At 52.8% G+C, this 60,948-nt stretch overlaps 7 protein-coding genes across 7 annotated transcripts; 2 read left to right on the forward strand and 5 right to left on the reverse strand.

The window, feature by feature from the left end:
- Positions 1 to 1,483: 1,483 nt before the first annotated feature.
- On the forward strand, positions 1,484 to 11,186 carry LOC128275338 (uncharacterized). Its single transcript, XM_053013806.1, has 5 exons — positions 1,484 to 1,868; positions 4,688 to 4,876; positions 5,317 to 5,828; positions 7,364 to 7,785; positions 7,856 to 11,186. Exons 1-5 carry the CDS (start codon positions 1,766 to 1,768, stop codon positions 11,184 to 11,186), a joined length of 4,557 nt encoding a protein of 1,518 aa, XP_052869766.1. The 5' UTR covers positions 1,484 to 1,765.
- Positions 11,187 to 17,406: 6,220 nt separating this feature from the next.
- On the forward strand, positions 17,407 to 18,634 carry LOC128275343 (uncharacterized). Its single transcript, XM_053013814.1, has 4 exons — positions 17,407 to 17,551; positions 17,767 to 18,222; positions 18,297 to 18,459; positions 18,538 to 18,634. Exons 1-4 carry the CDS (start codon positions 17,407 to 17,409, stop codon positions 18,632 to 18,634), a joined length of 861 nt encoding a protein of 286 aa, XP_052869774.1.
- Positions 18,635 to 19,184: 550 nt separating this feature from the next.
- On the reverse strand, positions 19,185 to 28,651 carry LOC128275353 (protein unc-13 homolog 4B-like). Its single transcript, XM_053013825.1, has 11 exons — positions 28,506 to 28,651; positions 24,768 to 25,035; positions 22,885 to 23,231; positions 22,634 to 22,805; positions 21,966 to 22,558; positions 21,676 to 21,906; positions 21,087 to 21,609; positions 20,393 to 21,019; positions 19,889 to 20,319; positions 19,618 to 19,817; positions 19,185 to 19,536 (listed from the first exon to the last, which is right to left on the reverse strand). The coding sequence occupies exons 1-11, from the start codon at positions 28,649 to 28,651 to the stop codon at positions 19,415 to 19,417; spliced, it is 3,660 nt and encodes a 1,219-aa protein (XP_052869785.1). The 3' UTR covers positions 19,185 to 19,414.
- Positions 28,652 to 30,440: 1,789 nt separating this feature from the next.
- On the reverse strand, positions 30,441 to 39,944 carry LOC128274057 (protein unc-13 homolog 4B). The gene is made up of 10 exons (XM_053012143.1): positions 39,736 to 39,944; positions 36,383 to 36,653; positions 33,890 to 34,230; positions 33,495 to 33,702; positions 32,599 to 33,419; positions 32,009 to 32,525; positions 31,394 to 31,927; positions 30,882 to 31,327; positions 30,619 to 30,812; positions 30,441 to 30,543 (listed from the first exon to the last, which is right to left on the reverse strand). Exons 1-10 carry the CDS (start codon positions 39,816 to 39,818, stop codon positions 30,449 to 30,451), a joined length of 3,510 nt encoding a protein of 1,169 aa, XP_052868103.1. The 5' UTR covers positions 39,819 to 39,944; the 3' UTR covers positions 30,441 to 30,448.
- LOC128274058 (succinate-semialdehyde dehydrogenase [NADP(+)] GabD) lies at positions 36,806 to 38,760 on the reverse strand. Its single transcript, XM_053012144.1, has 2 exons — positions 38,264 to 38,760; positions 36,806 to 38,184 (listed from the first exon to the last, which is right to left on the reverse strand). The coding sequence occupies exons 1-2, from the start codon at positions 38,579 to 38,581 to the stop codon at positions 36,949 to 36,951; spliced, it is 1,554 nt and encodes a 517-aa protein (XP_052868104.1). The 5' UTR covers positions 38,582 to 38,760; the 3' UTR covers positions 36,806 to 36,948.
- Positions 39,945 to 50,455: 10,511 nt separating the features above from the next.
- On the reverse strand, positions 50,456 to 56,030 carry LOC128274080 (cilia- and flagella-associated protein 43). Its single transcript, XM_053012166.1, has 13 exons — positions 56,002 to 56,030; positions 55,669 to 55,937; positions 55,233 to 55,606; positions 53,970 to 55,165; positions 53,514 to 53,904; positions 53,318 to 53,442; positions 52,913 to 53,258; positions 52,401 to 52,838; positions 51,832 to 52,334; positions 51,525 to 51,771; positions 51,333 to 51,461; positions 50,856 to 51,271; positions 50,456 to 50,789 (listed from the first exon to the last, which is right to left on the reverse strand). The coding sequence occupies exons 1-13, from the start codon at positions 56,028 to 56,030 to the stop codon at positions 50,456 to 50,458; spliced, it is 4,797 nt and encodes a 1,598-aa protein (XP_052868126.1).
- Positions 56,031 to 56,459: 429 nt separating this feature from the next.
- LOC128270503 (NAD(P) transhydrogenase, mitochondrial-like) lies at positions 56,460 to 60,512 on the reverse strand. The gene is made up of 7 exons (XM_053007910.1): positions 60,364 to 60,512; positions 60,178 to 60,289; positions 59,764 to 59,918; positions 59,552 to 59,692; positions 59,030 to 59,483; positions 56,861 to 58,964; positions 56,460 to 56,780 (listed from the first exon to the last, which is right to left on the reverse strand). The coding sequence occupies exons 1-7, from the start codon at positions 60,455 to 60,457 to the stop codon at positions 56,637 to 56,639; spliced, it is 3,204 nt and encodes a 1,067-aa protein (XP_052863870.1). The 5' UTR covers positions 60,458 to 60,512; the 3' UTR covers positions 56,460 to 56,636.
- Between the last annotated feature and the right edge of the window lie 436 nt (positions 60,513 to 60,948).

Here is a 60,948-nt window from a genome sequence, read left to right on the forward strand (position 1 = left end):
AACATTCATATGTCCTATTCGCTTCATGAACACTAAAACACTTCTTATTCAAGTGCAAATCTTTCACTTCATCCGGTGAGGAAACTTCGGTTTTAATTGACAGTTTAATGCCAACCGTTTGTTCGGCAGAGTGTTCAAGACGGTCTTTAGTGATTTGTGATTCGTTCTTCGCTTTGTTCTGCTGTTTGATAAATTTATCGACCAAATCATTGTTTCGATTGCATCGCCAACGAAACAGATACATCTTTTTCAATCGCGATTCGCACATCGTGCACAAAAACGATGGAACTCCAGGAGAGAATTCAATCTGTAAAAATAAGAGTATCAGAGACCAGCTTTTCTTGTGGAACAAGGTAAGATGTTGTTACAATTTTACTACCTGAAGACCGGTAAAGTCGAAAAGTTTTTGTACTTTATATTGCCCGGATTCGTCGCGCGTTAGAGCTTCCAAAGCATCATCGGGCGTCAGACACCATCGACATATTTTAGCGCTAATGGAAAGAAATTCGCTATCATATCTTTTAATCCTTGTTGAACACTAACTTACGCAACACCATCCTCTTTCTTAATCAACGCCTTGAACTTCTTAGACTTCATTTTATCGTTTATTTCAGCGATTTTGTAAAAGCGTCCACTTTCACGTGTTTTAGGTAAACAAAGGTAAACAGCTTCTGGCACTTGTGAGAGAGCCGCCGCTGTGAGTGAGCCGCTGTGAGTGAGCCGCTGTGAGAGAGCCGCTGTGAGAAAGCCGCCGCTTTTTTCAAACTAAAACATTCAGTTACAGGGTGTAACAATTTAACATAGCCACCGAGGTGAAAATGAGCGTCGATGAAATGTGCTTTTGACGAATGATTTGACGACCTACACCTTTGGAAATACATTTTTCATATTTCTCAGCTTTCTTCAAGCGTATCATTTCGTCAATTTCAAAGTGTATACTAAATGATTGCAATTTGCAGAATTAAGTTTAACCTCTTAAACATGAAGTAATTGGAAGTTCGAAAAAGAGCGCGAAATGGACCACCCTGTACAATTCGAAGTTCGAAAGAGCCCGGGAACGCAAAACGCAAAAACACAAGCCAGGTTGTCAGACAGTTGAGGAAAATGGCGAAAATGTAGTCGGAATTTTGAACATCGGCGTGATGGGTAGCTAGTCAGAAGGAAGGAAAATCGGCTCGTGTCCGCTATTTAAGTGTTTATTTGAAACACCATTTTCATCATCTTACGCCAACGCGCGCGACGACGACCTTTGGAGTGAACGGCAGAGGGACGGCCCCATCGCACCCTTTCGTTGGACCGCGCGCCGCCGGCGGAGATCTGTGAAGCGTGAAGCGACCCCACAATAAAGGATCATCATCCGGTTTTCTCACGTAATCCCCGCGCACCCCGTCACCCGCAGCAGCGGCGGACGCAGCTTTCGGAGCACGGACTGGCCGACGCACACGCACGCACGTACGCACGTCGAGTGTCCGGGAAACGGAGTGCACATGAACGCGCGTGGCCACTGATCGCCGAATCCGCTTCCCGTGTGTGCCAGCCATTTGCTGCCGTGCCGTGTTTTGTGACCGCGACCGCCCGCCTTTTGGGCTGTTTTCTTTCGCCTCCGCATCCCCATCGGTTCCCGGGTTGCACCGCGGGGACAGCCGTGCGAGGAGAGTGGAGCGACATTCGGCAACGACGTACGCAGCAGCTGCTCCCTCCTGCAGGGTAGAGCGAACGAGGTCCGGCCGCGGCGTCACGCAGCAGCAGCATCATCCGCCAGCAGATGCAGGACCGGCAGATTCTGAAGAGGCCCGGGGCCTCTTCCGGAGGCACCAGCGCCATGGTTGAGCGCATCGTCGAGGAGAATTGCTGCGACGTCAATTCCGGTGAGTATCCGGCAGCACCGGCACCACCACCACCACTACCAACATACGCGCGGCCGGGTGGACCGGAAAGAAAGGACACTGGCCGTGGCGGCGAAACATGGTGCGATAAGCGGGCATCGGTGGGTCGTGGAGCCGCATTTGCTGCAACGTTGAACGCATTTTTAGACTCGAGAGTGCTGAAAGGGGTCGTCACCCATACACAGCGCCGCCATGGCGTGACGACGACGATGGGAAAGAAGACCAAGTGGCGATCGCGCACACACACACGGAGGGAGAGAGTGTGCCGAGAGAGAGAGAGAGGTGGGGAAAGAACATGTTTTTTTTTTGTTGGTTCCCAACTCCGCTCAACGGGTTGGACAGTTCCTACGACTGATTTGTATTCGACTTTCGAACGACATTCTGGAATACATTTCCTCATTGTCCCGGCCACCGCCAACGCCCGGCTTCGCTTGACCAGCCCCAGCCCTCGAACTAGCTTCCGTCTTGGTGGAGGCCCTGATTTACTACTTGTTGCCTGGCGCGGGGGCACCCCACAAGAGCTTTGTTGTGGGGCCACCACCGGGGACGGCACTTTCGATGCCATCCGGCGTTGGCAGTTTTTGGCGTAACCACGCCGCGCCGGGCAGAGGCAGGACATTTGCCTTCTAGAAACGACCGATTAGGAGAATTGCGTTTCGGTGCGCACGTATGCACTTTTTTGTGGCCCTGTTTTTCTATCGCTCGCCCCGTCCCGCTTTCGCCGGCGCCCCTTCTGCACGCTCCATCTCGCTCGCTCTCATTCACACAGTAGGCTGCCTGTCGGAAGAAGAGAAGACATACACACACACACACGCGGCAGCAGCTGCGATAAGCGTGTGTGCGTGAGGGCGATGTGCCAAACCCACACACGGAACCGCGCGTTTGTGTGTGTCGTGTTCTGTGTTGTCAGTTGTCCGTTGGCCTGCCTTTTAGACGTAGGAAAATGATGTATTGTTTTTTTCGTTCCTCGATCCTTGTTATTTGTTATGGATCCAGCGACATCCGTTGCAAGCCGGACATCGTGGAAAGAAAAGGGGTCCCCACGGATGGTGTGATCATCGAAAGGGGCCTGTGCCAGTGGGCGAGAGAATGGCCGCATAATTTGCGTTTACAAACACCACGGCCACTTGCGGTTCGTTCGCCCGTCACGTACACGCACACTGAGAGTACCAACACCTTCCGGAGCGGCTCTCTTGCGCGGCCGCGGGCGCGCCACTGTGTGTGCGTGTGCGTGTGTATGCCGCTTGGCAGGTCGCGCTCGGAATGGAATTGGTTCGACGACGACGAATCGCCAAATTTAACACGCAATAGGCACGAACGCGCGATCATCGCTTCATGCGGTCAAAAAGAAGAAACAGCCCGAGCGCCGCGCGCGATACCCCAACGGGTTTCGGGTGGATACTTGTTTTCTTTTATTATTATTATTGTTATTATTTGGTTCCTTCTGATTACATAGAACACCTAGCGCCTCTGTCTCTCACTCTCTCTCTCTCGCTCTCCAAGCAGGCTTTGGGAATTTTACCAACGCTGTATTTCGTGTCCCTTGCGAATGTCATTCTTTTGCGTATCCGTTCGCCGGGCCAAAGATGTGGCATGTTTTCGGTACGCCCTTTCCCGAGGGGTGTGTGGGGAGGGCGGAACCAACCGCGGCATCCCCGATCAACGGCAACAACAACACCCGATCCATTGACTGTCGGAATAATCAGTGACACGGGCGGACGGATGGATGACCGGGTCGGGTGACGGATGCGCAGCCGCACCGCACCGCACCGTTCCATTATCGTCATCAAAATAATAACAAAAATAATCACACTCCACTCTTTACCGGCTCTGTGTTCCTGCAGGGGTTGTGGCCGCCCCGTTCGGAGTTTGGTTGTTTTTGTTGACGTCCGCGCGCGCACCCGAGGACGAAATATGCATGACGATTATTCCCTTCCCATCGTGGGTGGTTGGCTCGCTGACAAAGGTGGCCCGGCGGATGGTCCACAAAACAATCGTCCGTCACGGCCCGAGCACGTTGTTTTTTCGATATAAAAAAGAAAATATCGGACCACTCATCGCCCCGCCGGGACCCGGGAGACGGCGACTATGCGTACGTTAGTTAAATGACGTCTCACTTGCCCGCCTACTAAGCGTTGGAAAGCTGGCGGAAAATGACGTGTAGTATATTTGTAACACGTTCTTTTCTTTTTTGTCGCTGCGGTTCTGAGCTGATGATGCATAAATAACCGGACCGCGCGATATATCTTCTTTGTTAATGGGCGAAACGAATGACTGCCACCGACCACCGCCGCCGCCGCCGTGATTGCGCGTGGTTTCCTTTTTGGTTCTTCTCGCGGTGGTGCCGCCACACAATAATCATCCAAATTTCCCCCTTGACCGGACGCCGGTCAAGCACCACGTGGCTGTGCTTTTATTACACGGTATAAATTAAGGAATAATGTGACGCACGAGCAAAAGAAGGTGTGTTGCCCAGGATGAATGCTAAATGGATGCAAGCAGCACGCAATGGTTACTGTGATCGGACCGTGTTTTGATGTTAGCAGGCAGGTAGATGAAACGTCAATCGCCATTTTGAGCAGCATATTTGCACCGAGAATCGATTCGTAAAAATAGTGACCACCGCAACAGAAAAGCAACATTCCGCGCAGTGCAATGGACAGGGACGGGGGGACAGGGACAGCGAGGTAGCGCCACACGGCCCCCGGTGTCCGACCGACCGGTCAAAGTTTGTTTTTCTTTTGCTGCAAAACTAATTCATCTCTCTCTTTCTCTCTCTGTCTGTCGCACTATCTTTGTAGATGTGGCACGCAAAACCGAGTTCGCGCGGTACAGCAGCGAGGAGGTGTCGGGCAGTGAGTCGAACGAGGCCCGCCTGCTCTCGGAAGCCGAGCGGCAGGCCGACTTCAACCGGCACAAGGAGGAGATGAAGCGCAAGCGGCGCCGAAAGAAGCGTGCCAGCTCATCGATGCAGTCGTCATGTTTTCAAGGTAAAACATCGCACCGTCGAGTGTTCTTGCTCTTGTTCTAGCTAGCACCACCCAGAGCCTACTACTTCCCTCCGCCCCGGTTGGTGGGAAACAGCTTCTCATCAGCCGCGATCGATTGTCCCTACGCTGGAGGAGTAGGCGCTGGACGCACGACAAAGTAGACTAATAACCGCCCTTAACTCCGCGCGTCTCGGGGCCTTGTGCCTCTCCGCGTGAGCTAATGATTGTTTGATCGTGCGTTCCACACGATCGCCGTCGACGATCACTGATGCGCGAAGCATCGCGGGGTGAAGTCTACGCAGCAAAAGGGAGAAAAAAGACGTACAAAACAAGCAAAACTAATCAGAGCGCGCGCGCGCGCGTGCCAGACGCCGCCGCCGAGTGTCACTGAGCTCGCACTGACCATTGTCTGTCCCTTGTGTCTCCCTTTCCCCCCGCAGAGCTGTACAAGCTGACTGGCGAGGTGCTGGGCGAGGGCGCGTACGCATCGGTGCAGACCTGCATCAACATCTACACCGAGCTCGAGTACGCGGTGAAGATCATCGACAAGATACCGGGGCACGCGCGGGCCCGCGTCTTCCGCGAGGTGGAAACGTTCCACCACTGCCAGGGGCATCCGAACATCTTGCAGCTGTTAGAATTTTTCGAGGACGAGGAAAAGTTTTATCTAGTGTTCGAGAAGATCAACGGTGGCCCGCTGCTGACGCGCATCCAGGAGAACGTCTGCTTCTCCGAGTACGATGCGGCCCAGATCATCAAGCAGATCGCGTCCGGACTCGACTTTCTGCACAAGAAGGGCATCGCGCACCGGGACCTGAAGCCGGAGAACATCCTGTGCGTGGTGCCGGACAAGCTCTGCCCGATCAAGATCTGCGACTTCGATCTCGGCTCGGGCATCAAGTTCACCACCAACATCTCGTCGCCGACCGCCACGCCGCAGCTACTGACGCCGGTAAGTGGCCCTCCGGGTGTGTTGTTCTGTGTGATCGTCCCGCTCGTTATCACGCGACAACCCAACCGGCCAGCCAGCCGGCCTTTTTTCACTTTCTACTTTGCCCACGCTGCTATCGCTCGGTGCTGCGCCGCCGCCGATAACACGGCGGCGGCGGTGTGTGTGACTGTGACTAAAGATTGTCTTCAGTTTTGTTTGTTGCTTCTATTTTCATTTTGTGGGTCAACATTCATATCTCACCATCGTCGTCGGGGAGGCGCTCTCGTGTGTCGCCCGGCGCTACTTCACGAGTTCTCGCCAATGGCACGTTTTGTGCTTATTTTTGTATTTGGCCAGATTTGATATCGCGGAAACGCGGATATCGCGAAAGGCTCGCGATAAATTGCACAGCAGCACTCTGTAGCCGAGCGGGAGCCTGTCCTTCCTATCGGCTTACACCCTTTGGCCATTTAATGCTTCCTCATTCCTTCTGATGGTGTGTGTGGGGGGAGGAGGGAACTGGAATATTCCCCAACGGCGGGCGAGGGCGATAACATATCGGTCTTGCGAGTCCGATCGCGACTTTGTTATGTTGCCCGATAAGCGTCCACCGGGGCTCTTGCACGCTTTATTGTTACCGGAGACGGACGGACCTTCGAGGCGCCTAGTAGTGCGAATGTTTGGTTGATGCCACAATAAACACAGATACACACGGCGGAGATACCGTGCCGTGCGACGAGGGGGTGCGACAAAAGAGGCGACGGTAGTCTGCCAACGGATTCGGTAAACAAATCGACCGAGCGATCGTCGTCGTCGTCAAAGAGTCTCTCCTCTCGTTGGCATGCTCTCGAACTATTCGTGTGCTCTCGCGACCGATCAGCGACTAACCGATCATCGACCGGTTGGTTGGATGGGGGGCAGTCTTCGGCAAAACAACAACCGCGGTCGTCCGGGGTAGAAATAGAAAAACGACACAATGTACGATCCGGTGGTGGCCGTCGGGCGGGACACTATTTGCTGCGCACTAGCGCACCCCAATCCCGCGGCGGCACAATATTGGCACTATTTGCATGTCGTGATTGTAAATATTAGAGTGGCAAAGGTTTTTTCGCGCTGTTTGCGGTTTTGGATTTCGTGTGGCCACTGGACTGGACCGGCGGACCAGGTGAAAACATTCGACTCGGTTTGCTTGCAGTTTTTTTTTCGCTCGCGCGTTCTTCTGTTGACTCGACCTCACGTCACCTTGCCGCGCGGGTTGATAAGAGAAGATAGGTTTGTTGGTCACTAGCTGGCTGACTGTTAATTATTTCATCATGCATTGGGAGTTCTTTTGGTCCCCGTTTTGGTGGGGCGCGATAAGGGCGATTAGAATTGGACGTGGCGATAGTAAACTAATTATCAGCCGCGTGCCACCGGCACTAGTATCAACATCCGATCCGATCCGATCGGATCGTGCATGGGTGGGCCGTGTTTGGACACGAGAGAGCGAGACGATCAAGTTGTGGTGGGTGCGAGTCCGCTCAGTATAACGTCATTCTTCTTTCCCCCCTTTGCAGGTCGGTAGTGCCGAGTTTATGGCACCGGAGGTAGTCGATCTGTTCGTCGGCGAGTCGAACTACTACGACAAGCGGTGCGATCTGTGGTCGCTCGGGGTGATCGCCTACATTCTGCTGTGCGGGTACCCGCCGTTCTCCGGCAACTGCGAGCAGGACTGTGGCTGGAACCGGGGCGAAAACTGTCGCACCTGCCAGGAGCTGCTGTTCGAGTCGATTCAGGAGGGCCGGTTCAGCTTCCCCGAGAGCGAGTGGATGGACGTGAGCGAGGAAGCGAAAGATCTGATCCGCGGGCTGCTGGTGAAGGAGGCACCGAAGCGCCTGAGCGCCACCGCGGTCCTGGAGCACCCGTGGATTCGCATCACCGACGTCGCGAAGCAGAAGCAGCGCAACCGGGTGCTGAAGACGCCGGGCGTAATCCGACGGTAGGTAGCCTGATATGGCTTACAAGGGAACGGGACTCATTGCTCTACTGACCACCGTTTCTGCCCACAGCTATCAATCAGCGTTGCAGTTGTCCCACTTTGCCGAATCGGCGATGGCGGTCAAGCGTGTCATCATGCAGCACTTTTCGATGCGCTACGACTACATGGCGAAGGAGCGCCCGAACATCTATCAACCGTCGTGCAATGGGCACCAGCAGTCGGCGGGCCAACAACAACCACCGGTCACCGGTGAGATCGCCGGTGGAGCGCCAAACATCGGCAACGGGTCGGTCGGAAACGATGTCGCCAGCGGAGGGCCGGTGGCCGAATCGAACGGAGTCTGTGATGATGAAAAACCCCTGGAGGCGATCGGTGAAGCGAGTGGCGGTGACGAGAGACGGTTGTCGTGGGACGATAGTCAGCAGGAAGCGGAGGAAGCGTTGGCAGAAGGAAGTGGTAATGGGGACTACCAAGAAGATGATGCTGTGTCCATCGATCGGGCGGAGAACGTGGAGGCGCCAACCGATATGACTGCGGTGGTGGTGGAACAGGAGGAGAGCTGTGTGGTTGAGCAGCAGCAAGCTACCGGAGAGGAGCTTGGTTTGGCTCGCGACAGAAGTGACAGCAGCGAGGAGCAGCAGAAGCAGCAGGAATCGATGCCGGTTGGTGATCCGACGACTGACAAAGGATTGCAAAATTCCGATTCACCGACGACGAAGACGAAGACTTTGATGAACACAACGAGGACAACGACGAACGCGGACCCGGAAAGCGCTGGTGGTGAGATCGTGACGGCGGTGGTGGCGGCGGCGGCGGAGGTGATCAAGTCCCCCTCCGACAGGTCGAAGGAAGCTAACCGTCCTTCGGCGGCGGTTGCTGCTGCTGCGGTGAAGCGTGATGACGATGAGCCGAAAATGCCGCCGGAAACTAGCTGGCGGTACCGTGCTGCTATTGCTGCTGCGGCCAATGGTGACGGAGCGGACCATCAGGGCGGCGGGATTCGTAACAGCCAATCCTATCACCGTCCGTCGGTGGCTGCTGTCGGGTTGGGCTACTACAAGGGTGGCCGCACGGGCCATTATCACTCGCACCCTCAGCATTATCATTACCATCAGCAGCAGCAGCATCATCATCATCATGGTGGTGGAAGCTACCACCACAACATTAATCATCACTATCGGCCGCATTACAACGGAGGAGGAGCTGCTGGGAGCCATTACCACAACCATGGCGGCCACCACGTGCCGCGAGCCATCGTCGTTGGAGGAACTGGTGGTGGCGGCGGCGGCAGCGTACCCAGCGGCAACCCGGCTGCCGTTCGCTACAATCGTATTATGAGAAGCAATAATGGCGAGCCGTCCGAAAGTATTGATATTCGTGCGGTGCACCTGAAGCAGCGGCAGCAGTCAATGCAGCACCACTACGCACCCCGCGCCCATAACCACCACGCCCAGCATCACCATCCGCAGCAGCCGCAGCAGCACCACTATCAGCTGCAAACGTCAGCTTCGCTCCCATCCTGGCGCGCACAGCAGGCGTTCCAGCGAAGCAGCAGCCGCTACGACGACGAAACCGACAGCTATCGCTACAGCAATGGCGGCCCCCAGAATGGTACTACTGGCGGTGCTGGTGGAAAACTTGGCGCCAGCAGCAACGGTAACAACCCAACTAACTTTAATCACCATCAGTACAATCGCGGAGGAACCAATAATGTTAAAAGTAATAATAACACTAGTAGCGTAGCCAGTAATGGAACTAATCATCCGGCGGTAGCGGCGCCGACTCGGAACATGAGCAATGGCCATCACCAGCAGCAGCCGGTACCAACTTACCAGCGCCATCAGCAGCAGCAGCAGCAGCAGAATCATTACCACAACTATGGAAGTAGTAGCAGCAACGTCAACAACAACAACCACAGCCAGCAGTTCTATCAAAGCAACGGTGGCGTTGTCGCCGGAATGGCGGCTGGTGGGCTCTACGGAGGTAATGATTACAATAGTCAGCACCAGCAGCAGCACCAGCAGCAGTACGGTTACTACGGTGGTGGTTCCCAGCGGCAGCACAGTCCGTTGCCATATCGTGCGTTAATGATGCCGGCGGCCGCCGGCGGTCAGCAGCAAAAGGTACAGCAGTACCATCACCTGAACCATTATCGTCCACCATCGGCTGGCGGTGTTGGAATGCAACGTCTGTCGAAGGCTGTCCCCGCAGCAGCTGCTGCTGATGGAGCGTCCGGAGAGGATGGTTACTCCTGGCGCCCTAGTAGCGATGCTGGTGGCGGCGGCGGCGGTGGCGGCCATCCGAAGCAATCACAAGCAACGGCGGTTTCGGCGTCATCGTCGCCATGGCAACAGCAGCAAGCGCAGAGCAGGAGTAATGTGAACTGTGATCCAACTACAAATACTATAAATAGTAGATATAAGCTTTATCATTCGAACTCGACCACGATCGTGAGTGCGCTGAACCGGGAAACGCGCAACAACGGCTACCAATCGATGATGATCGGTGGCTTCGATCAGTTGAACTTGGACGACGGTTGTGGTGGTGATGGTGGCGATGGCGATGGCGGCGGCGGCGATGCCTGCTTTGATGGCTACCATCGTGAGCGCCCAATGCAGGCGCAATGCGGCGGAACCGAGCACAGCCCGGACGACGACGAAGAGTACCCGGTGGAAGAAGCGGTGGTTCGCCAGCAGCAGCAGCAGGAGCAGCAGCAGAAAGCGCAGCAACGACAGATGCAGCTGCAGCCTCGCCAGCAGACGGAATCGATCGACAGCATCGACGAGGGTGTGTACAGCAGCAGCACGAGCAGCAGCACCAGCGGTGTCGGTGGGGAATCCGGTCCCGCGGGAACAACCGCCGGTCCGATGCAGTTGCTTCCGGTCGGGCTGTCGCCACCGAACGAGAGCATGCTGATGCAGCGTCGGCTGTCGTTGAAATCGCAGCGCAGCATTAGCGATCCGACCGGAGCGCAGGCACCGCCACCGTCATCGGCACCGGTGCCGTCGAGACCGATCGAGGTGCAGGCACATCCGTTGGCCAAAAAGGCTCAGCAGCAGCAGCAGCAGGCGGACGAGGAGGAGCAGCACCTCAACAACAATAATGCCGACGAAGGCGTCAACCTATCGTCGCCCGATCAGCACAACGACGACGAGGGCGAGGACGACGATGACGATCGCCACCACCGTTATTATGATCACTACCCCCAATATCATCACCAGCGCGTCACCTTTCCATCCGCTGGCGGACAACGGAATGGAGTAACAGCTAGCTACGGCTACCGTCATCAGCAGCAGCAGCAGCAGCAGCAACGGCAGGATCATCGTGTAGCATCACCGCAACAAAGTGCAGTTTCCCCGTCACAACGCAAAGTGGTTAACGTGTGTGGTGGCATCCCCTGATCCTCGACACCCGATCCCTGCACACACCGCGATCCGCACCCATCCGTTTTCGCTCCTCGATTGTTGCTCCTGTGAAGCAACCGAGCGACGAGAGCACGACGGGGTGCGGTGTGGGGAATCTTTTGGCCGTAAACACGTCGTGGCCGATTTTTTGGATGGGGTCTTTTTTTGTGCTTGCCCCGGCCAGCTGCTGCTGCTGTTGCGTAAGTTTGTGGAAATTTTTCGCGCAACATTTGGAAGATGGACGAAAGCGAGAACTCGCTCTCGCTCCCCTTGGGTTGTGTTGGCGCGCAAGGAGCAGCCAAATTGGAAGGAAAATTGTTTACAAAAAGAGATGCTGTTTATTTTTCTTTTCTTTTTTTATATTGTGCGTGTGCGTGTGTTACGGAGCCGCCTAGAATGGCAGCACGGGCACACACCGCGTCGTGTGTCGGTTGGGCCGTCGGCCGTCCCATTTGTTGCTTTTTTTCTAATGGGCCAACGGCGGCGTGTATCATGTGTGGGGGGTTGCGGGAGCTAGAAATTGGCTGCGAACGGAAACAGAAGCGGAAAAGAGGTTGGCAGATGAATTGTACATTATGCGCTCCAAGTAGAACCCCCCCGAGCAGCGGGCGTGTGCGCCGCGCGTATGCTGCGTGTTAGCATTATTATTGGAAACATGTTGTTATATGGAATAGCGAAACTGAAAGTGAAATGTGAAGAGAAATATATGGAGTACTTTTTTTCTGTTTCGCGCCCACAGCCTGTGCGCCTCTCCGATCGTGCGAAAAAGGGTAAACAGAACACACAGCAGAACCACAATCCGAGATCGACGCGATCCTCCCGCGAGCGATCAGACAGGCGATTGGATTGTGGAGACTCTCCGGCCTGGGAGAAGTCACTTTAGTCGGTCGGAGAGAGAGAGAGAGAGTACAAAACACAACCGTTCGTCTGATCGACGACCTCTGTCGAAGATGATCCGCCGAGCGGGGTTATGCCTCCAGTTCCGTTCGGTGCAGCGGAACGGGCGCCCGCGCAGTCAATTAGAAAGAGAGAGAGAGAGCCAAGAAGTAGAAATTGGGAAATGATGCAGTGAAGAAAGCGGGGTGTGGCCCCCACAACACCTCTCTCAGTGCCGGTACACGGCACGGCACCACCAGAAATACAACCATACCTCCTTATAATATACATCATCCTAAAGTAAAGGCCTCGGCGCGTAGCCCGCCTGCGCCACGTGAAACGGAAGGAACGGTGGAAAAACTCACCTGGTGGAGACCTACACTTCCCCGGGTCTCGGCGGCGGGGAAGTCAAATTGTTCGCATTTATCTTGCCAACACTGTAATCGCGCTAATTGGCAGAACCGAAAGGTGGGGGGCTCAGTTCCTTAGTTTTGCTGGAAAGGATGAGAGAGTAAGGTCCAAAAACAGGCCAGGGCGAAGAAGAGTGAATGTTGTTGAATTTGACGGACGCGGTGCGCGGTGTTTGTTTTCGGATATTTTCGAAGATGAAACCACAAACCATCGTTTTTGTTGCTAGGGATTAAGAACATGTTATATTGCGCACACGGCGGCCGTCACTTCAACAACAACCATGCGCGCCGCACCACGGGGTGGTGATGATGAGCCTCCCCCCCACAGGACTCAAGTGCACTAGGCACAGAGCACCAAGAAGAACCGAGCGAACCGAGGCGAAAAAAGAAGTCCTGAGTGAGATTATTCGCCCTACAGCCTAGAGCTCGAGTGAGTTTGCAAGAGAATTGCAAACCCAACTACAAAACTACGCACGCCATCGTTGGGCGTGTTCCGCCACCCCCCGAAGGATTTGCTCTTCCCGAGAGGAGGCCACAAGAGGGTCTCGGTAACTAAAGAGAGCCGTTAAATGCGTTGTAATCTTGCTTTTTTTTAACAGCCCCAGTGCTCTCGTCCTTTTAGTTTTCCTCTTTCTATTAGCAACGACACTTAATCCATTTAAAAACGGCTCTCCTTCCTTGTAGGTTGCACCGTTTTTTAGTGTTTTCTCGAAGCATTTGAACTTTGCCGGCCGCCGGGGGGATCAGATTGGTTTGTAGAGGATTTGGAGAGAGAGAGGTAGCACGTTAATCCTGAACTTAGCATATTTCTCGGTGCATCTTAGAGGACCCGAAATTTTGTAGGTACTAAGGAAAATAACACATTATTGGACTTACTCACTCACAAAACTCTGGCAAACCCGGTTTCCAGCTCAACACATACCTATACTATCACTGTCAATGGTTTCTTTTGCCAGTTTTAAAACACTGTCACAAGTGCTACTATCCTTAGTTTTCGAACTCATTTTAATATGTCGCTGCCTCTGTTCGTTGTGTTTGTTTTTCGGTCCCATCTCGTACCGTGGTGTGCCGTCAAAGGCCTAACTATAAGCGACAGACGAGACAGGGAAGAAATCGTAAACGGTTTGAGGAGAATGGAGAGAGATAGATCCCACAAGTGATCGGTCGGATGTGACAAGCAATACCGACGGCGAGTGAACCCTTAACTCAAAGCGATCGGTCTTTCGCAGGGTTTTGCTATTCGATGGGCTTCAGTCCGTGTTACCGTGTTCTGTTCAAAACGGAAGCGCTCACGGGCTCTACTACAAGATATGCGTATGGGGGGAAGGCAACACAAAAGACTGTTACAACAAAAAGAAGAAAATCCTGCATAAACATACACTCTACCACATTAAGCAAGTAACTACAAACAATTTTCATTTTTTGGTCGTCTCCTGCGGGTGACTCTCTGACAAAGGAGAATCGTATTAGTAGAAGATCGTATTACCCAGGTCTCTTCTGTCGGACAGTAATGCTCGGCTAGCCACCACTTTCTTGGCTATCGCGTTACGGCCCAGTAAGCGCACGCGAAAGTGGCCGAACAGGCAGCACAATAGAACCCAACCTCTCCTAGAAAAGAAGCGCACCTTTATTTGGATGAAACACACACGCGCCGGAACACTAATCGAGAAACAATTGGAACAACGAATCATACTATTGAATGTGCAGCAAAAGATTGAAGCTGAATTGAAGAGAAGGAAGCAAGTTGTCCGTGTGCTTCTAAAGCGCAGCGATAACAAACGGTCCCTAACACAAACGGGAGACTCCCCGTCTTGGTCTGCCTGTGACTGACTGGTAAACACCTAAAAAGCAGACCCACACAAACACACAGCAAAGGGTGTTGCGTAAGTGTAACCAATAAGAACAATAAAGATAGAAAACAAAGAACGAAGGAAGGCCAAACATTGTTGAATAAAAACAAATAAAAAAAGAGTTAAAAAAACAACAAAAGGTACAATACACACCACAAGTTACTGGAAGTGAGGCGGCGGCCCGTGATGCACACCCGCAAACCCTGGTGTAATAAGGCAGAGCAGGAAGCGCAGGGTAGCGGGCATTTTCGTGCTTCACACACTGTATAACCCTCCAAAAGTAAATGATACTAAACGACGGTGTGTTGTAGTGGAAACTAAAAGCATCCAAATCAATCAAGAGTGTGTAGCAAACGAAGGAGAAAACAAGAACCACACTAAGAGACACAGAGAGGAATACAAATATATATACATATATTTTTATGAATTATAACACATAACAAACACACTAAACATAAACAACAAACCAAGCGAAAGAAGAAAAAAAAACACAAAAAAAAGGTAAACGTGATCAATCTACATAAACACACTCACATACACAAAAAAAACAAGAAACAAAGAAACAAACAAGCAAAAAAGCACTATTTACTTATGCTACTAAAGAAGTGATGGAAAAAGGAATAAATAGGAAAGAGAAACATGGAAAGCCAACCAACACCAATACTATCGTATTGCGCGCGTTGGCTGCAAACGAGAGGAGAGAAAAAGAGAGAGCGAGAGAAAAGTAATCACTTTAATAAGGATAGTGAAGATCTTAGTTACAGTAGGAAGAGACAGAGGTTGTTGGGGGTGACAAAATGAGTTACAATTTGTTTTACGTTCCCAGAACACAACCTCTCTTGTTGCCATAAAAGAAAAACATAGCAGCTTCCATCCGAGTTGGCGGGTGGGAGACAGACCGAGAAAGAGAGAGAGAGAAAGCAAGAAACCTGTCCCCTTTCCATGTTAAGAAGAAGAAACTGTTTTTGCCTGTTTTTTATGCATATTTGAACTGAAGGCGCACGAACTGTTGAAACGAAACGTGCGTGCGCGTGTAGAGAGTGAGTTTCGAGATGAGCGAAAGCCAACCTCGTCCTGTATTGTGTCGTCGTCGTCGTCTCGTATTCCTTTACCTGATCTTCTTCGCGAAGAAATTGCATAATTTCGTTCATATTTGAAGCGTCCTTTTCGAGCAAAGAGAGAGAGAGAGAGCGAGAGAAGAAGGGGAACCGGGATAACCGGAACTGATGATGAGACCCACACCGGCCACAAAACACAAATTACAAACACGAAACGAACGAATAAATTCCATTTACACGGAATATGCGAGAGATATGTTGTGTGGTAGGGAGCAAAACTCTGTCCGACTGAGAAGGAGCGCGCGCGTGTGTGTGTGCAGCAAACAAACAAACAGAAGAAAAAACTGTGGAAAAGCAGAAACATAAAAAGAAAAAACCAAAACGAAACGAAAATAAGAAGTCTTACTTATTCTCTGTTGACAGTAAGTGCTGAAATAAACATTTTGTATATTTTTCTTATGGAAAGCAAATTCTCGACGGTTCGTGTTGCGGTGTTTTACTCTACTCCATGTTGGGGTTGCTTCAGTCTCACTTGTTGAGCGTAGTAACCTATGATCCATTGGCAGGTTTCACTATGGCTACTCGTTCTGAGTTCATGTTCCTTGAAAATGCGGTATTTTAGAAGCTTTGCGCCCCAAGTTTGAGTTGGCCAAACGGAATACTTCTGATTCCGCGTGGCTCAACTATTCATCATTCCGACTCTGGCGCCATGAACAACTTTCTGTGTCGTTGACCGAATGCACAGGAAACACGAAAGTACAAAACGGGACCAAGTCCTGTCGGCAAGCCTAGGACCTCACCGAACTACAGGATCCTCTTGTGCGTCTGCATGCGCACTCAAAAGATTCGAAATCTTTTTTCTCAAAAGATTTCCAATCTTTACATGTCTCAGTAGGATCGGAAGTCAGATCACGACCGTTTAGAGGACTTTGCCATCACGTTGCAACGCTTTATCTAATTCCAGACGACCCGAACTGCCCATGGTCCGAACCGATGCTATCTTGGCGCGTGCCGCTTTCCGGCTAAGTACTGCTACGTGGCCAACCAACAGAAGTGACTTTCGATTTTTGCCTCACTTCGAAAACCTGAGACCAATCACGAAATACTTACATCTGTTCGTTCCGAATTCTTCCGCCGATGGTCGTCGTCGCACTGTGTGTCAGCTTTGGGACAGCGTTAGGAGCCTCGTCATTGCACATTAGTTGCAAAGAAACCCTCGTGTGTGTAAATTGCATTTTTACGTGGGAGACACGTTCGGCGGGCTACCGGACTTGGACGGACTTGGGGCCGGTCCCACTTGCTACGGCCGCGGACGAGTGAAAACATAAGACCGCTGGTCGACGGCACGTGCTTCGCATTGCGTATGGCGTGCGCGCTTTTTTCAGGCCATCGAACCGCCACCGGAATCTTGGCCGAACTTACGCATGCCGAGCATGCGTGACGCTTGCGGTTGCTCCAAAAAAGCTTACCCCCGAAGCAATCAGCACGTTGGCATGTTCCGGGTTCGGATTTGAATGAAAGAGAAGTTTCTCTTTCTTTGAGCGTTGAAATGAGTTGCACCAAATTGACACACGTGTCACATGTCGATATGCAAATGATGGTGGCGCCCGCGCACGCACACGAACGCCCGGGCGGTAGTCACAATCGGTGAACCGTGATTGTTGATCTTTTGTGTCAGTTCCCTCCAATTGCCGGCGGGTGGTTTCCGTGCGGTGCGATATTTCTAAAAACTCTACTCTCTTTCTAGTCCAGTCCCCCCGAGGGGTCGATGGGCAACAATGGCGCCGAAGCTGCTCAGCCAGCCAGGAAGCACGCACATCGTGTGGTGTGTGTGTGTGTGTGTCGGAGGACCTCTGGCCGGAGTGACTGAAGGCAGGTGAGTCGATTGAAATTTAGCAACCATTCGCGAACCGGCAACCGTCAGTCAACGGAGTGATTCGGTGCCGAACGGACTCTTCCAGCTCGACCACGAGGGACTTTGGCGGTGGCCGTTGATCAGTCAGTGCTGATATCGAACGAAGCAATGGTGAAAATTGTGCTGTGTATTGTGCTGTGGCTCGTTGTGTCGACGACCATCGGTGCCACGGAGGACGAACCGAAAGGTGCCAAGGATTCGTATCTTACGGCGTTGAAGAACTCGCACGCCATTAACGCCGTGACGTATAAAGGTAATGATGGCGGCAAAAATGGGATGTGACACAGACTGTGGTGTGGAAACAATAGTGAAAACCGAGTTTTTTTTACCACCTTATATCCAGCTCTTAAGAGTTTTTTTTTAAATCTTAGAAGAACGGCCCGTATTTCATAAGTGGTTTTTGTAAGGCAAATAAATCGGTAAGATTCTCCCAAATTAATGGATCTATTTTGAACTTCCGGTTCTTAGCACCAGGGCCAGTGCGGATATCCCGCGGGGACTACAACGTGCAACCTTCCCATTCCTATGACTACAGTCTCACCTCGGGCGGATATGGTCCACCGACCTCCACCGGCAACGAGCTGTACCTGCCGGCCCACAAAGAGTACGGGCCACCGCCGAAGCCCGTCTATGGGCCACCGAAACCAATTTACGGACCACCACCGCCGCCCCCGGCGGGTCCCGTTAACCACGGGATGCCGTACTTTAGCCCGGAGACCTGGCTGCTTAGCAAGCTGAAGTTCAAGTTTGATCTGTTCACCTTCGCCAAGATCCTGCTGAAGCTGGTGATCTTCAAGAAGATCGTCAAGTTTATTGCGCTGCTCTGTCTGCTGTTCTTCATTCCCACACTGAAACCATCCAGCCACGGTGGCCACGGTGACGACAGCAGTGAAGAGGAACGTCGTCGATCGTACGACGCGAAATGTACGCGTAATTCCGCAGCCTGGCTGAGAGTAGATCGAAGCAAAGTTGATAGCTTCTCTTTCTTCTTTCACCAGTTGATTACGAACGACGGCTTGACGATATGACGCAGTTCGCTCGGACCGCTCTGGACGCGTTCTCCGTCGACGGTGGCCTGGAGGGGTGCGCGGACGACAACTTTCTGATGTGCCGCCTAAAGCGAATGTTCAACGTGATCGATGAGGCTTATCCGGTGTCCAGGTAATCAGGTTACCGGCCTTCCCCGGTTACTATGTACGGCTTCCATACTGACTGTTTTCATTTCTCGTCCTAAACTAGAATGTACAGCATTTATGGCCCCGGTGTAGACCGCGCCTCTGAGGAGCCGGCGAACGACGAGCATGATCCGAACGTTGGACAAGAAGAGCAGAATTGAGCGTGAAAAACGACCAAACCGACCGTGATTGAGTCAAACTGGACTGTAATTTATTTAATTTGAAATGCGACAAATCGTTGCATCCCAACGTGTTAGAACTTAGCGTATTGTGTGGTTAGATGTTGTACAATAAAGTATTTATTTAATAAAATCGTGCCTTTGAATTCCAATTCGTTAAGTACCATGCGTCTCCATCGGAAAAGAATGACTGATAGCGTTTGCGCTGGAACTTCGTTAGGTTAACTGTTTTATTAACTGTGCAAGTTTAAGCTTATGTAGAGCGGACATTACTGCATATTTATTCTTTTGTCTTAGATCGAAGTCGCATGTTCGATGGTTTTTATTTATCCCCTTGATTTCTCCGTTGCTTTTTAGGTAATAATAAAAATTTGAAATCGATATTTAGAACTAGCTGTTTTCGGTGTGCGTCGCCCTCATTTCATCCTCATTTCTTGATTATTCGGCGTTTCAGAGGATCGGGCTTCCCGGTGACGTATCCGATCGGCTTCCCTTCCCGCTTCCCGTTGGATACATGCCAAAACTTGCACCAGCTGTGTTTGGCTCAAATGGCTTGAAACGGAAAGATCAAAATTAAACTTACCACGAAATCGATAACACATTTATGAAGCATGCGATTGATCGGAAACCGAAACTCTCTTAGTGTCTAATGAGTACGAAATATTATCACTATCTATATATACACCATCACAAAGCTTCTAGCGTAAAGCACCTAGATCCGTTGTCTTCCTCCAGGTGAGGGTCCAGTTCCACTGTGTGGTGCTACAAACTCAGCGTACTCATCGTGTACGGTGCGATGCCCATCTTTTGCTTAAGTTTCTTCAGAAATTGGGCCGCCATCTTGTCGTGGCTACGGTTTTCCAGGGCCGTCACGGAGAAGGACGCTGAGGATGATGGAATGTAGCACGAAAGAATGGTAATTAGCGTCGGATTAGTCTCGATCACAGCCGATCAAAGCAACTTACCGATCGTGAAGGGCAGGCTGAGTGGAATGGTCATGGGGGCGATTTCGTGCGCCTCGCTAGCATCGCGCACGATCGGGATGGCCTCCAGCGGTACATAGCACTCCCCGATGTGCTTCTGGCTGAGACCGAGTAACTCCGAGACCTTCACGTTCAGCATCAGGAGCGAGTCCTTTAGGGAATGTTGAACCGGGTTGAGTTTTCTGGGGAACAAAATGTGGGCAACATTAACTCCCGTTCGAACGCCTGCTGGCAGCCCCTACAGGGGACCTACAGTATGAATGTTTCGTTGTAGACGGGCGAAAAGTTCTTCGCCTTCGTCTTTGTCTTCAGCTCCGGAAGTGGCGGTGGACCGAACCGGTCCGACGGGAGAACGTTGATTTTGACGTAGCTATCGCACGAGTGTTTGTAGTCCTTCGGCAACCGTAGCTGGTCGGCTCGCAGGATCTTGATTTGTAGGCCGTCCGGTTGGAACCAGCAACGCACGGTCAGCAGACCGCACTCCGGTTCCTCGAGCTGCTCCTGTTGCCGGTGCCGATCGAGGTAGTACCGATGAATGAGCTCGTTGGTGGTGAGACTGAACGTATCTAGCCGTTCGGCGATCGTGGAGCATCTGACCGTGTCCTCTAGTGTGCGGAAGTAACGTACGCTCAGGAGCGCGAAACAGCCACGGAGCCGCTGGAAGGTGGCAAGGTTGTCTTTTTTCTGAAACCAGAACAGAAACCAGAACCGTTAGTTACAGCGAGACCCCAGCATTCCGTCGGTGGTCTCTGCGAACCTCCAGCAGTTTCTTGATGGCCTCATCGAGCGTCGCTTCGACCGTTGTCCACAGATCCCGCTCGACGGTGCGCAGGTCCTCTTCGGTGAGTCCCACACTTAATCGGGCCGACGATTCCTCAATCCAGTGCCGCAACCGTTCCACGCATTCCGCTGCCGATGGGGTTGCCTTCGTGGAGAAGAACCCATTGCTGGCTCCAGCGTTGGTGGCCACGTCCACACAAGCCACGAGCGCGCCACGGGTCGTCTGCGTGACGTGTTCGACGATGAACTGGACACACTTTCGCCGCCAGCTGGCCAACCCGTCGATCGGTAGCATTTCGTCGACCATCAGCTGCTCCAGTGATGTCTTGCGCTGTCCCTTCTCACCGTCGCTAGCGGTAGTGGCGCTGCTGCCGGCACTGCCCGCACTGTCCCGGTTCCGGCTGTAACCGAGCTCGTCCGGTAGTCGGGTCAGCGTGTCGGTCAGGATGCTCACGTTCGACAGTACGACCAGCGAGCGATCGAGTGTTGCCAGTTGCGCTCCGTTCGGACCGCCATTGGCCGGCAGTGTTGACCCGGCCGCGTTCAGGCTTCGGACCTTCGCTAGCAGCCGATCGGCGTAGAAAATGCAGCAACTGCAGATGTCCTACGGAAAACGGGAGCAGAACGATTAAAGTGAGCCGACCGCGACACACACACTTCACGCGTCTTACTCCGATGCTTCGCTTCAGGAACTTTCGCAACTCGTCCTTGTCCGGCCACGCCAACTGTTGCCAGAAGATTTTGATTTGCGCAACGATCTCCAGAATCTCGCCCGTCGACGGTGAGTGCTTACGCCGGAGGCCGTCCCCCGGCGTCGTGTCGCCGTTGCCGGGCCTTAGATCGTCCTCCTCCAGCACCGTCACGACGCGCGAAATAGTCTTAATGGCAAACACGTCCAGGTAGTACACGATACCGCCACGGAACCATTGGTGAAACTCGACGATGTACGGATTGTGGGCCGACTGGACGACGGTGTCCGTCTGCTGGAGGAACAGCTTCAGGATGAGGTACAGCTCGAACAGGGCCGAACTCATGTCGAGGCTCTCCATCTCGGCGCGCCGCTCGAGCTGCTCCATCTTGAGCGTGATCTTCTTGAACCCGTTGCAGATCGTTTGCACGATCGGCCGCAGGTGCGACACGATGCGCGATTCATGCTGAATGGACACTTCCCGGCTGTAATCGATCGCCATAACGCTGCAAACACGAGAGAACGGGGTCATCACGCCGATGGGTTACATTTTCGGGGTCTGGCGAACTTACTCTTTGAAGACACCATCGTAGTACGTTTTCGCTCGTAGCAGGTCCGACTGAAGCAGCTGCACGAACTTGATCAGCGATCGAAGCTTCTCGTCGTTCGTCTGGCTTCCCTCGATGGCTGTGGCCAGCGACGACTCGAACCAAGTCCTGGCACCGTGCTGCACCGCCAGCACGGTCGCTTCCCTCATGGTGGAATGTTTCGTACAGCCGAGCGCACCCATTTGTTTGAGAGATCTGCGGAGAAACGGTGTATGAGGAATGGTGCTCCCAAGGTGAGAAAGACTTACGGCTACCTAACGGTGGCGTCGTCGAACAGATTGACACCCTTCTTGCCGGCCAGCTGGTCCGCTTTCGCGAGCAACTGCAGCACGGAGGTAATCGTCTTCACGATGTCCTTATCGCCCGCGATCCGTTTGCGCATCTTCATCACGATCGACAGGCAGGAGGGCAGAATGCGTCGGACACCGTCCCAGAACCGGCCTCGTTCGTCGTCGCTCGCCAGGACGTTGTCGTACCCGGTGCACAGCTTGTCGAGCACACTCTCGAGCAACCCTATCGACAGCGGGTAGGTCAGATGGATCTGGCTGTACACGAACCAAGCGATCGCCGTCTGTTCGCTCGCCGTTAGGTTGGCGCACTTGCAGTACTGCGCCAGGATGGACTCGCCCTCGTTGGTCAGCTTGCCGGCCCACCAGTAGCGGGCCACGCTCGAGGTGCGCAGCTCGTAGTCCAGGATCAGGTGCAGCATCTGCTCGTACTCCCGCTTGGCCGTGGCCTTCTCCAGCTTGGAGGTGAAGAAAAACTTCACCTTGATCGTGCCCTGCGGGTCGGGCTTCTTCTTCTTGGCCAAACTGTACCAGGACACCAGCCCGGTCGATGTGATGGACTGCGGGAAAACGGGTTTTTGGTTCAAGAATTAAATGCGGTCAGCGTTTTAGCTTGACAGTTTGAAGACACCCACCTCGAGCGAGATGCTGGCGCGGCCAATCATTTTGCACTGCGACGCGACCGGCATGAACAGGGACAACACGTACTTGCGGGCGATCCGCAACGCTCGGTGCAACTTATTTCGACTGGGCGCGTTGTCGTACACCTCGATCAGAAGCGTCTCCTTCGTGTCCTGCTTGACGGCACTATCGGATGGGGTTGTGGAAGGGAGACCGCGTTTAAAACCTTTGCCTTTTGACGGGCACTACGAGGGGCACTACTTACACCGGAAACTGTTGATTCCAGGTTGGGTTGAGGGCACCGGGAACCGTGGCGGTCCGGTGGGTCTCGCGAGGTTTCTCCTGCAGGTACACGACCACGAACGGGTTCGGTGGCAGTTCCGCGGAGTCTGGTCGGGACGTTAGCTTCGCCTCCATGATCTCCACGCGCAGATAGATGTCCTGCGCCAGCATCGTGTTGACGCGCTGCTCCAGTTCGGCGTGCTTTGCTTCGTCCACCCCGAATACCTCCTGGATGTACGAGTAGAGGCCCTTCGGGGTGAGCTTCTTCTGCCGGTCGACGATGTTACCCTGCTTCACCTCGTGCAGAATTTTCTCGTACAGGACTTCAATCTGAGTGCGCAAGCAAATTGCCATAAAAAAATGCCGTGTTAAATGATCGCGTAATAACGGACTTAAGTGATCGTTGAAATCCCGCTCTGTTTACGATCCGGATGTTGTGTCTTTGGACTTTAAATTAACGATCTACTTTAACTTGTAAACATTTAGTAAAAACTTTGAACTTTACGTAATGGAACGTTATACGTTGGCAGAAAATTGGCAAATTGGGCGAAAGAACGTTTGGCCGATGATTGTGAATTACATGAGATTCTCAACGACCTAACCGCCTTCATGTGCCACAGATCTCAGTTTAATAAACGACAACAGATGTACCATCGACAATGATAGTTCAGTGCACTGTACTGGAATCGAGAATAAAGTTTGTGGCCACAGACCATCATAGATCTTCGTGACAAGTACGGACACCGCACAGAAGACCATGGAAAGTTCTGTGATAAATTTCACTCTTTATCCTTCAAAAGCGCGGATGGTGCGGCGCTTGGTCACCGGTTTTTCTCCACCCTTCTGGACATTTTAATGATCGCACCATCCATTGTCATCCTACTCTGAGCATTTGCAATCTAAGACACTTGTGGGTGGCTGGTAGTTCCACTGACCGCTGACCTCGTTCGCAGCGGAGAAGATTTGCTAGCTCGGCGCACCGCCTCGAGTGATTCCTTATGGTGCACAGCAATTAAAAACAGCTGCCTAGCCAAAGATCGGGGCAAAAGAAACCCTTTTCACGAGCTGCCTGCTGTCCGGCGTTGACAGCATCGAAGGTTTCCTGTGTCAAGATTAACGGCGACTATCGGACTTCCGCCCGTAGCCCCCTGGGGCCATGTGCTCGCATTACTGTGCCCGAATGGACGAAAGTGCACCCCAGAAAGGGCGCTTCCTGAATTGCACCCCGTGGGAGGGTGCTAAAAATGGCGCTTGACGTCAGCGTCGCTTCGGCTTATCGATAGGCCCTCCAAACACGCGCGCGTCTGGGCGCTTCTTGGGCGTCCAGCCGTCCTTGACAAGAGTCGAGGAACGTTCTGTTCCGAGTTCTAGAAGCCATTAGCTACTATTGGAGCTACTAATGATGGATACACTGTAAATAATGATGATGCATGGGTACTAGCTTTCAACACCTCGACGCATTGGGTTATTGGAGCATCAGAGGACCGCCGACAGCGCAGCCAATGTGGCGTCGCTATTTTATAAATAGTAACCCTCTCCGGGGCGCCCGGAAGCTTGTTCTAGTGGACTCTACGGCCCAGTAACTGGTTCTCCTGCGAGCTGCTCCCTATTCCGGCAATTAATCAGCATCGCTATCGCTGCGATCCCGCTTTGTCGCTGCCAACCCTACGCCCGGGGATAACGATCGAGCTGGAGCACCACAAACCATAATGATCGCTCGCTGGCCGTTGGCCCAGATGATGGATGTCTTGAAACGGCACGAAACACGCTGGCTATTTATGGATGCGCACAAAGAGTTACATTCAAACGCCGCCGAACAATCCGCAGCTATGCTGTGCCACTATGCCGTGACCTAATAGTACTTACGTAGTTTTCCTGGTCCACCCCAACAACGGTGGTCCCGCGCTGTAGGCTGGAAGACGTAGTGACTCCAGCCGACCCCGCCGCCGCCGCTGGTGCCGTTCCACTTGGCTGAGACGCGCCGGCCATTCCGCTGGTCCGGCCACCACCCGGCGAGTCCGATTCTTCGCCGTGCGGCGGAACGGGTTTGTTTACGTGCAACAGAAACGCATCCGAGCGCTGCTTGAGCAGGGTGCCGAATTTTTCGAAGAAATGCTTCCGCTTGACTTGCTTGCTGTAATGAGGGAGGGAGAAAACGAAAGAAGCTGGTCAGATGGCGCACGTGTAAACAATCGTGAGGAAGCGGACCACAACTCGGACGTGTATCGACGCGAAGAAGATTTACGACAGATCTGCGTCCACTTCTTGAGTGGAAATTATGTGTGAAGCGAACTAAACACATTGCGGGGCCCGCCCGGGGGATGGTCATAAATATTGAGTTGACCATTTAGGCCACACCAGCCTGCCGTGCGGCCAATCACTAGTAAATTGGTTGATTAATGGAGTGGCCGAGCGGGCGGGTTGCCGAATTTTGGTACAATAAACGAAGGGCAATAAATAAACCACTCCACTCCACGTACTAGTTCCGCTGTCCCGGGTGTGTAGTGTGTCCTTGGCCGGGCCCCAAATATTGCATTGCATCGATTGCCGATCATTAAATTTAATACTCGACCCTGAAGTGATCGATCTTTCCATTTTATTGCGAAGAAAGTTTTCAAGCATTCCAAGCGAGTTTTCTTCCGGGACGGGGCCAACCGGGCGCCTAATCGCGCCTTCTATCTGCCAGCACCGGTCCGGGTTTTATTTCTGGTCAATCAAAGCGCCACCTCAAACCGGTTTAGCGCTCCCGCCTGCCGGGAACAGACCCGGTTCAAGGTTACGCAAGGCTTTAGACAAAGTTACAATTACCCGGCCCAATGGACGCACCATTCAGGTGATGGCCAATAATCCTCATTCTCGGGGCGGCACGATCTCCACATCCCGCTGGGGAACCCGGAGAACAGGTTTCTTAGCTTCACCGGCTCCGGATTGCCGGAGCCGATATTTATGCGAGAACCGGGCCAGCTCGTCTGGCCGAAGCAACGTGTGGCAACCGCGTGTTTGTCCACCGCGACGGTACACGGAGAAATGCCAACCACTGAGTGATTGGCAAGTCGACGGCGTCGACGGTGATATCGCAGTACTGATCTTGCATGATTAGCGATGGCGTTGTGGTCAATTATTACGTCCAATTACCGTGTGGACCGTGCATTCGTTAGATGAGACCGGCGACTTCCAGGGTAAACCCCATATGTTGGGACCTTCTCTTATGATACATTACGAGGTTACCGATATGCAACGGAACCGTTGCTGCACCGCTCGGTCATCTGATTGCTGGAAAATCTGGGTCTGGGAATCCCCAGCCAATTGGCCTTCACTTTTGGGCTACCGCTGACCCAAAGCTGACCTTAAGCGTGGCGTGTAACGCAACGCTGCTCTCTTGTGGGATTTTTGATGTTAGCCGTTGAGGCGCCTTGGGGGACGGGGCGCCTCGACTTCCGGCGAAGGCAAACAACTTCAGCACGGTTCAGCTCCCAAGCCAGGCCGAGTGTAGATATTAGAAAGTTTACTCACCCGAAAGCGCCGTGGGGTAAAGATTTGAAAATGAGAATAATGAACGCGAACAGGAACTCGTACTTTGGGGACACATTTTGTTTGACACAGACTGAATCATCCGGGATGCGTTCACCCGCAACAAGCTGTTGGGTTGAGTGGTGGCACTTAGCAAGTTTCTCCCAAAAGTTCCCCCTAAAACCGTCGGCGTCGGTCAAAAAAAGGTGAACGCTTAAGGCCGTCCCGTCGTCGGCCGTTGCGGGGTGTTGCTTGGCCGACCAAACGACAAAAAAATGTGTACGACCCGCACCCCGGTGCGATCCTCGTGCTTATCATGTTCCCCGTGAGGTTCTCCAAAAACATGGCCGAACGAATAGGGCACCTTAAGTTGCGGCGATGATACGCGTGAGATTATGAGTGATGCAACCGCAGACGACAGGCACTCGCAGAAATCTTGATTCTTGTTTTGCTTTTCTTTAATTGTACATCTGAATCACACACACACACGCACGTCAAAGTTACGTAGAGGTTCCCGCGGACCGCGCGGTATCAAACGTGATCTTATAAATATTCGATCAGCCCAAGATTAGGTGTTGATGCGCAAAAAACAGATCGAAACCCACGCTAATGACGTCGGTTTTCGGCATCGAATCGAAAGGTTGCACATTTCACATTCATGAATTTGCCTACGATCACAATGTGGCCGACAGCCGATAAAAACGCGAATCAACACATACCTAGCACGGACACGGCCACTGGGGCAATTGGAAACTGGAGCTTCTGGCTCGGCCGAGAGAAGTTAGCAAACTGGTGCACGGTCCCGGGAGCTCAGATCCAGATTATGGCCCCCGGCAGGCGGCCTGTACATTACTGCTCTTTCTCTTATCAGCAGCAAGATGCCACGTGAGTCAGAGTGTTAAAATGAGCCGGCAAGCCGCAATGAGGTTTGTGTTTAAAACAATACACAGTCGTTGCAGGGTGCAGGGTTCAAGAAATGCACTTTCTACGATCGCATCTCTCGACTACTCGACGGCTCAGTATATTGGCGTGTGCTGAGGATTACGAAACGCAGGCGCAAGGAACCCGTTTTACGTGCCATTTTTTTCTGGGCAGATTTCTTAAGCCGCGGGTTGGTTGACTTTCGGCCACGGCCACGCCAACGCACGATAGGTTTAAAAATGGCATTAAAATGTCATCCAAACCGGAACCCCACGCGCACTCAGGCAACATAGAAGGCCGCGGCGGCTGCTGTTGAATCCTGCCTTTGGGTTGCTCGGAAAGTTGGGCTACTGAATAGGGTACCGCCCACCGTGAGATTGTCGAAAGACCTTAAAGTAGGCCGCATAAGCCTGGTTCGATTGATTGGTTGACTATTTTGGCAAAAATGTTTCCCTCTGAAATGGGGGTTTCGGTTGCGTTTAGCCCAATTTCGTGTAAATTGCTTTCAAATTAGGTAAATTTTGCTTAAATCAACGAGGTGAAGCTTAGCTGTACCCATTACCGAATTGATTCTTGAGTTAATATGTAAACGTGGTCATGATCATAATTACTACTACTTCATCAAGTCATTCTTTCCAAGACAAGTGGAGTAACTTTGTGGCGGACATTAGAATGAAAAAGACATTAGTGCTTGCCCAATTTGTCCTATTTGCGTCTTATTTTGAGCTGTAGCGGTTCTGTACGGGGCAGTTATAAGACTTTGTTTTCTTATTTCGTTATCTATTCCTACATATAATTATTCCCACTTGAAATAGAATAACATCTCATGGATGTGACGCCCGTTACCGAACCGTCCTGTAGAAAAGAAATATGGATGGAGATAAAATCCATGTTCGCTTTGCGTTTATTGCCATCACTTGCGATGCTTTAAGAAACAAACGACATCCCACTTTTCGTACAACCTTATCCACTTTCCCTATCACCGCTTCAAAAGCGATCTCGTTGGGCGATCGTTAACAGAACACTTTCGCAGTGCGCCATTGCGTTCGGCATTACTTGGGCGGTGGGCGGAAGAAAAAAATCCTCAGAAGCTACTTTCACACACACACCCACACACGCGCGCAATCAAGGCAATTTCGATCGCGATGGCGAAGAAGAAATTCGCCAACTTACCCGTTGGCAGCCACAGGACCGTTCCCGATGATCGTCGTGCCAGGAGGAGTGCGGGCATCACCATTGCCCGCCGCCACCACCGCTTCAGCCACCACCACAGCCTCCACGGCCTTCACCGGCCGCTGATCTCCATCGTTGGGCGCCATTTCCACCATTTGCAGACAGCCGGCGAACGGCCGGTTCCGCCGGTACCTGCCGAGCCGGTAACGTAGCCGCGCACTGCACTGCGCGGTGCGATCGTCGTGCGTTGTTACTTTTTGGCCTCTTGCTTACACGAGCGGACACGAGCGGAGCGGAGCGGAGGGCAATCCTATTTTTACGAAATCACCCGTCAAATCACAGGCACTGCAGCATCACGTAATCAGCGAAGCGGCGAGAGACGATTCTTTCCAACTGCAGCAAACAATAGGCAACAGTGGGCAGAGGCAAAATCGGATTCCTAGCATTCGACACTTCGAAGACACACACCGTATGGCAGCGCTCACAGATAAAACCAAAAGCGACGAACTTTTGGGTCGTTCCAACCTTGACGGCCTTCACCACTGGAAGCGAATCCCGGTGGGGGGACCAAGATCGCGATGCTCGAATTCCCTTTCGAAAGCAGGAATGTACACTGGGCCCTTCTTGTCTTGCTCTTCCTGTATTCCTCTCCTTCTGATCGGTCGTGCGCTTGGCGTTGCGTTCGCTTCTTTGTTAGATTTGTTGGTCACTACACACTTTGCTTTCGGCTTCGTTTTTCCCCATTCCGTGGAAGAATTATACCAACCGGCCGCGGGGGACCCACAGAAGGCGCACACACACGCGCACAATCTACGCACTCCGACGAGATCTTCGCGCAGCCATCCGAAGCGGAAGCTCAACCGTGTCTGAGCGCGGCGTAGTCAGCGGGCCGGCTTCGCGGCTAACCGCGACTCGCGATCGCTCGCGATCGTCCGTCTCGTTCCGATCCGATCGTTGCGTTTCGGTTGCACGCGACTCGCGGAAAAACACGTTAGAAAGGAACCGCGACGACCCGTCTCACCCGACCGGTGGTCTCTTTCTTGAGGCGCGCGATCTTTTTTATTTCCCATCGCCCGCGGATTGGGGATTCCCGTGGAAAAACGGTCGTAATAGACCCGCAAAAAAAGGCGAGGCATGGAGACGCTAGATAGCCCGTAATACGTGGTGATTCACGGTACGAGTCACTGGATAGCGCAAAAAGCATAAGCGAATAGCACAAACTCGTTACAATTTGCTAAGCGTTACTTTTAAACAATCGTGATTTACGAGTATCGCGACGCCATCTTCCACCTCAATTTGATCGCTGAGTGACGATCGCTGATTGATGATAGCAAACACAAGAAAGTTTCCTTCGATCAAAATTTAAAAAAAAATCTAAAAGTCCCGTTAGCTTCACAAGCCACGCAAAACAGGTTTCGCGCGTCCCACGGTAATGATGTGCGGTAATATTCATCCATCGCGGCTCGGCCTTTCGCGCGATTCGGAGCGGTACAGTGGTCAAAAGTAAACAGAAAAGGGCCGACAAAGCTGGACACGGAAGACGCACGTCGCCATTATGAGTTTCGATTCAAACATTCCGGCAATATTAAACAAACATTTTCTGTCGGCTCTTTTTTGCGTTAATTTTGCGTTATATTTAATTATGACAATTCGGAACGGATGTTCACGGAACTGAGCATTTTGACATGCTAGTTCAAAAAAGCAAACAGTACGTAACTACGCAGCGCACGTAAGTTAGGTTACGGTTTCCAGTTCTTTTATTTCGTAGAATGGTACCTCTTACACACATATACATTCAATTTGTGTCACGAAACAATCGACGATCGACGACGGGTATAAATAGGCTCACATTAAACATTCCCACGAGGGGGGCTAATTTCAATTCTCGCTTCTCGGCCTGTCCCCGGGTGACGCTGGGACGTGTGGCGTTGGCCTGCCGCTCGCTACTGGCCGCTCATCTTTTGCTTCAGTTTTTTGATAAAATCTTTGGCCTGCTTATCACCCTGGCGGTACTCGAGCGCACGGAGACAGTCGATATCTGGAAGAAAAAGAATCAGCCGGAAGTGACGTTAGCGATCGATGATACAGCGATGATAGAGCGTTCGGTTCGTACCCATCCGAGTGGGGCGTGTTAGGATGAGGTGCTTCTGTTCAATCTTGCCCGTGTCACCCGCAATGTCGGCGATCTCCTGGAAGCTAAGATAGCACTCGGCCAGGTATTGGTTGGACATACCGAACAGGTCCTTATCCTTGATGCTGAACATGATCAGCGCGTTCGGAATGGCGCGCTGTTCCGAGCTGAAGGTTCTGTGAAAAAAGAGCGAGCCACATCATCATTGAGGTTCGCAGATTGCTTCCCCCCCGGAGAGTACGCACATCACAAACTTCTCATCGTACAGCGGGAACAGCGTTTTGCTCTGGCACTGTGTCTTCGGTTTCGCCACCCCGACGAACCGCTCCTCCGGCAGGAAGTGGACGCGCACGAACGGATCGCACGACCCGTTGCCGTCCATCGGCTTGAGGTTGCGCGCGTTCACTATCTCCAGCTCGAGGACGTTCTCCTTGAAGAAGCACTGCACCGTCAGCATGCCGTAGGTGGCCGGCGCGTCGTCCCGGTTCTGCTCCTCTAGCCTATCTACGTAATACTGGTGGATGAGATCGGTCGTTTCGTACCCGTGCAGCTGCAGCAACCGCTCAATGTGCGCCAGCGACTCCTTATCGGCCGCGGTTTCCGATTCTCGGTTCTGCGTCGTTTTGAAGTTGGTCACCATCAGGTGGAGCGTGTCGCGCAGATTGGCGAAGAACGACGGAGGCCGGCGTTTCTGTGGGGACGAGAGTTTCTGGATTAGGAATGGGCGAGGAACGCCACAAAAGTCACCCCAACTTACGTCCAAGTTGCTCTGGATCAGATCGTACAGGATCGTCGTGAGTTCGGCCCAGATCGCGTCGAGCACTCGCTCAAAGTTGAGCTCGTTCAGCTCGCTGTTCAGCACGCACAGCGACTCTTCCATGTACATCATCAACCGATCGAGCGAGTTCGAGTCCTGCTGCAGCAGCTCGGCCCCCTCAACCAGGAACCGCCGCATGGCCGGCGCCATCTTGCGGGCCAGCTTCTCGACCAGATCCAGAATCTTGTTCCGCTCCGTGTCGATCGCGTTGTCCAGCACGGCCCGCAGCGTCTCCTTGCATCGGTCCGCCTCGATGCTGCTTTGCACGTCGCCCAGTTTGGCCAGAATTTCGTCCACCCCGAGGTCGGTCGTGAACGGTTTCAGGCTTTGGCGGATGTAGTCGATGTTGTTGATCGCCAGGCACCACTCCGGGGTGACCTCAAACTTTTTCTCGTACACATTCTCCACCACGCCCAGCTTTTCGACGCGCGTCGACATCCGGTCGGCGTAGAACACGCAACAGCGGCAGATATCCTGTGTTAAGGTGGGAAGCCCGTTGCCCGGTCAATACCCGTGCAGTAGCACTCTAATGCCCCCTCCCCCCTTCCTACTTACGTCAACGATCTTGGCCACAAAGATGTAGGCACCCTCGACGTCGGGCCACGCCAGCTGCTGCCAGAAGATTTTGATCTGATAAAAGATGGCCAGCGTGTCGACGGCGGACGACGAGTACTTGACCGTCTCGTCGACCGGTTGCAGCTTGTCCAGCTCGATCGCCTTGTGGATGCGCGTCAGCGCCTTGTACACGGCAATGTCCAGCCAGTGCGTTACACCCGTCATGAACCACCGGTGGTACTCGTCGATCGCAAAATTACTCTCGTCCGGACTGAGCGCCGTGCCGAGCGTACAGAAGCGCTTCAGCACCAGGTACAGCTCGAACAGTGTCGTGCCCATGTTGATGTCCTCGAACTCGATGAACCCACTGTCGCCCCCGATCCGGCTAGGGCCCGCCTCCGGCAACTCGATACGCTTCAGCTTCCGGCAAATGTCCTCCACCGTCGGCTTGATCAGCTCCGCCAGCTTCAACTCGTACGTAATGTACAGCTCCTTCGTGTACGGAAAATGCATAATTCTGAAAAAAAATCACGGAGAGGGGTCAAGTGTTGTCGTGCCGAAGGAAGTAGGGACAGTAGTTGGCTGCTCACTCTTGAAATGTCTTATCGTAGTACTCGATCGACTTCTGGATGTCCGATCGCACCAGCTGTATGATCTTGATCAAGTTCTGCAACCGATCCTCGTCGGTGCCCGTCTGCAGGAAGTGGCCCTCCTTGATGCCGCCGAAGAAATCTTCCGCACCAGACACCACCGCGCTGGCCAGTGCCTCGCGGATGTCCCAGTTCGGCTCGGTGCCGCCCGTCGGTCGACGCACCCACCCGTACAGCTGCACCGGAAACAGATCCGTGCCCTCGGGCGGCTCGAGTAGCGCCACCTTGGCAATAATGTTCAGCACTCCGGTCAACGTTTTGAGGGCCAGCTTATCGCCAGTGTTGCGCTTACGCAGCTTGCGGATGATCGAGAAGCACGACGGTAGCAGCTTCTTCGTGCCCTCCCAGAAACTTTTCTGCTCCTCGCCCGACACCGACAGCGTTTGGATCGGGCGGACCAGCTTCTCGAGCAGCGTGTCGAACAGCACGAACGACAGCGGGTGATCCTGGTGGATGGCCGCAAACACGGACCACTGGATGAACGCTTCGGTCGTCGACGAGAGCCCGCTCTGGGCCGAGTGCTGCGTGAGGATCGCTTCGCCCTGGATGGTGAACTTGCCCGACCACCAGTACGGGGCCACCTTCGAGGATTCCAGCTCGTGCAGCAGCAGCACCCGCAACAGATGGCGGTGCTCCTGGGCCGCTACCTGGCTGTTCTTCTCCGAGCTAAAGTTCAGTCTTATTCGCAGCGTCCCCTGGCGGCGGAGTTTGTTTTTCTTGTCCAAGTTGTACCACATCAGCATGCCCGACGCCGGAATCGACTGGAATGGAATGGTGGAATGTGGAATGAATGTCACGCAACCCTCGGTCCCGAGCCGCGTATTCGGATTCCTCACCTTCAACGGGATGCTGGTGCGACCGATCAGTTCGTTGTCGTGCTTTCCGGTCGATGCCGTCTGGGCAATTTCCTTCATCAGCTTCCGCAGGCCCCGGACGCCTTTCACTTCGAACAGCTTGTTCATCTTCTCCTTCACCGTTTCGGCCGGATCAAAGTCCCACACCTCCACGATGAGGTTCGCATCGTTCGCATCTTCCGCGATCGGTCTGCGAAGGGAAGAGATGGTAACTTCAATAATCTAGTGGTGGTCATGTGGTCAGTTGCTTCGGATTGCTTAAAAATACACACAGCAACCTTCAGTCCTGAGAGCGAGAATGATTCGCAAACGTTACATTCCTCACTTTCGCTTGGTTTGTAGGTTGCGGTCGCCTGGCCAGAGGTCGCGTTACTTACAGCGAAAAGTGTTCCTCCCACACCGGATTGAGGGTGCCCGACTTGACCGAGGTGTTGTAGCGGTGGTTCGGATTGGACGCGATGTACATCGTCACGAACGGATCGGACAGCCCGTTCGAGTCCTTCGGTTCCAGGTCCTTCGCCTCGACGATCTCCACGTTCAGCCGTATCTCGGGCGCTTCCTTGTTGCGCGCAATGTCCAGGATTTCGTTGTGCTTATCGTCCGCCATCTTGAACGCCTCCTGAATGTACGGGAACAGGACGTCCACGTTCAGTTCCTCGTCGTCGCATCCGATGTTGTGGATGCTCTCGAACAGGATCTCCTCGTACAGCTCCTCGATCTGGGCGCCGAGAACCGACGGGGGGAGAAAAAGAAATGAGACATTCATTCGGCAGAACCGGCGTCACGAGCAATCTCATTACGGTCATCGAATGGACGATCATGCTGGCTTTCTGATCGATTTCTTCCTTGCGCACCCCACGGAACGGATGGTACGGGACGCGCCCCGGCCGATGCTGTTGGCTGTTGATCGCGTACGGATTTTCCGATGCCACCGTCGTGGTGGACTGGCGACGGGGCGGACTCGGCAAGGCATTCGGCACCTTCTCCCGCCGGTCCAAACTGCGGAACGATTTGGTCAACCGAAGACCACCGAACTTTAGGTTGAACCTCTTGTTCCCGCTATGGCCACCGCCTTGGATTAACCGTGGCAACGAGAAGGTACTCATGGTTCGTTGGTGGATCGCAAGCCACGCCAATCGATCGCCGCAGATCGCCGCGTTACATAAACGCTGGGGCCGCGATGGGCGACCGTGTCACTAACACTAACGGTGGGCGCCCCCCGGGACCATCCGATCGATTTGTTTGCCACACTTTTTGCCACTAATAAAACATAATCGAACCGCCGTACGCCCGCCGTGTCACCGTGTAAGGTTAATGTGCTCGTTGGTTGGTCGGTCGTCCTGTTTCGTTTGGGGTCAGGTCTTTTTTCTCATCCCGCACCCAGCACAGCAATGTGGCCGCGCAAAACACCACGCGAACTGCCTAACGTGCGAAATTTGAGTATTTTATTTTTACACGGCCACACTCTGGGTGAGACCCCGTTCTAGCGCCCGGCTAGTGGCCGCCAAATGATTCGTTCTATTTTCATAACGTAACGCCGATAACGGTTACGATACACGCTTTTGACCAACCCCGGGCGGCCAACTTATGGGAGGCCAATTGCTCCGGCAGGCGATCGATTACTTGCGATCGGGAAGATCGGGAAGTTTACGTAACGCGAAGCGCCACTAAATTTCGTCAAACGATTGGAACGGCCGCGGATCGGTGGTGGACTACTTCCCGGGAGGGTTCGGAAGTTCCGAATCGCCACGCGAAAACACTGTTTACGGCACACCACCCGGCACCACGGCACGATCGTAACTGACCGAACGCCGCGACACTCCGGCTCGGAAGGATGTTGGCCACACTCGCAGGGGATCACAGGAACCCACATCCCCGGGATGAACCTGTGTGTGCCGGTCGGTGCACGGCACACGCAGAGATTTCCGAACGGATGCGATTCGATTCGTCATTGACGAAGATATAAATAAGCTTAGCAGTGTGTGACCTGCGCGGAAAAATCCTTGCCACTCAGCCCGCCAGCCAGCAAGCGACCGGATCCGACACCGACACCGGCGACGACGACGACGACAAGGTTCGCTCTATGGAGCCGACGGAACGGCCCGGTCTGGCTACCCCAGACTGGGTTATGTTGGAGTAGGTTATGCACGCCGGCGTATGCACAGGACGGTCCGGAATTCGAAACCGGCACGGCTCCGGCTAAGATCGATCGATCGGCTGGTTTGTTGTACAAACAGAATTAGATCGAATTGAGTCGTTGTCAGCGCACGGGACTCAATTTATTTACGTTTCCAATGGCCATTAAGGCCGCGGTAGGCAAATAAACAGCTAACGAGAGCAACCTCCGTCGGTTCGTTCGCCTTTGCCAATCATGTTTACCATAAAATGTGGAACTGGGTGAAAGTAATGCAATAAGATTTGTGTAAACACCACAGACACCTAAAAATAAAATGAAATAATGAAAGTGATGTTTAAAACACCCCAAAAAGGTGTCAAATGATTGTTTAGTAACTGTGAAAATCCCCCCAAAATTCGCTTCGTACCTCGACGAGTGGCAACATAGATCATCGCGGTCAAACCCCGTAACACGGAGCGGGACCTTGTGGAAATATCAAGGTTAATAGTATAGCGTCCACGTTGCCAGCGCCACGCAGACACGCAACGGTAGCGGCAGGTTTAAAAAGCTGGTGCGCAACCCAACACACTGCGCACGTGTTCGTATTTTTAGATAAACACCGAAACTCTTGCGAGGCCCCAAAAAGCCGCCACCGATGACGCGCGACCATATTAAAGCCAATCTATCGTCCCCGTGCCGTAATGATGCGCCGCGTGCCGATTGATGAGATCGTGTTACGCGCGATTCCACTTACATTCCAACCGAACGCATCCTCGATGAACTCGGCCTGTTTGTCGTGCTGGTCCTCGGATTCACTGTCGGCCAGTGTCTCGTTGCCACTGTCGTCCGCTTCCGCTACCGGTGGCAAACCACCGGACGCTTCGCCGATCGGTTCTTCGTCGTCCGCCGCATCATCATCCGGCAGCGGCGCCAGCTCGGCCCGTATGCTTTCATCGTGCTGGATCGACTTTTGGCGCAGAATCGAGCCAAACTTCTCGAAGAAGCTACCATCCAGATCCTGAATGCTGTCCACGGGACGGTAAAGACGGAGAACAAACGGAGTGTTAATGAAAACTCGAGCGAATGTGCCGCGGGAAATGAATGAAGATCTAATTGAAACGCGGGAACACATTGCCACGATGGGGCCACCGGGGAATTGTGGCCCATCACTACGAAGCTTTATTTATGATGAGCAACATGAACATTCACTGCTTAACGGTACTATCGAACGGCGGTCCGAGCGAATGGAAGACGTGAGATGGATTTAGGCCCGGCCTAGGCCAAGTTCAGCGCGTCGCGGTGACTAGCGGCGAGCGGCTTTTACTGCAGACCGCCATAGCAGAGATACTTAATGTAAACGTATTCGTCGATTCCGTGGCGCGAACCTTCGCGTCCAACGCCCGACTCCTTGATGCCACCGAACGCCGCTTCGGTGGCCGAAATCAGGCCCTCGTTGATGCCAATCATGCCCGTTTCGAGTTCGCGCGCCACCCGAAACACCTGGTTCAGGTCCTGCGAGAAGAAGTATCCGGCCAAACCGCGGCGAGTACCGTTGGCGATGGCCAGCGCTTCGGGTTCCGTTTTGAAACGAACCACCGACACGACCGGTCCGAAAACTTCCTCATTGTAGAGGAGCATATCGTCGCGCAGATCCGTCACGACGGTCGGTTCGTAGTACAGTGGCCCGTGTTCCGGTAGCCGGCGGCCACCGCACCGTACCGTGGCTCCCTTTTCTTTCGCTTCGCACACAAAGCGTTCCACTTTGCCCAGCTGTGCCTGGTTGATGAGCGGACCAATCTGCACCCCATCGTGACTTCCGTCGCCGATCCGCAGCTTGCCGATGCGGCCGATCAGCTTCTCCACGAACTCGTCGTGCACGGTGTCCTGCACCAGGAACCGGTTGGCGGAAATGCACGTCTGGCCACAGTTGCGGAACTTGGAGTTCATCGCTCCGGTTAGCGCTTTCTCCATGTCGGCCGATTCGAACACGATGAACGGCGCGTTGCCGCCCAGCTCGAGACCGATCCGCTTGACGCCCTCGGCACACTGCCGGTAGAGGAGTTTGCCGACCTCCGTCGACCCGGTGAACGAAATGGCCGCCACCTTGTCGCTTCCACACAGCAGCTGCCCGATTTCGGCCGCATGCGTTCGGCTGCTGGTGATCACGTTGATGACGCCCTTCGGGAAGCCGGCTTCCTCGGCCAGCCGGGCCAAAGCCAGCGCCGTCAGCGGTGTGTCTTCGGCCGGTTTGATGACCACCGTACAGCCGGCCGCCAGTGCAGCGGCCGCCTTTCGCGTAATCATTGCGTGCGGAAAGTTCCACGGTGTGATGAGGCCCGCCACACCGACCGGATGGCGCGTCAGCATGACCTGCCGGTTGGCGACGGGTGACGGCACAATCTCGCCATAGATGCGGCGCGCCTCCTCCGCGAACCACTCGACGAACGAGTTGCCGTACGCCGTTTCCCCGAGCGACTCCGCCATCGGTTTGCCTGATTCCGCCGTCATGATGCTCGCAATCTCCTGACGGTGTTTCTCCATCAGCGCGTACCAATTCTGAAGCGGAAAGGGAGACTCTTTAATTGAACCTAATAGAGCGCCAATTGAGCGGCGCGGCGCGGTGGCCGTATCAAACCTTCAGCAGGGCCGCCCGTTCCTTTGCGGTGCTGTTATGCCACCCGGTTTCGTAGAACGCATCGTACGCCGCATCGATCGCTTGCTGGACATCGTCACGTGCCATATCCGGTACGGCGCCCAGCACCTGACCGTTGGCCGGATTTTGCACATCGAACGTAACACCGGAACGGGCTCCAACCCACCGTCCGTTCACGAACGCCTGGCTCTGGGCGAGCGGATTACTGTGCAACATTCTGATCAGCCCGCGGGTTCCGGTTGCGGCAAAATTCCACTTTAAACTGCGCCGCAACGAGCAGACCGCCACCGTTCGGAGCATCTTTTCGTGCCAATCGATACCGCGCTGCCCTGGGTTATCTAATGCGAACCGTCCACAATCGGGGTGGCAGATAGGAAGACGCTTACACGAAAGGTTGACGAATTGATTAGCGAACACGACCGCCGAGAGATGATTTTCAGGAACTGCCGCCGACGAACCGACTTTTCGTCGTCACGACCTTGCCCGCCACAAACTTCGCTCTGTCGAACAGCGGAACGTTCGGATCAAAACAACAGCGAAAACTGACAGCATCTGTCTCGGCGACTGACAGCATCACTCACACTGGCACACGCGCGCAGACGGCACAATTTGACAGAATCGAATCGTTCACGAGTTCAAGCTGGCTTCAAATGATGCGAATGATGTTGCGGTTGGGCGAACATTTTAAATTTATTAAAAAGCATAAGTTTTGGGTTTTAAGACAAAATATGTCAACTTCCTGTTCGAATCGTGTGATGGCACTCTAAGGTGGAGATTTATTTGACCCGCATTGCTAAGGAAATTGCTTCTAATTGTGCCGATCGTCGTTATCTTAGTCACACACATAAAAGATGGAAGCTGTGGAAGTGCAACGCAAGAGATTATTCTTCTGACGAGACGATGCAGACGACAGAGGCACAAGCGCCAGGCACAAGCGCCAGGCACACGAACACAAACCCCGAGGCCGAAACGTAAAAACCCGGCACCGGCAATCATCTGATCGGAAGCAGCAGCGGAGGGGGCGCTATTGCACTCGAGATTTACTGAGTAACCGGTAAATACGATCGGTCCGAGGATCGGCTAGAATCGGAGTCTGTAAGTGTAAATTACTTGACCGCGACGCGACTGTGACCGGCAGACTCTGGTTGCCACTGCGCATGCTTTCCGACAACGACGACGACGACCTGCAAAGGCCGTTTTTTTACGATCGAAAGGGAAAACCTGAAAATCGTTTGGCTGCATCGTGAAAAACGTCGTGAGCAGTTTTCACTGTTCGCGAATATTGTACATTCGCCCGGCGTAATGCTCGGCACTCGGTTGAATCGATACGTTCGGGTTACTTTACACACTTTAGCCACGGTTTAACAGGTTTTCGTTCCACTTCATCACGCCTTCATTAACATTGCCGCAAAAAGGACTTAGCACTACCTATACAAAAAGCTTGATTTACATACATGGACTGGTGCTCGGTCGGTGGTTTTTGCTTCTGCTCCTGTATCTTGTCGTAGAAACCTTTCCACATTGCCTCTTCGTCCATGCTGACGGCGCCGAGAATCGATTCGCACTGAAAGAACTTGCCGGACTGTGGTTCTCCTTTTCTTCTGCGCGGTGGCGGTCGATTTCAAATGGGAGCAAAGCGTCTACGGTCGCCGCCTTGCAGTCGCGCTACTGCTACATATTTTTTTAGTTTACAAAACATACGTGTTAGGACCGGCGGTGTTAATTGGGTTTTCGCTTGTTTTCAACCTTCCCGACACATTTCAAAACGCAGCCCCACACAGTCGACCAGGTTTTGTCTAAGCGGCCACCCAATTTCTTGGGCAATTGATTGGATGGAGCTCGATCGTCTAAGTTAGGTAATTCGAGCATTAAACGGAGATCAGATGAAGCATTCGTTCCTCCAAAACATGGAACCACAGTTCATGTGCTAAACTGGCCCGGGCTGGATCGGAATGCAATGAATCGTGGCGATGATCATTACAATTTTAAATGCGTCTATCAAACCGATCAACGAGGGCTAGAACGCTGAACATTCCTTCCAGGGCACAATCACGCTCATGTTTTTTCTTGCACCGATTACTCACTGATTGAAAATGTAAGATTCCTCGCGTTCAAGACACGCAAAAGCTTTCAAATGCATCGTATGTGGGGGGCTTCGCACTAAAATTCGCTTAGTCTGCTCATAAAATGAGCTTTTCTAGTTCTTTTAGTACTATTGTCATCACAACACACTCACCAGTGTGTGGGAATGCGGTAAGAACCCCACAAACAAGCTGAGCCCTCTATTTATGTAGCAAATTGTGTAGCGATTAAGATGCATCGCAGTGATCGCCATTGTGATTACTAAACCATTACAAACTCGGTGGGTTGGCCACGGGCGGGTAGTTGCCAGGCCTAGGATTTACTCATCATCGTTAAACAATTCGCTGCATAGTGGGACCTAGTGACGGTGATGTCACTAGGGCACGGTGCCCCCGAACAAACAACAATGATTGTAGCTGTACCGAAACCGAAACACGGCAAACAATCTGCCGCATGCCGCTCGCCCGCGACTGACCACCTATCGTGGTGGTGTTTACGGTCAGATCTGGCGCGCATTGGCACGATAAACACGGGCGTGCCAAACGGAACAGCTCCCATTAGCACATAGGAGCGATAGGAGCTCGCGGTTGGTCGGTACAATTGCCCAAAACGCACGGCAAGTGCAAGCCGAGTTCTTATTCCAGACGCAATCACATTCCGAATCCGGCGCGCCAGCGAAGACCGTCTTCCGAATTCCCCGCCGGTCGACATCATCATCGCGGGGCGGCGTCATCGCGCAATGAAACCACGTCCGCCACGGTCTGCCGGTTACGTCCGGTCCGTCCGGTGCCACTATTGACTCACGGAGCTCGTGCCGGCTGGCTGGCGGTGGGTGTTCCGTGGCGGACAACAGCTTCCATTCACGACGCGAAATTACCCGCGTTCGTCATTCGGGCGGTTGGAGCAACACGCACCACGATCCTATATGGACATCTTTGGCATTGCGGAATTATTCGATGAAGTCGTCCCATAAAGACGGTAATATAAGCCACCGAGTACAAAGTAGACGTTAAAATGAGCCGTGAGCGACTGACTCATGAACGGTATCTACGAAAAAAAGTAACGTGGGACCGGAAGTGCTAAGAGCAAGTCACATGCCACCGAGATGATGCTGGATTCGCCCCTCCGGCGAGCGTTCGTTAGAATGTGTCGGAAATGGTTGAAAAGCCGCTGTTTCTCCCTTATTATCTCTTCTTCATTCCCGGCGAATCTCACCGGTCACCGGGTAATACCTCTCTGTGGCGTTGTTGGCTTTGTTTATTGCTCGCCGTTTGCTACTTTTGCTGGCAAAAACCAACCAAAAGCAACCAAAAAAAGGGATATCGTTGACGTAAGCACAAAACGGACAGATTCTACGGTTGGCTCCGGGATGGCCTCCTTTCGTGGTTGCCTTTCACAAACTGTTTTCACACTCAGCTCTCGACGGGTTTTTGGGGTTGGGACACTGAATCTGGGAACGATCGATTGTTGGCTCCACTCGAAAACTGCCCGTAAACCTACACGCGACCAACGCAAATCTTTTCCTCTCGCCAAGACACACAATACTCGGACACGGAGACGAGAGCTAAACCGCGATCTACCGCACGATCGGATGCAACGACGATACTGAACACCGCGCCGCGTCAACGCGGCGACGGCGACCCGGAAGGTCCCGCGCCGTTTGCCCACACACAGCCACACTCGGATGGGAAACCAACACTCGCCAAACGCGCGGCACACAAACAGAGGTCCGCATACGATCGCCGATCTGCGATCGTCAGCTGTGCGCGAGCGAGACGCGGCTACGGGGCCCAAGTAGTGCGTACACGCATTTATGACACCAGGGTTTTGATTTGTGCCCGATTTGTTTACAAACATTTTCTCGGTACGACGCACGCAGAATGCATTAAATGAACGCATTTTTCCTGCTACTAAATTGTGACCGATCGCATAATCAATTCATGTCACCTCGTCTTCAAGACGTGTACCGAGGGTGGGCAATTTAGTTGCAGGTTGCGTTCCCAATGGCACCCCGGTAATGGGAAGCTCATTAGAAAAGTAGACAGAACCACGCCGCAATTAGAATGGAGATTACGTTGAGCCGACGTTTGAAGGTACGTTGAGGGAATTGTTTAAAATCAAATTTCGCCCTTCCCAATTCACGGCGCGGTGCGGCGGTGCGGTTTGAAAAGGTTAAAACGATCACGCCTGCCGTTCAACAAAAACCATGTACGTGACCTAGACCCAAGAAAGGGCTTCCCACGGCACGCACCTCACACTCAAAGGGAAACTTGATCAACCGATCCACCAACGGCACCAACCAGAGTGATCGACTTCGACTGCTGCTTATGGTTCAGACCTTAAAAGTTAGCTCGCCGATTAATTGTGGCCAATAAGGAAATCCGTGGGTCTCTCTGCTCCGTCGACTTCGTCTCCCGGTGTCTCCTCCATCTACTTCCATTGTATTAGTTAATTATTGACTTGTTGATTCAACAGTCACAAACGACGGATTGTACATAAATAACATAAATATTGTACTCTTTGTTAAAATAGTTGAAGACGTTTTCAGTCTGTCTGACTCCTGAATCACAGACCCCCCAAAAAAGGGTTTGAAAGATCATCCAAAGAATATTAACCTATTCGTGATTTGTTCGTGAATACCTCAACCGGTAGTGACGAAGGCCTTCCGCAGGCATCCAAAGTATTTCTTATGCTTAATCACAGAGCCACGTGCCATCAAGGCGAAGGCAGAAAATTATGTGGCTTGTGCAACGATGGAAATGGAACCGACGGTGACCTTTGCGGCGTGGACCCAAAAACACGGTTCGCCGATCCTAGGGTCGGGCTAGGCATGGGCACATGCTGACGACACGGCAAACCTTCGGCCACCCAACAATGACCCCGTCACACCGCTGTTAACATTAGCAAGGTCTTTGCATTACGCAGCACAGGTGTACACCTTGCGGAAACAATGCGCGGGTTGCTCGCCGCCGCCGCGGTTGTGTTAGTGACCGCGGTGTGCAGCGAAGTGAAACGATTACGCGTACCCAATACGCGCGATCAAACACCGGCTTCGAGTGACGTCACATGCGCGGAGGCGCTCCTTTTGGGCAACACAGTGTTGGCCGGGTGTTGAGTTGACGGTTCCAAAATTGCATTTTTGTCGAAATTTGCCGACTCGGGCGGCAAGAGTCGTTTATCAGCAGCATAGTAAGAAGAAGAAGTTAGACAAAAAGCATAAATCTTCAGACATGCTATCGGTCGGGGAAGAACGGACTCCCCGGACCGAGAACGAGAACAAATGGAGATATCGCTAAAAATCCCCGTCGCATACAGTTTGGCTCCATCTATAAATTTCACCATTTGGGATCACTCCGGGGTTTTACCATTGTTTATTTTTTTCTCCCATGAGCCGCAACATACCGTGAAGAGCACTCTCGACGGGGATTTCTTTTATCTTGCGATGTGATCCTCATTGCGGAAACGATCTCTGGTGTTCCTGCCGTTAACGCGAATATGGTTAAAGAATATAAGCAAATCGCTAATTGTTTCTCGTTGCCGTGTTTGAGCATCGGGGCCAGACGGGTGGCCAATGAAAGCCAGACAAATGTAAACATTATGAAAGGAACGGGGATTTTCTGCACCAAAGCATTAATTGATGCCGCGGGGCTATTTACACTTTCACCACAGTTTTAAGTTTGGTCTAATGTTTGCGGTAAATCAGTAATTCCAAACATTAGCACGCGCATGTTATTTATAGAAGATCGTGCCATAGAATGATCACCAGCGATCAATAGATCGCAACGTTTTTTTACACTGCGCGCACCCATAAAGCATACACCACTTGAGCATCAAAATTTTCACCAAACACAAGGCTACGGCAAACTCGGACTAATAACTCACCTGCGGTCCTTGGACTGGCCCGGTTTCGCCGGCTTCTGGGGCCGCATCTTGCGCAGCATTCCGAGGCTAAAGTACTTCTGCCAGGCGCTTTCCTCCTCGTCGTCGTACTTGTACGTGAAGAAGCTGCCACCGCCGCTGGTAAGGAAGTTGTTTGACCTTCGCGCTCGACCGTTTTTCGTCCTTCCGGTGCGCCCGAACCACAGCCGATCCGACCACAGGCGGTCAGTTTTGGAGCGATCGCGTCCACCGGTGCTGGCCGACCGACGCTGACCGACGTCCGTCAGGCAGTTTTCACTTTTGCTCCAACTTCTGACGCCGCCGCCAGCCGCCGACGATCGGTTGCCGATGCTGAACAGATTCTGTATGCTGCCGCTCCATCGTCCGAAGGTACTGCTGCTGGTGGCCTGGGGTGGGCTGAGCAGATGCGCCTGCGCCTGCGAACGTCCGGCGGGACTCCGCTCGTATGGCCTATTTTTAATCGTGAGCAATCCGGTCCGTCGGTTCGAGTGGAGTCCGCCTGGAGTGCTGACCCGTAGACCCGCACCGGGACCCAACTCTGCGTCCCGGGGGTGATCCTCACCGCCGGCCGGCTCCTCGTTTAGGTTCTCGCTGGTGCTCCGGTACATAATGGAGTTGGCATCGATGGCATTTAGCACCTGGGAACTGCCGGCATCGAAGCTACTGCGCCGCTCGTACCGATCGAGCTGGTTGGCCACCTCGGCGTAGTAATTGAGCGCACGGTAGTTGAAATCATTCTCGTCCTCGTACCGTCCTGCCGGCTCGGTCTCGGATGGCCAGTTCTGCACGAGAAAACAACAGTTGCGCGAATTCTGTTTGCCAATCCGCCTGGCACTACTCACCTTGAAGTGTTCCGCTGGCATCGTTTGGCGTTTGTTGTAGAACGGAGTGTACATTTTGTAATTGAGTGGATTGCGGGCCTCACTATTGATGCCCAGCACCAGGCACGCGGACTGCTGCCCGTGGTCGAGAGAGCTCTGCGAGGCGATCGTGTTCCGTGACGTAACACCGTGTCTTCTTGCCGGAGGCACCGGACAGTAGCGTGTTCCTTCGTCCTCCGGCACGGTGTCCATCCGCTGCCCGTTAGCAATTTGAACGTTTAGTGTCACATTTCCGTACGTCGGCGGAGGTTTTCTGAGTGTGACCCGAGGTCTAGCTTCTGGACCCGACGGATCGTACTCGATCGAGTTGGGTATCGGCACCGATTGGTGGTGCTGCAGTAGTCTGTAGTCCAGCGACGATCGCTGATCGGAGTTATGGCCTAGGGATTGCAGTCTTTGCCGTAGCTCCACATTCAGGGCCTCGTCAGGAAGGGTGTTGGTGAATACATTACTCTTTCTAAACAGCGGAGCAGGTACAGGAGCTGGAGCACTTTCGACCCGACCGGATCTCCGATGGCGCACGGGATTGTAATTGCGGGTGAAGCCGGCCGCCACGGCTCGCTCATCCGGATCGTCGTCCATGAAGGGTATTTGGTTAACGATTAGGTTGGTCTGGTAGATAGGACCTTGTGGACGACAATGGCAAGCACAATCGTCATGTCTGATGGAAGAAGCGACAAAAGGCTGGGTTTAGTAGAGTCAAATGTTGAATGTTTCACACCGTTTGTCTGTAAAAGCAAAAAGAACTGGTATGAAGCATTAGATTACATTACAACAAGAAATTAACTGCGCTCTGAATCACTTTAAATAACAACGATAAACAAACTCTACAAATAAGGCCGGCAACGCAAAGACATTCCATAAAACGGTATGCAACCCGTGCTGTTGAGTCGTATATCTATGAAGGACGATTGCGGTTCTTATCAGGCTCGCCCGTTACACCTCCGCGAGCTGCTAGAACGAGAAACTTTAGTTGATGGTTCCCTTTTTACGTTTGATAAGAAACTTAACACTCCTTTTACTAAAACCGCCATTTTTACGCCGAAGCCGTTACGAGAATTTAAACCCCAAATGAGGTCACCCGGGCGGACGTTACTGCAATTGTTACTTTTGGTTTACACTTCACTAGTCATTCGGAAAATTCGGCCAATTCGAGTCGTTTTTTGTCAACATCCGATTCCCGCCGGTCGTCAATTCTCCGTGGGCATTCCCTTGTTTAGTAAGCGCCGATTCGAATGGGATATGTCACTTTCCGTACTGCGCTACAGGTTCCGTATCCAACGCAGTCTATTGCCTCAGTGCAATAATTTACGGACCGTTACCTTTCGAACCGTGCGAACTAACCGTGCCCGATGGCACTGCAGAACTGAAGCACATTCCGAGTTCCCCCACCGAGTTCGATGCGGCCATCGGCATCTGAACGACGACGGTGACGAAGGTCTATTGCCGACCGCCAGCACCACCAGCATTTTCCACCCGGGGCTGAAGTAGAAAGCTGATACGAAACACCTCGAACCAGTGAGGCGCCAACGGACAAGTTCAATGGCAACCCGTGCTGGAGGGGACACCACCCATCCGTCCGTGTGTCGCGGATTGTCAACGGTGTGTCACTTCGAGTCGGAGTTCAGTGACTTCAGTTGAAAGCCAAAGTAGTTCTCCTTTAGGAATGTTTGCTATTATCAAGGCCTACTCCGACCAAATTAAATTACTTTGAAAATGGTAAATCTCATAGGAGTAGTCACCAAGTAGGTCGGTACCTTCGGGACTCTCAACTTACCTGTTGCGCGTCGTTGGATCGTACTGGTGACCGTGATGGAGCAGCGGCAACAGATCGTCACACTGCACCGATTTATCCTGAAACTGCCGTTCATCCAGTTCGGTCACTAGTGGCCCGGATTCAGGAGCCTCGGCCACTGCCAGACCACAGCAGGGCGCACTTTTATCACCTTTGCTCAGGCGGGCCCGTAGCCAGGGTGGGGCACTGATCTTTCGAAAATGTTTCTTCTTCTTCACTTCTCTCTCCTGCACAACGACACCGCCGGGGAGTTTCGTCATCGTGGCCCCATCCTTGGCCGCCATGATGCATACGATGCTATGCGAGGTGGGTGCACTTTTCACCGGAGAAAACTTGCATCACCACTGAAATTAATTGAATTGAGTTAACCAACACCACATCAACTACAACAAACATGCTAATTTATGAGATGGCTTTCTTGCAGCACACAGCGTAGCGTACTACGATCCGTGACTTCCGGCAATTTACATTCCTCGCCTTCCGGAGCGTTCTAAATTGAAGTAGACGAAACATGAACCTCACGGTGGCACTCCTGTGACGATAACTTGTCCCTCATTTTACATCCCGTATCCGCCCGGTTTTAGTACCGGAGCATGGGAAACGTTGTTGAGTGTCGCCGGTGTGTGCTGCCGCCAGCATAAAGCTTATAGGGCTGGTAGTGTGTGATGCCAGAATGGATGAGTCACTTGTTTACCCGACCCTGAAACTTTCTTTACACTCCGCACTCCGCGGCACCCGCGGCAGGGCACGCAGCGCGCTGATGGGTGCCAGAGATACAGGAGGTCTAAGTATAAGGAATTTGGCACTCCCAGTCGCAGGGATCGATTTTTATTGCCTTCCGCACAACAGCACAGCGAGCTGCTCCCTACAGGTTGCCTGGGCCGAAGGTTAGCCATTTCGCCCGCACGCAATCGATTACACCGTTCCGGTGGCATTGACTAGTGACAAAGAAATGCTACTTCTCCGTACGGACAATCTGACGAGTACCAAATCAATTGTAAACATTAAAAATAATAAAAAGGATATAAAGAAGATTTGAGGATTTTATATTCTTAAAGGTGTGTGATGAAGAACGTCAGATTGGTGTCCATTTTGTATAAAAAAATCACTTCGTTACACTAAGGTCTTATCATGCACCGAGCATGCGATCCGTGATGATCCTCGAACCATGACGCAGCTTCTCTTTGCACCGCTCAGCTTATCACACAGACATTCGCTGAGGTGTTGATTCACTAACCAAAAATGGTTCACTACAACATAATTATTCACTCGATCCGTTGCATCACGGACGGGCTGACTAACGGTGCCGGCCCGCGTTGGATCGCGACGGCTACGCAAATCCCGATCCTCTCACACACGTGCACTGCACGGCGGTCGTCGGTGTCGATCGCTGGATCGTCTCACACACAATGCACAGCCGCGAGACACACCCGTTCGCCTACAAATCCACCCACCGCAATTATGCTCGCGTTTGGCCACCGCCATCCAATCGTACCAACAGGTTTGTTTGCCCCCCTTTACGTAACATCATCGTGTTGGATGGTTCTATATCTCACGGGTACGAGTGATGTGTTTTATTTAATCACCACACAGCCAGCGCCAGGATAGCACACGTACGCCGTCACCGTGGATTTCGCCGTCAAAACAGGCAAACACGAGGCCCTCACCGCGTATCGTAGAAGCGGCCACTTTATCACCGACCATGCCGAGAGTAAGATACACCCCACAAACCACACACTAAATCGTCCGCAGGTCGCATTTCGGCGATAAATTGGCCATAAGTGGACAGGCCTTATGCGTCTTTAGCCGGCACGACGGACGGAATGACACATCGATTCTTTAGAACGGAGGCCACAGTACAAATTCACCGAACATCGCGTTCGCTTCTTCCGCGAACGGGGAGCAGATTGCACTAATTAAGCAGCCGGCGATCCGAATCAATTAACCAGTACGCCACCCGGCCCCGCTCTAAGATGGCCTGACGCCGGCGAAACACAAACAGACAGCTCACCAACGGGTTGCACCATGCCGTGTTGATGGTCCACTGGCTCTGCCGCCGTTCTGAATCGGGTGTTCTGTCCGTCGGACACTTCACAACTGGCGCAAGCGTACGGAATCGTGGTCCGCGCCGCGGTCTCGGTTCGGATTCGGACCCGTTCGCGACAGAAGTTGTGATGAGGGCAGGGCGAGGGCTGTTTGGTGGCAAACCAAGCGAAACGCACCACGCTGTCACGGTTCTATGGTTGCTATGGAAACACAACAATAGACGCCGCCCGCTGACCACCGCGATCCGAGCGCATCCTGTGCATATGTTTACGTGCTTTCAGCGCAGGTTTCGAACTACACTTCGTTTTATCATTAAAAAAGAGAACAGCGAGATACCTTGGCCCCTGGGACGTGCCCCCGGGAGAGTTGGCGAACTTTCTTCGAACAAAAAATGGAGAAGATTGTGTAAATTTCAACGTGGGAGTGTAGGCGAAACACAGCTCACACTAAAAAACTCACAGGGTTGATGAAACGTAAAACGGTTAATGTAAAAATAACGAAGATAGTGTTTGAGGTCCAACTCATACGTCACGTCAGGCGAAAGCTCCCATCGATTTATTTCTAGTTCTGGAGTGTTATCGTTCAGTTCCACATGACAATATTTACCACAAACTGTTCCACCTTGCCGGGCATGCTCTCCTGTTACTGTTCCCAATCGAGTATTTTAATTTTATTTTATCATTTTAAAAACCATACTTTTTTTTTATTTTGTGCCAGAAGAATACTTAGAACCTTCACTGTTCGACTACGCCCCGAGGGTGTATCCGATTGGAATGGCTCCAAAGGTTTCACCCCAACGAGCCGCCGGCGGATGAGCCCTCCGGTGGGGGGTGCCAGCACATGATGGCACGACCGGAAACGGGCACCTGCATTTTCACGACCCACGGAGATAGGCCTACGATGTCGACGGACCGTGACGATCGCTGGTTGGTTGGTTAGTGGGGCTTACACTATTGTGTGGCGGTGTAGAGAGGCAAATCACGATTTTGAGGCTTGAACTTTCGATCTTCCAACTGGTTCCAGCAGTGTAGCAGGCCCATTCGACCCTTTCGGCTCGGAAATTTTGGAGTCAATTAATCGTGGGCTTTATTTTCCCCCACACACTAACACACACAGATACGCAAAAGAAAGGTCCGATTGCGTAGCGTGAGCTCCAGTGCTTTGTCCCCAACTTCCGTGCGCTATGGTGGATGGGTTAAATAAATAAGTCATCGTGGCTGGCGGCCCTTAGGGCATCCGATATTTATGAGTCCACTTCCGTTTGTTTCGAACCTTTTTCGTGCTGCAGGTGAAAATCGTCACGCACTCCGCTGTCACGATGAATACGATATTAGTAGTACATTCGCAAGGAGTTTTTTACCCTCTAGGAACTCCAAAGGGGCGTTCTCGACTGAACATTAAGTGTTAGTGGGAGAACCTCAATTTAATCAAAAATATTTAGACTTAAAGAGCATTCAAGACGAGCCCCGCTCAGTTACTCAGCAAGTGGTGCGCATTGTGCGCCATGACACTCGTGGAAGCCGTCAGCGTGGGGTACGTTTTAAGGCGCTGTAGCTCCAGCATCGTGCCGAGCTCCAGGATGTGGGTGTGCTGAGCCTGCACGAGGCGTACCAGCCGGGCCCGCTCGACGATGGCCGCCATCCGGTCCTGGGTTGCCTTCTGCTCCGTTTGCTCCAGCTCCGTGTCCCGTTGCAGGTGCTGCTCGGTGACGTCCACATTCAGGGCGCGCGTTTGCTGGTCGAGGTGCTTGTTTTCCTTCCGCTTCGCCGCAATCCGTTGCTCGATGTCTTCCAGGGAGATTTGCCTGCTCCAAAAATAGAGTCTGGCTCGAGTTTCTGGTTGACCACCGGTTCCCCCCAAATCAACTCACAGTTCCTGCAGCAGTTCCTCCTCGTTCTGCACCGCGCTCCGTATCTTCTTCTCCAGCGCCACCTGGCTGAGGTCTTCGGTACGCTTCATGCCCTTCATCTTCAGCCAGCTCTGGACCTCTTTGGTGATCTTGCACTTCTCGACCGTCGCCAGCTGATCGCGCAGGTCGCGCAACTGTAGCTTCAGCGCCCGATGCTCCCACTCCTGGTAGATGATCTTACGGCGGAACAGAGCTGCGTTCATCATGGCGTTCAGCTTCTTGGCACCGGCTCGCTTAATGATGACATTGATGTCCTCCACGTCCGTCCGGTGGACCAGGACGCATTTGGCGAAATCGATCGCCCGGCCGGACTGCTCAATTTCGATCCAGCCCCGTTTCATGACCAGCTGAACGGAGCGATTGGTGGCATCTTCAAACTGGAGTGCAAGGCGTTAGACTTTAGCGAATCGGTAAGAGGCACCGCGACGGAACGCATACCCTTTCGTTTTGCAACTGTTCCAAAGCTTGCTCGAAAGCCGTTAGGATGTTGCGTTTGTTGGTTATCTCCCGTTGGAAGGCCCCGATAGCTGCCTCCGTATCCGACAGCATCAACTCGCAGCTCTTTAGCTAAAATTTAACAAAGTGAGCTTCTAGACCTGACTTGACCTGATACGGCCACTAGCTACGTACCCGAAACTCGCTCTCGATTTTAATGCGCCGCATTTTGATCAGCGTTTGCCACAGGCTGCTGTCCATCCCGGCCGGACAGTTGGACGGTTGATCAAGCGTCTCACAGTGGCCCAGGTAATCGGTACACTCTTTCGGTAGCAGCAGATTCCCGTGTGCTCCGGCCGTTTTCTTGGCCACGATCCTTTTGGCCATGTCCTGGAAAATGGACACCGTGACGATCGATCGCAGCTGGGTTTTAGGTCTGCGTCTGTCGGGGAAACAACAGTTTTTATTAGAGCCTCTCAAATATGTCTATTGGTCAGCTCACTTGAAGATTTTGTACGCTTGGTCGACCAGCGCCGACTGGGCCGTGTCGGAAAAGTTGATTTTGAACTGTTTGTCCAACAACCGGTCCTTGGTGCGCAGTGTCTCGTAGGTGTTCTTATAGTCGGCAGCCTTCTCCTGGAACTCGTTCGTCATGTCGGTGATCAGATCGACGTACTTGGCCGTTTGGTCTATCTGCTCCCGCAACCGTTCGCCGTTGGCTTCGTAGACGAGCCGAGAGTGGTTGTAGAGCGTGGCGCGCAGTATGCGCATCTCCTCCTGTCTGATGGCCGCCTCGACAATGATCTTCTCGAGCATCAACTTGGCCACCGACGTGTTGAAACGCTTGATTTGATCATCCAGGCTGGCTGCCAACTCTCGGCCCTCGTCCTGCAGCATCCGACGATAGCGGAGGCGCTCCTGATAAAGTAATTCACTCTGCTCTTCGTACTCCTTCACCTCCCGGATATCCGTTTCGTTGTAGTGCTGTGGCTCTTTGCCAATTTCCTGTCAATGTCGAAGATAAGCTCTTAATACTGCCCAACGTACGGGTTTCCGTAGAGTTCAACCTACGAGGCACTGTGGCAGCGGAAGGCTTTTCTTTATCTCATCCTCCCAGCGATGTTCCAGCACTCCGTCCATCATGACCACCAGAGCCCGATCCTTGAAGTCGTCTGCCAGCAGTTCCCGTTGTCGCCGCTCGCGTTCTTGACGTTCCAGCTCCAGGAGATGCTCAGCGCTCGGACTTATGTACGGTGCGGCCGGGACTTCCGTATCCTCCGTGTGGATAATTGTTTCCGGGCGCTCATCCGGCTCGTAGCGCGGATCCTCGATATCGGACACCTCCACCTTGCTTCGATCGGCCATCAGTCGGGCCAGAAGGACCAGCTCCTGCTGCACGTGACGTGCCCTTCGATTGCGCTTCAGCACCAACTCCATTTCTTCTTCCTTCAGTGTCTTAATTTTTTCGAAATTCTTGTTAAACAAAACGCGCAGTTGTTCGATCTCCATCTGGAAGGGAGACCATAAACGGATCCTCGGCATCATGAAACTTAAATGCGCCATTTATCCTACTCGCGACATACATCACCACAAATCAGTTCGAAGTAGAGTTGCTCAAAGGTTACCACTTCCAGCTGATCGTAGCGCAAGTGGTACGGATCGAAGAATCGGTGAGTGGTTGTGCCGGACAAAGTGTACGACTTCTTGATGGTTGCCCGCGCCAAATTGTCCAGCACGTTCCCGTAGTCGGGATCACGGTTGAGGATCGATTCTAGCTGGTAGGTAGGCGTGGGCTTCCAAGGTAACAGCGCGTCATGGCTTGCCATCAACTCGGTGTCGCGGTAGACACGCACCTTGTCCAGGTACTGTCTCAGATCGCTGCTCGGTAACATCGCATAGTTTTCCACCAACGATCGCTTGAACATTGATCTGCAAAACATGAGGGCTTATGGCAAGATTCCTGCAAGCTAGTACTTTGGATAGTGTACCTGATCTTCACAGGCTTTTTGCTCATAGTTGACCAGCAACTCTCGATCAGTTTCTCGTTGATTGTACCCTGCGATGCTATGAAGCGCTGTAATCGAACTTTCTCCACATTCTTTTCTTCATTTGCCTACAACACGACGGAGATTGCATTTAACACACCGCAAAAGTCGTCCGGACCGACTGACGGGCCAACGTTACCTTTTGCGTCAGCGTTTCGGTTGCCTCCGTGTTCAGGTTGAACTCCTGCAGCGGGAATCTTTCTTCCGGCGGCACGATTTCGTTGCGATCCACAAGCTGCTTCAGGTGTTGTTTGATGTCCATGAACTCGGCAAAGATTGCCGCGTGCTCCGGCTCAAACACCTTACCTTTCGCTTGGCCACGCTCTAGCTCGTTTCGTTCGATCCACGGGACAGTGCTGTCGTTTTGGGGACCCGTTTCAAGGGGCGTGTTATCTGCACCCTCCAACACGCTCAGTCTCGCATCGAAAGCCATAACCGTTTCGCAGGACGCCCTGGCCGAACTCCTTTGGAAGTTTTGGAGCAATTTCAGCACCATCAACAAACCGCTGTGACATAGCACAATCAGAAGTCTGGAAAAGGTAACCGGTTATGGGTTGTTATCCTCTAAGGACCCAGGAATCTCGATGGAACATACTCATTTCTGGCGTCCAGTGAAACCTGATGAATCCCACCGTTGTAGCGTCCGTCGAAATTCAAACGGCAAAGCGGTTTCTCGTCTGCCTGGACATCGTAAAGTGTGAGCTGGCCGTCGATCGACCAAACGTACAGATATCGCTCGTCCACACCAAGCTCCAGGTGCAACGCAGTCTGGGGTGTGGTTATGGTCTTCTCAATCACAACACTCAAGATCCCACCCGATCGCCTAAGTTCTAGGATATCGATCACATTCGACCTTATCCGGTGTGCGTACAGAAACAGTGTCGCTTGCGATCGTCTCGGTAGCATCTGGGTGTATTCATGGGGAGCTGCCAGTGTGGTGGCTGTGGCCGCCTCCGCCGTGTGCTGTTTGACGATGAACTCAATCTGTTTGTAGCCAATTCCTTCCGCACACCGGATCGGCTCGACAAACAAAACTTCTTCAGCGCTGCACCAGAAGAAGAGATCGTTTACGGCGGGGTGATTTTTCAGCACCTGGACGAGGCTTAATTCAAAAGATGGTCCGATGGCCAGTATGGAAAGATTCCGTGCCTTGTCCAGGGCCGCACAGAAATCGCCATCAACGATATCAAACTTGACCCGTTCGATGGAATGCCGGGAGAGGTACAGACTAGCCACTTCCTTGACCTGTTCCTTAGTAACTACGATCACCTTGAGTGTGCCATTGGCCGTGCCCACCACCAGCACCGGTAGAAGCGGATGGCTGGCGATGCATTGCAAGAGGGATACATGAGTAGTACTTCCGGCAGCACCACTGTCCAGCTTCATAAGCCGAATTGTGCCGTCCTTTTTAATGCCTGCCATCTGTTTGTGGTGCCCACAAATCCCTCCATAACCGTAGCCTATGTCCAAGTCTTTCAGCATGCGAAACTCCACATTGCGGACGTCATTGTCCAGGACGGTGCGCATAATGATTCCATCGGTCGTAACACCCAGCAAACCTTCGCTGGATGAGTAATGTACCAGTTGCTCGTACGGGGCGTCCGACTGTGTGGTCCACAGCAAGTTCCACGTGCCCTTCTGCTTCCGGTAGAATTTAACTTGCCCCTCCGGAGCACTCACGAACAGACCTCCTTTGCAGTAGAATAGGAACGGAATATAGTCGCCCGACTCGGGCGGGTCGGCATCATGGACGTTGATCGTTTGCACTATTTGCCCGGTGGACGATGAAACCTGTTCAGGAGGTCAGGAAACGGGGATCATACCACGGTGCGTTACAAATGACCCCTTCCAGACTTACGATCGAGACTTTCGCCTTTTGATTTACCACGGCAAGATTGCCATCGATAAGAAACACGACGCAGAACGGTAACTCATCGTTGGCCAACTCCAGCTGGATGGTTCGTTCGATCAGCCGACTGAGGCGAATGTTTCCATAAACTTCCCACAGTTTCATCTGTGTTCTGCGTGCCGCGTACTGGCACACGGCAAAGGTGGACGACGGACTGCAGATCAACCGTTGCTGGTCGGAAAGGATGGACGATGGTTTTTTGCACAGGAGTTCCTTACTGCGCCAAGTGTACACCTCTATCGAGTAGTCCGGTACGCCGGTTAGCGCAACGAGATATTCACTCTCCGAAAAGCACAACGCAATATAGGAACATTGGGTTTGATCTGTGCGAAAAAGCGTAACAAATACAGTACATCGTCGTGCGTTTGGTACCTTCGATTCGTACCTCCTTCCAGAACCGAAACCACCGCAAATGATGGATAGGATATCAGTACAATTCGAGGATTGAGACACCTTTCCGCGAACGCCAGAATGGGGAACAGTTTGTGACCCGCGATGCAGGCCACACCATTGCCCGCTTGCGCCGAGTTGGCAAGGTAGTGTGATTCGGCCGATGTTTTCAAATTCACAAACAGAATGTGACTCCCGAGACCCACGGCAATGGCGGCGTTACCGACGATGCACACCATCTCAACGGCGCCCGGTTTCATCCATCTGAAAGGAACGTGCAAAACTCCAAGCAACCCAAGAAGGCAAGAGGCAATGTTTTTCATCTTACAGTGATTTCGTATTGATGATGGTATCCATTTCGCTAAGTTTCGAAGAAGTTTGACGCGAAACTAACCTTTCAGTTCTTTCACTAACGTAAACCTTGTAGATTGCTAGTCGTCAAGAGTAGAAAGGAACGGTAAATAAAGTTACGGCATTCTTGAAACATTGCTTAGCAACCGACCGCGGTTGTCTTGGCGGTTGATAGTTATAGCCATGCTACAGCTGAAGTTAAAGCTATTGTCGTTGAAGTTGACTTAACGTTGTGTAAAATGATACAATAACTCATTAACAAAATCCAAATTGACAGTATTTTAAATATTGCAATCCTTTTTGTCTGAATATATTAAAAAATTCCAAGCAAAGTTTTGGACCCCCGTGGATAGAATAGTCGGTAACGCTCGTAACGCCGGAATGAAGTTGATTTTTGAAAGCTTCGGGTATTAACCTAAAGAAAGACAGTTACAGTACTCGTAAAAAGAATTTATTTCGTATAATACATAATGCGTCATTAAAAAAATTAACATGTATGGCCACGTTATTTTCGTAAAAATCTTAAATGCACACTTTACAATTGCATTATAATCCCTTTATCCGGCACCCCGGGTGAAAGGGATTCGTCCAGAGTGATATTGGCAGTAGGGCTTAGTGTTCTTCCTTAATTTTACCCAGCAGAGCGTCACACGTTTTCTTTGCATCACCGAGCAGCATCGAGGTATTGGGTTTGTAGAATATGGGATTGTCAACCGCCGCGTAACCAACTCCGAGGGAACGCTTCATCACGACCACCTGTGTTAGGAGGAAAGTAAACGATCGGATTACAATAATGTGCCCCCGTGGCTCTTTCTTTTCCCACCAGCGACGCTTACCTGATCCGCTTTCCACACCTTCAGCACCGGCATACCGGCAATGATCGAATTGGGATCGTCCTCGGCCGCACTGTTTACTGTGTCGTTCGCGCCAATCACCAGCACCAGGTCCGTCTCGCTAAAGTCGTCGTTGATTTCCTCCATCTCGAGCACATCGTCGTACGGCACGCCAGCCTCCGCTAGCAGCACGTTCAGTTGTCCGGGCATTCGGCCCGCCACCGGATGGATACCGAACCTCACCTTCTTACCGCGCTCCTTCAAAAGGGTGACCATTTCCGCGATCGGGTACTGTGCCTTAGCCACGCACAGCCCATAGCCGGGTGTGATGATAATGTTCTTGGAGTTTCGAATCATGTCCACCACTCCGTCCACGTTTACTTCTGTGTGTGTGCCGACAATCTCCGCCGGCTTACCGCCCGCCGTCGAGGTCGTACCGTATCCACCGAGAATCACGTTCGGTAGCGATCGGTTCATGGCCTTGCACATGATGTACGACAGAATGGCACCGGACGAACCGATCAGCGCACCGACGATCGTCATGAGGTTGTTGTTGAGCATGAATCCTTCCGCGCACAGCGCCCAGCCGGAGTACGAGTTGAGCACTGTGATGACCACTGGCATGTCGGCTCCTCCGATGGCCGCCGTTAGCGTAACACCCATTGCCGTGGACATAGCCGCGGTTGCTCCGAGCAGACCCAGGCCTCCGGCCATCGAGGGTTCCATATAGAAGGCACCCATTGCGGCCAAGTTACCCGCCAGTAGACCACCGTTGATCCAGTGACGCCCGGGAAGGAGAAGTGGCGATGAGTTGAGCACACCTTGCAGCTTACCGTAAGCCACCAGTGAACCGCTGAACGTCACACCACCGATGTAGGTGCCGAGGAAGAGGGCCGTCTTCAGGACATTCGCCGCCGGATCGGTCGCGAGCGTGGGGAAGTCGTGCATGTATGTGGCCACGCAAGTCAGTACGGCTGCTGCTCCGACCAGACTGTGAAAAGCGGCCACGAGTTGGGGTAGATCGGTAATTTGAATTCGCTTTGCAATAATCGATCCCAACAAGCCACCGAGTCCGGCCACACCACCCATCTGCATCAGCACTTCCGTGCTGGGGGCCATATGGCCGAGGGTGGCCGCAATACCTCCCGTTACACCAATTATGCCCAATCCATTGCCCAACCGGGACGTCTTCTGGGAGGACAGTCCAACCAGTGCCCCGATGCAGCACAAACTCGACGCCAAGTACGCCATCTGGTGAATTTCCGGAAGATTTTGCAGGGCACCGAGTCCGTAGCCACCCAGAAACACCGCCGCCGGAATGCCGAACAGATAGTTGTGCTCCGGTGGATCAGTCGGACGCTTGAACATGTCCAACATGCGCTGCGTCACCAGGAAGCCACCGAAGATGTTGATGAACGAAATTAGGGCCGCGCTGGCGGCCAGTGTTTCGATCGTGTTCGTGGGCATCACGCCACCTCCCATCATCAGCAGACCACCGACGGCCGTGATGCCGGAGATGGCATTCGTCACCGACATCAGGGGCGAGTGCAGGGCCGGAGTTACTCCCCACACCGTGTGGTATCCCACGATACCGGACATGGCAAAGGTGGTCATCATCGTGGTGAATGCCGCGTTCGGCGCGATCGCCCCGAGACCGAGCAACGTTCCGAGCCCGCTCGAGTAGATGAGGCTCGTTTTCAGCTTATCATTGAACGGGTTCGGTGGCAGTGGTTCCGCCTTGATGGCAGCTCCAGCCTTCGCTACGGCTGGCGGGGGCTTCGCGGATACGGAAATGACCGGCGGAGGCCACATCAGATTCCCGTTCCGTAGCACAATGCTGCCGCGCACCACCTCGTCCTCGAGATTGATGTTGAAGTGATTCTGCTCGCCTATCGAGAGCAGGAACTTGGAGATGTTGTTGGCGTACAGTGTGGAGCTTTGCGTGGGCAAGCGACTGGGAAAATCGGTCAGCCCAACGTGTACGACATCGTGCAAAACCTTAATTTCTCCCGGCACCGTCGTCTGCACGTTGCCGCCGGCTTCCGCGGCCAGATCGACGATCACGCTTCCCGGTTTCATCGATTTCACCATCTCCTCCGTGATGAGCCTGGAATGGGAATGCGCACGGTTAACACGGGCAGCTCCCGTTTGGACCGTCTACCGTTTACTTACACCGGAGCACGTTGACCGGGAATAAGGGCCGTCGTCACAATGACGTCCACCTCTTTGCACTGCTTCGCAAACAGGGCCATCTCGGCCTCGATAAACTCTTTGCTCATTTCCTTACTGTAGCCACCGGCCGTGGAGCCGTCTTCGGCGATGTTAATCGTCAGAAACTCGGCGCCCATACTCTCCACCTGCTCCTTGACGATCGGCCGTGTATCGAAGGCACGCACGATCGCACCCATACCACGTGCCTGACCGATTGCTGCCAATCCCGCCACACCGCCGCCGATGACAAGAATCTTGGCCGGTGGCACCTTACCGGCGGCCGTTATTTGACCAGTGAAAAAGCGCGGAAAGTGATTCGCTGCCTCGATCACGGCACGGTAACCGGAAATGTTGGCCATCGACGAGAGTGCATCGAAAACTTGCGCACGCGAAATACGCGGAATGGCATCCATGGCTGCGGGATTAAATGGGATTATCTTAGATCACGCAGGATTCTTGAGCAAGAGGCTCCGCCATGCTCACCGAAAGCGTTGATCTTCTTCGGGGCCAGCTTTTCGATCAGATCCTTGTTCTGCGTCGGATAGAGGAAGGAAATGAGTGTCGATGCTTCACGTAGATTCGGAATCTCATTCTCGGTCGGCTGGCGCACTTTCAGCACAATGTCTGCAAACGAAAAAGAGGGAGCCGAGAATAAGAAACTGGACGTCCTTCTCCGTGTTTGACTGCGCACGAACCAGTTTCGAAGGCGTTCTTATTATCGACAATCTTGGCCCCGGCGGCTTCGTAGTCTGTGTCACGGAACTTTGCGCCGACACCAGCCCCGCTTTCGACCTGCACCTTGAAGCCCTTCTTGATGAGTGTCCCGGCGACGACCGGTGTTACGGAAACTCTACAAAAAACGGGAGTATGAAGAACAATTCTTATAAAAAATGATCAACCATTCAAAACGTAGTGTCACGCGATCGGAATGTCGCATCGCTGCAGATCAACATAGCGTGCTACGCCCAAGGGTTTCTGTTGCATTGCACTTTGGCATAGGATTCCGTTTGGGTACAAAAACACATCTCACTTAGCTAATTCTTTTTGCTTTGGTTTGCATATTCAATCCACCCAAACGCATATCGACATATCCTACGTACGATGCTTACCGTTTTTCGTTGACCCATCGCTCCTTCGGCACACCGATCACCAGGTTCGAGTACGGGACGCCTTTAACGGCTGTGGCCGGTTTGCCATCTTTCTGAAGTAGCTTTACACTACCTAAAATAAAACAAACAGCAAAATGGTTAACCAATCGGACAACGGAGAGAGTTCCCACCGAGCAAGGCGTCTACCTGAAAACAGCCGTAAAGGATGCACCGGCTTCACGGCAATATGCAGCAATGCATCTCCTCGCTGGCAGCACAGACGGAGCACTCCGCGCGTCATCGTTGTGTGCGGTGGCCTCGCTCGGTCACTGCTGTCCCGCTCGCACCCGCGTTATCAATCTGGCACTGTAAGGGACGAAAATAAAACGTTGCAAAAACAAGATAATACACCAACGAACGTCGATCGATCATCTTGATCGGGGTAGAAAATTATGCGGATCCAGCGAAGATGCGATCGCGGTCTTATATGTAAATCATTTCAAATACACACACATACCAAAGATTGAAGCACTCCGAGTCGTCGGTCGGTGGGAAAAAGTGGACGCAAACAAATCGAAACGGATGCAGTCTGATCGGGCTCGTGAGGTTCACAAGTCGTTCACAGCACCAAATTCACGTCGATCACTCGCTCACACACACACAAACAGAGGGGTGCAGGATTGGCCACGCACGCACGCGGGATGCGAGAATTTAGAACGTAACAAACAGAGATAAGCGGCTCACGGCTGGTGGATGGTGTGCGCAGGCAGAGCGACCGGGCGCGCCGTTACA

This window comes from Anopheles cruzii, chromosome 3 (assembly GCF_943734635.1).
Source record: "Anopheles cruzii chromosome 3, idAnoCruzAS_RS32_06, whole genome shotgun sequence".
In the NCBI taxonomy this organism is placed as follows: Eukaryota; Metazoa; Arthropoda; class Insecta; order Diptera; family Culicidae; genus Anopheles; species Anopheles cruzii.

Coding starts and splice junctions, on each gene's coding strand:
- LOC128274058 (XM_053012144.1), bottom strand. CDS start 38,581: ATGCTCCGAACGGTGGCGGTCTGCTCGTTGCGGCGCAGTTTAAAGTGG. Junction 38,185..38,263: donor AACGGGCGGCCCTGCTGAAG/GTTTGATACGGC, acceptor TTTCCGCTTCAG/AATTGGTACGCGCTGATGGA.
- LOC128275338 (XM_053013806.1), top strand. CDS start 1,766: ATGCAGGACCGGCAGATTCTGAAGAGGCCCGGGGCCTCTTCCGGAGGC. Junction 1,869..4,687: donor TTGCTGCGACGTCAATTCCG/GTGAGTATCCGG, acceptor CTATCTTTGTAG/ATGTGGCACGCAAAACCGAG. Junction 4,877..5,316: donor GCAGTCGTCATGTTTTCAAG/GTAAAACATCGC, acceptor TTCCCCCCGCAG/AGCTGTACAAGCTGACTGGC.
- LOC128275343 (XM_053013814.1), top strand. CDS start 17,407: ATGGTGAAAATTGTGCTGTGTATTGTGCTGTGGCTCGTTGTGTCGACG. Junction 18,223..18,296: donor TCGATCGTACGACGCGAAAT/GTACGCGTAATT, acceptor TTCTTTCACCAG/TTGATTACGAACGACGGCTT. Junction 18,460..18,537: donor GAGGCTTATCCGGTGTCCAG/GTAATCAGGTTA, acceptor GTCCTAAACTAG/AATGTACAGCATTTATGGCC.
- LOC128270503 (XM_053007910.1), bottom strand. CDS start 60,457: ATGACGCGCGGAGTGCTCCGTCTGTGCTGCCAGCGAGGAGATGCATTG. Junction 59,693..59,763: donor TAAGAACGCCTTCGAAACTG/GTTCGTGCGCAG, acceptor TTTCGTTTGCAG/ACATTGTGCTGAAAGTGCGC. Junction 59,484..59,551: donor GAAGAAGATCAACGCTTTCG/GTGAGCATGGCG, acceptor TTAATCCCGCAG/CCATGGATGCCATTCCGCGT.
- LOC128275353 (XM_053013825.1), bottom strand. CDS start 28,651: ATGGCGCCCAACGATGGAGATCAGCGGCCGGTGAAGGCCGTGGAGGCT. Junction 21,610..21,675: donor TACGATGGTGTCTTCAAAGA/GTAAGTTCGCCA, acceptor TCGTGTTTGCAG/CGTTATGGCGATCGATTACA. Junction 19,537..19,617: donor CAGCCTGCCCTTCACGATCG/GTAAGTTGCTTT, acceptor CATCATCCTCAG/CGTCCTTCTCCGTGACGGCC.
- LOC128274080 (XM_053012166.1), bottom strand. CDS start 56,030: ATGGATACCATCATCAATACGAAATCACT. Junction 55,938..56,001: donor ATCATCAATACGAAATCACT/GTAAGATGAAAA, acceptor CGTTCCTTTCAG/ATGGATGAAACCGGGCGCCG. Junction 51,272..51,332: donor AACAGTTGCAAAACGAAAGG/GTATGCGTTCCG, acceptor CTTGCACTCCAG/TTTGAAGATGCCACCAATCG.
- LOC128274057 (XM_053012143.1), bottom strand. CDS start 39,818: ATGGACGAAGAGGCAATGTGGAAAGGTTTCTACGACAAGATACAGGAG. Junction 36,654..39,735: donor CCGACCGAGCACCAGTCCAT/GTATGTAAATCA, acceptor TCCCGTGGACAG/CATTCAGGATCTGGATGGTA. Junction 33,703..33,889: donor TGGGAGGAACACTTTTCGCT/GTAAGTAACGCG, acceptor TTCCCTTCGCAG/ACCGATCGCGGAAGATGCGA.